Source organism: Lagopus leucura, unplaced genomic scaffold (assembly GCF_019238085.1).
Source record: "Lagopus leucura isolate 7727_CA_CO unplaced genomic scaffold, USGS_WTPT01 Super-Scaffold_806, whole genome shotgun sequence".
NCBI classification, from domain to species: domain Eukaryota; kingdom Metazoa; phylum Chordata; class Aves; order Galliformes; family Phasianidae; genus Lagopus; species Lagopus leucura.
The window spans coordinates 9,243,976-9,301,494 of record NW_024962260.1 but is presented as its reverse complement, the minus strand read 5'-3'; the positions used below and the strand labels follow the sequence as shown (position 1 = coordinate 9,301,494).

Below are 57,519 nucleotides of genomic sequence, written 5' to 3'. Positions count from 1 at the left end.
ACATTTCTATTCATAGTCAAGCACCAGACAAAAATTTCCCTGCATCTGGATCAAGATCTTATCACCCTACAACTACCTGAAGGGAGGTTGTGGTGAGGTGGGGGCTGGCCTCTTCTCCCATGTAACTAGTGATGAGAGGGAATGGCCTCCAGTTGTGCCAGGGGAGATTCAGGCTGGAAGTTGGAAGAACTTCTCCAAAAGAGAGGTCAGGTGCTGCAATGGGCTGCGCAGGGAGTGTGGAGTCACCATCCCTGGAGGTGTTCAAGAAACGTTTAGATGTTGTACTGAGGAATGTGGGTTAGTGGGGAATATTGGTGGGAGGTGGACAGGTTGGACAGGGCCTTAGCTCCTAAGGTCTTGGCAGATGCCTTTTAATACTTTTTAGCTCCAGCTTAAAAGTTCTGTAGTTTGTGTTTGCCACATTCTCCCGTTACTATGTTGAGCTGTTTGGAAAGAATCTTAAGTTCTCATTAGAATAAGAAAATATTTAAATCTGCAGCTGTTATCAGGCACTCAGAAGTAGCTCTTTGAAAGAAATATTTTGAACATGCCTTGACAAATGCAAACCTGCTTGCTGTATGTATGAAAGAGTTCATTGTGTGCTCGAGGCATATAATAAGGCAAAAACAAGTATTTTGTGTAGCCTAGAAGAAAAATCCTAACTATGCTGTGGTGGGCCAGCCTAGCTACAGCACTTGAATTTTCAGTTTGGTGGATGTCCTGTATACTCTGAAAAAGATTGCACAAACAGTAAGGAAAAGAACAACCTTGACTTTCCACGCATTCTGGGCCGTAGAGTAAGCACTTCCAGGAAATAGCTTGTAATCTTCTCCTGTCCAGCCTGGCTTTTCTGCACAAATCTGTGGTTTCGGAGTCCTCGTGAGTGATGTAGACCCGTCTGGTGACCTGCTGGTACCTGAGCGCCCTTCCAGGGCTTTGTGTTTCTGCCTCTAGAGGGCTCACTCTTTCCTTTGGCCATTGCGAAACAAGGGGCATAGAAGATACGTGACGCTGCTCAGCACCGCGAGCTGCGCGAGGGAGCCCGCGGCGCGCCGTGTCATTCCCATCGTATTGCAGATACCGCTGGAAAGCTGAGCCGGAAAAAAATTCTTTGCATTGCAACGCCTTCTTTCCAACTGCACATCTTTTCAGAAGTTGCGGTGATTCTGACACCAATTCTGTGTTTTGTTTCCTTGCTGGCTAAAATTCAAGTAGTTGGTTCAGGCTGGGGTGCAGCCTGTCCTGCACCATGGCCAACAGCAGTAATCTGGGGAGAGTGCAAAAAGCCAGGAGAGAGGTAATTCGCACAGGGGGTGGGGTGAAACAACAGTGTGTTAGAATAATGTTCTTCTTTGCATCTCTTAGATGAGATTTAAAAAAAAAAAAAGTCATTGTGTTTCTCCTTATATGAAATATAAAAGATATCTGTGTGTGTGTGCTTATCAGCCTATCTAAGAGACCTTTCTTTTAGTTGAATACAAAAGCAAGTTCTGGTGTCAGCATAGGGAAAGAAAAACAACAGCGCAACAATGGAACAGGAGACACTTCAAGCTTTCTGTATAATTAATTACAGTAATTTAAAAATCTTGTGCAAAGTCTGTGCTTGAAGAAGTTCTAAGTTGCAATTAAGCCAAGCTGCTAGTGATGGATCTAATTGTTGGGTTACATACAGGCACAGGTGACACAAGTCGGGCCGCTGACATCAGAGGTTTCACCTAATTGCTTTCTGTTGATGCTTCTGATTCCACACAGCTGTTCCAGCAGCTGGAATGACCAGCAGGAGGTGAAGCCTGGATGACCATCAAGAGTTTGCCCTGGCAAACTATAAACTGTCCAACTGCCGCGGGGCTTTAAAGGTACCACGTCCTTACTCTGGCTCTCCAAAGCTTCTGGGGGACGCTGCTTCTTTTGCACCACCCCCGTTGAGCCCCCAGTACCAAGGGACTTGAGACGGGAGAAAGAATTAGATGCTGAGGTGGCTCTGCAAAGTATTCCTTTGTGTAATGGCAGCCAGGTGAAATCTCACATTTCTGAAGAAATGAAATGCAGTTGAGGCAAAGGTAGCATTCAGCAGTGTCGTCAGGCTTTGTTGTGGTATTGGTGAGCCTGCTTATAAAATAAAAGTGGATCCTTTCTTCTTCTCTCTGTTCCATCTTTCAGAGGACTTTCTTCTCCAAAATATTAGAAATGTTGCATCATACATGGAAGGACCTTTCTTTTACTGCAATCTAAGACTGAATGCCTTGACTGATAAAAAGATACCAAAATAAACATCCAATCTTGGACATTTACTATTAAGGTTACATTTAAAGTCTGAATACAGAGTGTGTGGAAGTTTGCAGCCTTCCTGCTGCACAGGGCAGTGTGTAAATACCAGGGGATCTTGAGGAGAGCATTTATGTTCTTATTTTTGGATTGACATTAAAAGCTTTGAAGAGTAATTTCATCTAAATTTATTTTTGCACTATGTTCTTTCTCATTTTAGCACTGAAAAGGCTTTTTCTGTCTTAATTGTAGCATCTCCATTTTGTATTCCAGTTTTGTCTGCTTTCTGAAGTGTAGGAATTAGGGATCTGTACTCTTGGTCTTAAACCTCTTTGTAACTTCTAGCTGTTACTTATTTGTTCATTTATGTATTTGGTAGTGCTAGATAGAGATGAGAAAGTGGCTAGCTTTTGCAGAGTAAGAAAGAGAGGGTCCAGCAACTTTGCATCTTTTAAGTAGTTTAAGGAAAGGCTGATGGATAAAAACCAGCAGAAATACTTATGAAAGCTGTTCATTTCTTCCCTCCTCACTTCTTGTAATGATATTTTGCAAAGGCTCGCCTTTCCCCTCAGACAACTGTCTTTCTAGTATTTTCTTGTTAATGAAATTTTAAGTCAATGAGCTGGTTCCCAAATAGTAACAGACCAAACCAGGATGTGCATTAGCAGGCTAATGGCAGCCACCCTCCCTTGCTGAAGGCAGTGTGTCTCATGGCAGTCCTCTAGGAGTTGGCTGCATCGCTCGGAGCACTTAATGTTGGCTCTGCTAAAGCACTTCTTGTCCTCCCATCATCTCCTTTGGGAAACTTCTCTGTTGACTAATAGATCCCACTTGTCAGGAAGCCTTTCCTGTTCTTCAGTCTTACTGACCTCAGTTCCAATACATCTAACTGTAATTTCTTTGACTACTCTTTAATGAAATATTAATAAAGAGAGGCAAAAAGCCATCCCATTTATATTCATATAAAAAATGGAAACTAATCTGTAGTTTGGTCTTCACTGTAAGACTTGCAGAACTAACTGTTCAACAGTAGTAGTTAAACGCTGCCTGCATATGTTTCAGGCTGATAGTGGCAGGACCTGAAGTTGGCTTGCATAAATCCAGCTATAAGTAAAACTACTGGGACTTGGAATCTGTCAGGACCGGTGTGTGTGTGTGTGTGCCTGCGACGCGCAAAAGCTGGCAGCTGCTGAAAGCAAAGCTGACCTTCCGGGGGCTCCTGGGACATTTGCGAGGTTGTGCAGTGCGCTGGTTGAGATGCCGTGGGTAAACCAGAGCCCTGGGGTGGGAGGGGAACCACCGGGGCTGCGTTTAGTGAGGAGGATGGTGTCGGTGTGGCCGCAGCCTGCGTAGCTCCATCCGGTGCAGTGGAAGCTGCTTGCAGCCGTCGTTGCCACCAAGAGAGGCTGGTGTGCAGGAAGCAGCTGGGAGAGGTTTGCACAAGGACTTGTTGTTTGGTTGCTCACATTATATCAGTGTTTGGGCTATTGAAAGGGATTTGGCCTTTGGGTCTCGCTTGCATCTCTATTTATTTTTGCCCATTCTCAGTTCTCTCTGTGAATGCCAATTTTCTGAGTCACTCAGAATGATTCCTGCCTTCATTAGGGATTCCTTCCAGCTTCCCTTTAACTGCCTGTAGGCTGCTGCCTGCCCCTGCCTCCCTCTGTGCACTTGGCGGTATGGATTTAGCTCTCAGTATTCTGTAACTCATCTCCTGCAGCTCAAGCAGCTGAATACCTTCATCCACGTGAAACTGTACTGTACCTTTGGCTCTGCACAATTTGCATTCTTCACCTGCCCTATTCTGTGCCATCCCTTCATCTTCTGGCATTTAAGGTGTGGTATGAGGCTGTAGTTTATTTCAGGCCTACAGTAGCTGTGCTTGAGGCTATTCAAATGAAATGGTTAAACCAGGAAACTGAGCATCCGGGAACCTTTAATCTCTTTCTGTTACACTGTGTCCTTCTGTGTCATCCTGGATAAACCCATTTTACCTACCGGTGTCCTTATTTCTGTGACATTCGTTAGAGTTTAAATTGCCTGTGATATCTACACCACACAAACAGGACTGCTTTTTTAGAAGCCTAAATTAAAAGATGCAATGTAAATAAGAGTTAATTGTATGCTCTTTAATGGGTGCTCTTACATGACTTGCTGACCTCTGTGGTACTCAAAAACTTGTCTACACGAAATACAAAAATCAATAAGGAAAATAACCTGGGATGGAGGATGGGGCTCTAATTGCAGCACTGAGTGTCAATAGAGTAGATGTCTTAATGCTGGTTAATGACTGTCCATAATGCTATTCAAAAAATGTACATTTGCTGTCACTTTTTCAAGGTCCAGATGAGCTGCTTGGAGCTCTGCTAATGATGCGAATTATTTAAGTCTCATTTGTATGCAGTATGCTCCTGCTTTGAAAGTACTTTGCAGAATTCAAGCCAAATTCAGCCTTGCAGCTCCACTGAAGTCAATGCTTGTCTGTGCATCTGTTGATTGTTTTTCTTTCTTCCTTTTTTTTTTTTTTTTCTTCCTTGAAGAGTTACTTTCTTGTTGCACTGATTTTATTTTCTTGAAGGTATTTTCTGCAACGGGTTTGTAGTCACTTCTCCCCTCCCCAGTAAAGTAGCTGTAAGTACAAATGCAGTTCCATTGATTCTCCCATCTTCGTAAGCCCTACAAATGAGGACAAGCTATGCAGAAAATAGCGTTCTGTGTTCTTTCCTTTATACTACTTTGCACCTCCTAGGCACAGTTTTGGTGATGCATGGCACTTCTCCTAAAAAATGTCCTGCAAAGAATCTCTGCCTGCCATCTGATGTATCCAAGAAACTGAGTTCCTGTCTGTTGCCTATTTCTGGATTAACCCAACACGAACTGATGAAGGCCCTGGACTTGCACGATTCTGCAGGTTAGTTCTGCTCAGCCATAACAACGCAAGGATGCGCCTTGTGATGGCTGACAGCAATATGGTATGGGAGTCCGATCTGATATTTAGAATAAAATTAGCTGCTGGAAGGGAGGACAGGCATTCGTAGTTAAGACGTATATTTTAGTATTTGACTTTATAATTGAAATATTCCTTTAATGTAGTTTTTAACTTGACCCAGCTATGTTTTTAACACACACACTGGGGATGGTGGGGAAACATCATCTGTGATTATATCATTCACTCCTCCTGGGTACTGGGCAGGGGTGTGATTTTTATCTTACAGCATAGCCCTACAACTCTACTGCCTGCACACAGTAAGTGGGAGGAATGGAAAAGCTTCCTTTCTAAATGTACACATCACTAGAATGGGCAGTGATGTTTCTTGCCAGCTCTTAGATATTTGCTGGCAGCACCAATACAGGGATGAGTGTTGAGATGTGGGAATAATGGGTTCGTTTCCAAGCTGTATGGAGGATGAATCTAGATGCCCTGCTGTCCTATGTTATATAACACTATTATAGTGTGTGGCTTCCCCTCTCCCTTCACTGCAGCACAGCTCTCCCAGCCTGTGCTCATCGCAGTGCACTTTACAACACGGCTCCTCCCCCCGAGCTGCCTGCCCATCCCTGCTGGCCCACATCTCTTCCCTTTCTCCTGCTGGGGCAGCCGTAATCCCCGCAGGAATGTGGCCCACGGCCTCGGGCATGTGACTCCGGAGAGCTTATGATGGAGAATACAAAGCAGGAAAAAGCAATCCTGTGTCACCTAGCAGCGTAGGAAGGGAAGAGCTGAGCATCTGTGGGCTGTTCGATGTGCTGCTGTTCGATGTGCGTGGCTGTCCAGCCACATCATCAGACAGAAAAATAGAGGCTAGACTTTTCAGCTGCATGTCTTGTTTCCCTGTCCATTGTGTCTGTGTGATGTGTTCTCTGCCTGTGGTTTTAATAAACGTCTTTCTAAACTACTTTCTGCTTCAGCCCCCTTTGGCATAGCTCGTTCCAACTCAGCTGCTTCAGTGTGCTAAGATGCTAAGTTAGTTATGTAGAAAAGGGGAAAAAAGAAAACTCCACGTAAAATATCTGAGGAAGCTGTGGCTGTATCTCTGTGAAGCTGCTGTATGCTACAAAATCCTCACCTGACGTTGCACGAAGCACTGCCACTTGGTCATATTAACACTTCCTCCTTTTTGCATTTATGTCTACAGAATGCGCTGAAGTATTTGCCAAGAGACAAGCTTGTGTTGGATTCTAATAAGCCTGTCCAGGCAGGGTGTTGCTGTCTTGTACAGTGCCTCACAAATCTCAACGATTCCATACAATTTCTGTGTGTGGAAACTGAGTTTTGTACTACGTCGTAAGCACCCATCTTAACCCTGCTAGAGCAGAGCAGCCCTTTTTCTAGCAGAAACCAGAGCTGTTGTTGATTAACGTCTTGCTGAAAACGAAGTCTTTGCCATCTGCTCCGCCCCCTCACTACGAATGCCACTCTCATTATGTTGATTATGTAATTAAAAATGAAAATATATTTTGGTAGAGTGCTGCATAAGCATCTGTGCTTATTCTTCTGCCTCCTGCCCCACCTCATACTGAAGAGGAAAGACAACAATTGTTCCACTCGCCAGTGCTTTATATTGAAGCTGTCGCGCTGGCTGCCAGACCGGAGCACGTCATGGGAGCAGCCACTTGAGCCCTGCTGGGTCTGAGCTGCGGCTCCTTCGGAAACCCCGGCTATTAGGTTCATGAGAAATCTGTGGCAGGAAGCTGACCCTTAAACTGTGGCTCCTTTAAGTTCTTGTGATGGGTTAACTTGAATCCAGAACGTGAAAAGTGAACAGAAAGAGGCCTGGCTACTTCATAAGTGATGGTGTGACCTCTGAGATTAGCAGGGCTGCTCACGTTACAAATATGGCCTGTCTATCTAAGGATGGAGGAAGAGAAAGAGAGGAGGGGTAGCCTTCTTGTAAGTGGGTTAGAGCAATTACTGAGGTCTCTTACAGCAAATGAAGTTGTTAGTGTGACTCACGTTCCCTTTTATTCCTCTTGCTGCCAAGTTTTAAGCAGTAACCAGACAGGGAAGAAAAAAAAAAAGAGAAAAGCAACAATGGAGAAGAGTTGAACTGAAACAACCCTTCATTCAGGGTATTGTTTGACATTTTAGTTCTGATTGTACATAGAGATAAAGGACCTATAAATATCCTGTCTGCTGAAATTCCTTATAGCAACATCGCCTGTCAGCTGAACAAATAGGGCAGGTTCTCTAAATGCTACCTAATTACACATGTAAATACAAATTACCGATTATCTCCCTGCACCACATGGAATGAAGACCCGATCGCTGGGAGGGACGTTAATCTCCCGTTTTACTGAGAGATGCCCCAGTCCCAGGAGAGCAAATGGCGCACAGCTGTTACTGCTGAATCGGTGCAAGATCCGAGACCAGACTGAGCCAGGCAAGGAGATGTTTATCTGGCTGGTGAGCGCAGATGAAAGCCTCTTCTGATGCTTCTGAAAGTATCTCAGCATTTAGTTCTGTTTAACAAATGGCTGGAAGCTTTTCTACCCTGCTTCAGAGTTTTTAATGAAGCATTGTGATTCCCATTGTGGTCGATTGTTTGACAGTTTTATTATTACTGGTACGCATCGCGTTTTTTAATGTTTGACAGCTGGAGAAAGAAGTATTTTGTGCATTCAAATTTTTAGTACAAAGCTGCTGTTTTCTATTCTGCCTTTGCCTTTGTCTCATTGCTGATGCAAATCAATGAAAGACAGAACTGATGAAATTACATCTGTTTACTTTTCACTTGATAATAATGAGACACAGCCAGCCCTTTGTAAAAGACAGAAATGGGGGATGTGAATGTTTCTACAGTATTTCTATAAGGTGTTTTTTTTTTTTTGTTACGATATAAAGACATTTATTTGTTTCTTATGTCTTGATTTATAAGATAATGTGCACTTCCTAATGTGTCTGGAAAAAGAATGGAGCAATGAATGACAGCAATGGATTCCAATTGAAAATCTCTTAGCTTGTTACTTTTATCAATTCAACAACACAAATGATCGTAGCACATTGCAAAACAAACACCAAGATAGTTCTGTGCTTTACAGTAAGACTGCCTCTGATCACTGCTGTACATCTGTGTACAGCTACACAAAAAAATCCAGTCCGCTGGCTTTGGCTTTATACACACGAGATTGTTGCGAGGCCCCAGCTTTGATACACTGGTACGATATTGGAAAGAAACAAGCTGCAGAAATCAGATACCCATGGTCGTTTTGGTGAGTAATGTGCGTGTCTTGTGGATTGTGTAATGCATTTTCTGGGGGGGGGTTTGAATGCTTGCCCTTAGGAAGGAGGCCTACATTTGTCTGCCTGACTTGTGCAGCATGCTCGTGTTTTTGCATGTACATTTCTAGGTGTTCATAGCTGCAACAGAAAGGTTTTGGGAGAGGTAAAAGGCAGAAAAAGGATAGGAAGATGAGCAGAAGGGAGGTGGTAAGGGAGGCACTTACACAACTGCTCTCCTGATGACTGTTTCCTGTGTTTTGGCCAGAAAGGAGAAAAGCGCATCAAAGGATGGTAAAGCCAACAGAGGTGTCTGAAGGCTTCTCAGCAGTGGAGCCAAATTTCCCTGCTTCACAGGCAAAGCGAGACTCAAGAGTGCTATCACATGGCAGCTGAGCCAAACCCAATGAATTGCGAGTATCAAAAAGGACAGCCCTACTGCTCTCTTTTTGTGCAGGTCTGGTGCTTGTCTGACCCTTTGATGAGTATATGCAGCTCAATAAATTTAAGAAAATGAATTCAGCAAAAAAAACAGTGAAGCTATCAGCCACGGAAGGGAGGAGGGGCAGACTCTCGCGAGAGTCAAAACTGGAGCTGCAGTGGTAGGGAGAGGTATGGATATCAGATTTTTGCTGCAGATTTGGGGTGTGCTGGAGGATGTCTTGCTGCTACCCTACCCTTAACGTTCCTCTTCATCTCCTAGGTGGTGCCTTCTCTCAGAAGAGGACGCCCTGAATACGGAGTGATTAAGAAGGATGCCTGGACAGGTGAAGGGAGCTGGTGGTGGCAGTGCGCATGGCAGAGGAGGGAGCGAATTGCTGCAGGACTGCAGGAGCCCAGGAGGATCTTGCCACGGGTAAGAGTAGTGGAAGAACTGAGGAGGAAAGAGGATGCGTTCAAAGCGACTGCAGAAAGCTGCTACAACAAGCACTGAGAAAACACTGGAATACAGAGCAATGGTCCCATTTTGCCAATCTAGCTCTTAAAGGGTTATGCTAATGTATCCAGGTAGCGGCTCCTGAAGGAAGAGTCCTGTACATCTCCCTTATTTAGGCATGCATTGGTCCAAATTGGGTTTTGACAAGAGGACAGCAGCTGGATTTTTATTATCTGAGACAAGCAATGATATTAGCTGTTCAGAGTTCATGATGGAAATGTATCTGCATGCTGGCGTGCATCCAGCTGCACTTCACAAAGGTAAATGGGGCATGAGAGTGGTGCACTGCTCCCTTTTAATCCATTTGCTGTAGAAGGGGGTACTTTGCCTCTCTGCAGGAAGGCTGGCAGAACTAGTGTGCTAATGAACACACATTTCTTGCTGCAGCATATGGGCTCCCCAGATTCATAAACCCAAGCAATTCATAGATGAATTACAATATCCACACACACTTTGTTGATGTCTGGTGTGAGAGGCATAGGCCAAAGTGTCAGGGCATCTGCTATCTGCTCTCCTGCACATACTGCTTGGCAGAGCACAATCCCTTAGTCTTTCTCCACTTCCATTAATTGTACCTTCAAAATCAGATGCAGAGTGTCATCCTACAGATGTTTTGCCATGTCCTTCCAAGAGCAGCATTCTCTCCTGCTCTCTCTTTTTCCCTTTCCTTCTTCTTCCTTTCTTTCCTTTTCTTTCTTTTTTTTTTTTTTTTTCCTTTTTCTTTTAAGCAGCCCTTATTGTCAAATAATCAGAAATAGTTTTCATTGCTGCTGGTCTTTTTGTCAGAAGATTCCCAGGCCAAAGGTTCACTTTGGTTCTGTTAATGACAGTGGGAAATGAGACATCATATCAAAGTGTTGGTAGAGATGAAGGGCACTGGTGGATCCCCACAACAGTTCTGTGTCACCTGTACAAGACCCATAGGCTCAGTAACGTAGTAAGATAATGTAGCACTTGATTGCAATGGATGTATTGCACTTATGGAAGGCACCTTATCATGGGGCTCCACATATCTCAAGTAATAACTGCTGATGTCAGGTAAGACAACGGTAATGGGAGCAGATAATTTTCCCATTGTTAAAACGCTACAAATGTCTTAATTACATGAAATTTAGCTAGATCTAGTGCTGGTGGCTGGAGGGAACATCCTTCTGAGGTTCAGCCTTTCTCTTGGTCTGAACAGAGCTATTTAAAGAAGTAAGAATTATATGTAATTATTACCCATCTTGAGTTTCCAGGCAGCAAGGTTACCACATGAAACTGCCGTTCAGATGTTCTCATTTGTCCCAGGAAGCTTGAACAAAGATCTATAATCTGCTCTGAACTTAACGAGCTTCCTTCAGCGGTGAAGCCCCTTGAGGCACACAAGCTGTCTTCTGCACAGTTGTACAGCTACCTAACACAGTGCTCACTCCCTTATGGATGTAGCAGACAACTTGTGTTTGGCCCCTACCCCACGTTCCTGTCAGTCACAGGCTAAGTTCTAGCCATACTGCAAGAACGTCCTAAACCAGTCTGCAATTTGTATTTCCTTGCCAAAGATCTTATCTGCTGCGGGTGCAAGTTGCACCAGAAAGGTTGCTGGTGTTGAAAAATGTGCACTCTTCTGTTCTGCAGCTCTGCCTTGTCAGGCTGGGTTAACTCACCCAAAAGAGCTGGATTGAGCTGTCCTGTGAGAAAGCTCACGAAGCAAGGCAACACTGTTCTGATCATTGGGCACTTGCAGATTATTGTTCTTAGGAGCAGGCTGTACTTTTGCCATCATCATGTCAGGCTCTGTGCTGCATTTCTGCAGAAGTTCATGCTTTGTATTCCTATGTTTGCAAAAATGACAAATTGAGAGTAAAAATTTATTCAAATTAATTGCTATTTATATATTTACAGGAAAAAAAAAAAAAAAAAAAAAAAAAAAAAGAAAGTATGCCAGGGATCAATGACCCTGTGAGAGATGTGGTGTGGATTTCAGTGGGGTGTGGATTGGGCCTCAAAAGCTGCTGATCTCAGTCCCCTGGTACTATCATGAAAACTTTCCATCTACAGCAACAGATGCCACAGGGGGGTTTATATTTGGATATTATTAATCCCTTCCTTAGGAGTGTTTATTAACAAATGCTTGCAAGTTGTATGATGTGGTGTGGTGTAAACAGGAAGCACTCCAAGGTATTGCGTTGCCCATGTAATGCAACACATATTCCAACAGCTTGGCTTTTTTTTCAAAATACTGCGACACCAATTCCTTCAAGAAATCTCTCCTGTCTGCATAGCTCATTTCTGCTATAGACATGCAAAGCTGCAGAAGAGCCAATTGTCTTAAAAATGAATGTTGATTTGCTAGATCGGGAACCGACGTCTGCAACTTATATCCCACCTTGAAAGTTATGCAGTACAGACTCTTTGGGTGCTCTGATCAGTGGATTGAACAAAGCACAAGAGAAGAGGCTGCCACCTTTCCTGCAGCACAGTGCTGCGTGGAGAGCAGCGATGCAGATTGCCCTGCAGGTACTGCAGCACCTCTCAGCCCCAAACCTGGGGCAGTGCCTCTTCTGCCACTGTGCCAGCAGGCTGGGCTCTGACTCGTGCAGGGAAATAGCTGTTCATTTCCAGTCAGCTCTTGTTGTCTGCCAAGAGCAGCAATGGGAAAGCTAAGAGTGTCTGTTCATAAGTGGAAACTTTATAATCAGAATAATGGTGCTGAGGCCTCCAAGCTGTCTCATAAAGTCTCCATGCTGTTGTTGTGTGATGTACCAGTGTTGTCTGTGTTCTGAGTCCTGGTAGCTTTTATATCAGCATCTCAGGATCCCATTGGCACAGTTTCCTATGCCTTGTTCAGCCAGTGCTATGTGCAACAGGAGCAGACAGTGGGGAATTAGACTTGTGCCACCACAAAATCACTGTGTGCGTGGTTGTTATAAACCAAAACGAGTGGTAAGAACATCACCTGAAATGAAGTTCTAGGGGCTCTGTTTTTGAAGGTTTGGTGTCATTTCTCAGACTGGTTCTTAGTGAAGGTGCTTCTGTGTCTGCCCCAAGTGCAGATGCAACTGGGCTAATATCAGGACTGATGCTTTCTCCTCTATCCTCACATCAGTCAACCTCTTCATCACGTGTACTCCCTTGATTTCTTAACTATGAGCGAGAAAGAATGAAAATGAAATTGCTGCAATAAAACCACACAAAACCCCAATAATCCTGTGTCTACATGCTCTAACTTCTGCCTTTATTGGAGGCATGCGTTGTCCGGCATGAAGCTGAACTGAGAGTGAGTGGGGGAAACAGACGGCGTATTTAAGTATTTGTAAATCGTGAGCCTTGTGAGGTTTTGTAATGATCTTACTGCCTGATTTGTACGTTCGTGTATTTGTCTAGCAACGGATGATATCAGAAACAGTGATCAGGAGGCTGATATTACACACTAAGTCTGTTCTGCAAAATCTCAATAGCCTTTTGGTGCATGGAGCTTTGGCACATGCAAACTGTGATTGCAGCGACATCCTCGTAAGTCTGTGCAAACACTGACTGCATGTGTTTTGTCACTCGTGTAGGACAACTCTGGTTCAGTATTTGCATCATCCACAGCTTGTTTACAGAATTTGAAGTCTTGAACAAAGTGAAGCCAGCTGATGAGGAGAAGCTGGTTTTCAGAAGGTACGAGCTCCAGGTAAGTGAGGACAAGTGAAGCACACAACAATATAGAAATCACTCGGTTTTACTGCAGCCAACTGAGATGGAGTGTGCTTTGGAGCTGGGAAATTTCCATTCCTGAAGTGCGGGACGGTGCCTGGATACTGCTGCAACCGCAGCTGAGAAATAAAAGCAACTTAATCTTACATAGCAGCAAAATGTCAGTACATTAATTAAAATTGATAGAGTTTTATAAGATTTTAAGGTTGCTGTAAAATTGATTCCTTCTAGAATATTTAGAAAATAACTGTAAATGACTTTTATAGAAATGAAGAGTGTTAAAAGGACTTGAAATTGCACCTAGGCTTTCAAGCTGTATCCTATTTGTGGACATCAGATCTGACAAGAACGTGACACTACATCCCCTACAACAGTGACAATGTGACAGTGGCAGAACGATGTGCAGTGTGAGATCAAGGTTGTTACGGACAGTGTAGTTCTGCAGCTAATAAATGTTCTTGCTCTCTGTGGCATGTTCAAAACAAATATAGCTATCTGTTTACCACTTTTAAGTCCATAATCTATAAACCACCATAAGCTTCCTGTAAAGTCAGTCAGAATGCTGAGCAGGGAAGAAACAAATACTGGGGGCAAAAAAAAGTGAGTTCGTTTTGGCATCAAACTGCCCTGCTTCTTGGGCAAGATACTGCTTTTAACTTCCCAACGGCATAAAATTACAGAGATTCTCATTTACATTGAGGTCACTTTACATTGCTGAAGCAGTGGATGACATTTAAATGAAAATCTGTCCCATGGGCTTTCAGCTATATGTCACTGGTTAAATCGGGCCCAGGTAGGTTCAGACTAGAAGTTATTAGCATCTGATGCTCTTTATGAATCTTAGGATGGTTCCCAGCAGATCAGAGCTCATATCTGAGCAATTTAAGTTTGTGTCACATTCATCACCATGGTTCCTGACTGCCTTAGAAGTTAAAATACATCTTTATAAAACGCCTTACATGTCTTAGTTCTTTTTCTTTTCCTCCACGCAGAGGCTTGAAGTCTCTTTAAATAACGCTGGGAAAATTGCTTTCTGCACTGAATGTCTGTGTTTGGTTTGGATGATGGGTGGGTCAGGGTCACCCCAAAGTACTGTGAACACAAACTATGTGCTTCTGCAGCAGATGCCACCAGAGCTGTGCCTCCAATGTCCCCACACAAATAATGCAACTAAAGTGGTGATGATTTCAGGAGAGGTAGTTTTAATTTTAGCAGAAAAAAATGAAATCTCCAATAACCAACATTGTAGGGCAGCTGTGTGCTGTTCTTTTTCTAAGCCTGATTATGCTGTTCCCAGGAGCAGTGGGGCTCTCATAGTATGTCCAAACTGCGGCACGTTTAACCTCTCCTACGGTAAGGCTTACCGTTTCCTAATACAGCCTTCAAACACAAGGCCGTGCTTCTGTCTGGAAGAATCTTCTCATTGCTGGTTTTATTTCTACCGGATGCATGGAAACATTCTTTCCTCTCTGCTTTTCATTATCTGCTATCATTTCGTGATATCAGTGTCCCCAACATAACCCAATATTTTGACCATCAAACTAATAACATCCTTAAAACTCATTTATGTTCTTTCTAGAATTGATACTTTGATGTCACCTCACTAAAGTAGAAGACACAGCAAGTGTGGGTAATGGCAGTGTATTTAAAGGGGCTGAAAAGCAATTGGTAACATTTGTACCGTCCTGCTGAATTCAGTAACTGTACTGCTTCACTGAAAGGCTTACATGGCCTTCTGTCACAAGAGAGATTGTTGGCAAAGCACACCATAGCTTTCCGACCTCTCGTTTGGCTCTAACTGGATTAAACACATATGGGACCGCAGCATTCACAGGAGTTGAGGGATCTTCCACACTTCCTGGTATGCCCGCTTGGTTTCCTTTTCTGTTCTGCCACACCTCAGCGCAGGCAGATTTACTGCAGCCCAGGGCAGATTTACTGAAGTAACCAGAACTGTAACTATCGTTCATTTTCGGAGTGGAGAGCCATGGAAATCATGTTGGACTTAGTTTCAGGAAATTTCAGCAATTATTCCCATTGACTGCTGTCCAAATTTCCTGAGAGAAATGAAGCGGTGCTTCGAGGCAGAGCACGCAGGGAAGCACGATGTGCACGGCTCACGGCTGCTAAAGGCAGGCAGGACACGATGTCCTCCCGGCCAGCTCTGCGAGCAGCACGCAGAAACGGAACAGCCGGGCAGGGCCGGGAGAAACCTGCAGGGCGACGGCGGGGAGAGCCCGGGGGCGGCGGCCGAAGCCCGGAGGAGTCGCAGCCCCGCATGGCCCGCGAGGCAACCGGTGCCGAACGGCCAAACTCACGAACCGAGGAACGGCTCCGGGAGGCGCGGAAGACGGAACTCCGCCGCGGAAAGCCACCCCGCTGCACGGAGCGGCTCTGAGGCCACACCGGCCTCGTACCGGGCCCGCAGCCCCTCCTCGGGCCGCCACCCGATCCCGCCGCAGCCTCGCCCGGTGCGGGCTCCATTTCCTGCCCCGCCGTCACCTGACGCCCCTAATGGCGCCGCGCGGCCCGCGGTGCCGCCGCACCCACCACGTGACACCCCGACCACGTGACCTGCGCGCCGCACCCCTTCCCCGGCGGCTGCGGTTGCCGCAGTCCTAAGCTCCGCCCCTCCCGGCGCGAGCTCCGCCCCCACCCATCCGCCCCCCTCACGCCGCCACCCCTCCTCCTCTCCCCTCCCCGGCCGCGGTTGATGCGCGCGCGCGGCGGTTCCGTCTTCTCAGAACGGCCGCGGCGGCGACGGCGCTGAGGGGCCCGGCAGCCGGCGCCCGGGGCTGCGGAGTGTGGCGGGGTGGAGCCCGCCTTCTTCCTGCTCTCGTCCTCTTCCCCGTCCCCCTCCTTCCTCCGCCCGCCCGGCCCTCCCCGCACGCAGTCGCCGCGGTTCCCGGCACGGACAACATGGCGGCGGTGGCGGGGGCCGCGGCCGCGGGCAGCTCTGGTGGCGCCGGAGGCCCGGAGATGGTGCGAGGCCAGGTGTTCGACGTGGGGCCGCGCTACACCAACCTGTCCTACATCGGCGAGGGCGCATACGGCATGGTGTGGTGAGTGCCGCCCTTCCCCGCCCGGCCGCGGGGAGCGGCCCGCGCGCGGCCTGAGGGGAAGGGAAGGGGAAGGGAAGGCCGGGCGGCTCCGGGGCGGCCCCCCCCGCTGCGTCCCGCCGTTCCCGGCCCGGGGGGCCGCCGCTTCCCCCACCCGGCTCTGCCTTTTCGCCTCCGCGGTGCCGTGGTGCGGCGCTCACCTGGCGCCCGCCGCCTGGGCCCGGCGCTGTGTCCGCGGGGCTCCGCTCGGCCCTGCGCGGTGGGAGGGTGGCGATCCGCGCGCGTGCCGCGTTACTTCGGCTAACGGCGACCCGAAGGAGCTCCGTGTGCGAACCGCAAAACGCTGGAGAGCCATCGCGAGATGTCGGCGTTGTTGTAGCAGCGCCGGGCCGAGCCGCGGTGCCGCCGTTGCCCGTCTGGCGCGCGGTGGCCGCGCGGCGCTGCTGGGGCCGCGCTGCTGATGGGACTCGGCCTCGGGTGGGAAACTTCTCTCCTTGTTTGCCGGCTCGTTACGGCGCTGCCGCTGTTTTTCGCTGCGTTGTTTGACCGGAGGCGCTGTGTGACACCCGCGGGCTGTGACGGGGTGGGAGCTGTAGCGGCGTTGCTTTCTCTCTCTGACTTAATTTTTTGTAAACCGCGGCGTGTTTCTCAGCGAAGGCGCTTCGCTGCCTGCAGCTGCACGCTGTGTATCGGCGGGTTTTTCGTCCTGCGGAGATGTGCTGGCCCGCCGCGGTGAGGCCGTGCCGTGTGTTGGTGGGAGCTCGCGAACAAACGTCTGCCAGAAAGCTTGGAGGTGCGGCCTTCGCTTTTTTGTTGTGGGAAGAAGCTCCAATACGCAAACTGAAGCTCCCGGTGATGGTGTAAAAATAACCTTGTTAGTTTAGTGCTGGGAGTCACAACAACGGCCAGTCCAGAGCTCGTCTTACAGACTTTGTTATTGTGTGCTTTTATTATCTGAGCTGGGACGGCTGAAGCAGCGCAGGCAGCTCCGGCAGGCTGCTTTGTGCTTGCAGAGTGACTTAGACAAGTACGTGGGAACGGAGCTCGTGTCGGTGGGGTGATGGAGGTGGTGGCACAGCCGCTGTTCTAACGCTAAGTATTTCACCACTGAGCAAAGATTGCACGGCGCAGTGCGGTGGCAGCTGATGCCCTTTTTTGGCGTCACCGTACTTGGGAGCAGACGGGGGGAAACCGGGTCCTTTTCTTTCCCTCTGCACGGTGTGTCATTCCCTACTGTTACGGAAGGGTTTCCTCTCTGTAACTGGAATATTATCTTTTATTTTAAAGCTTACCGTATTAAATGCTATCCATATTTCTTAACAAAAAATTATGAATCTCCAGTTTAGTTGAGACGTGCATCTGGCTCCTTTGTTTTCTCCACTAAAGCTGTTAATGTGAAATACTGAGTGTGATGCATTGTGCTGCAATTATTATCTTCTGCCATGGGTGTGAAATGGCAGGGAACAAAGTCTCAGTTTATGCTGTGTGCTTGACAAGGGAGGTGTTGGATGCACATGTTCCAGCTGAATGCCATAGCAACTGTAATGCGTTGTAGCGCAGCACGCTACTATGGTTAAATAACAGTGCTTATTGAGCTGCCGAGGTAGAGCTTATGCAGATTCTGCGTGTCTCTGATCTTGCTTTGACTGCTAATGCAGCGAAGATGTGCAGAGCATCTCCCTTCGGGGCGGGGTGGTGGAGGGCAAGCCACCGGGGTGCAGGGGGAGACAGCTCTTGCTCTTGCAAAAGCCATGCAGATTTGTACTCTTAACAAAGGACAGCAGGGCAAGCGTTAACGGCTTTAGGCCGTCAGCTAATGTGTATGGGACAGAAGGTGCTGGTTATCTCTAAACGCCTTGTGCTGTAAGACTTTTTATATGCAAAATGGATGACGTAACTCTTAGAATTCCTCACTCCCTTATTTTTCATAAGTGCTATGTTTCCACAACACTGAATTAGAGAGTTTATGTTTAAAAAAAAAAAAAGAAGTCTTGCTGGGAGTTAAGTGGTTAATAAGTGGGTATATAAGTATATAGGAATATAATAAATTGTTGATAAGTGAGCATCCTTTTCCAAACTTTTGTTTTTCACTTTTCTTGCATGTGGAACCAGGGAATGAGCACCATGCAGAGTTCTAGCTGAAATCCTCAGCACTTTGCAGGACTGTAGGACATGAAATAACAAATGCGGGGGTTGTTGGCCTGGGGTCAGCCAGTACTGGCAGCAGCTGGAAGCTGCAGAGCTCTCAGGTGCAGTGTGACGGCTCTGGAAGCTGCCCCTTCCTCACCAGCGCTGGTGGGCAGTGTGTCTTTAAAGTCACTGACTGTACTGAGCCCTAAATTTCCAGCAGGAGTTGTTCTCCCTCCACGTGGTCGGTGCTAATTTGGCAAGGTGATTGTCCGATAGTCTAAAACAGGTCGTTTTTTGAAGGAAATGGTTAATGGGAATGTGATGACAGGCTTCTGTTTTGTATTGTTACTTGGAACTCTGCTTGTCATCACGGTTATGTAAATGTGAAGTGTTATCACTGCTGCAAACTGTGCATATAAATCATGAAGGCGAATGGAAAGTGGAAAGAAGATGGCTTTGAAGCTCACGTCTTGTATTTCTTGACCTAAACTTTACACTGTTGCTAGAAGGATATACTGACTTTTCTTTCCAGTTAGACATGGGTGGTGCCTGTGTTCCCCACCGAGGCCACTCTGGTGATTTGGGGCAGAGGCGGCCTTGCTTTGGTTCTGTTAATTATCCATTGATCTGGAGAGAATACAGCCTGCTGGTGGAGTGAGTGCAGAGGTCAGCATCCTCCTTTATAAGTGCTTTTAGGGAGCACAGGTTGCATATAGGTGTTGCTACCTGTTAACTAGTGAGTTCTGGTCTCTGATAAGGAAAGCAGGGAGCTAATAGGCGTTGCCCTGATACCTCCTCATCAGTGCATGGATTGGAGCAGAGATTTGGAGGTGTGATGGATGGAGGGTGTCAGTCCCCTCTCTCTGGCAGCAGCCTCCCGCAATGGGATGGTCTGTGCTGCAGGTAGGGGTTGGAGCAGCATCCCCTGTTCTGTCCCGAGGGTTTGGGGAGGAGAGGTGCCTTGTCCTGGCTGCCAAAAGCCACGGCTTAGGGCTTGGAGAGTGCAGCTCAGGGACATTGCATTCCATAAATAAATACAGGTTTTCATAACACAGCATGCCCCAGCCCACAGAAACAGATACCTTGTGGGTTTTTTCCCGTTACGTATGAAGGAAATAAGGCTGTTGTGCTCACATTAGCTCTGTGTGGTTGCATCGCTGTCTCCTGTACTTCTGTATCAGGATCTGGGACTTATTGCTGGGCCTCCACCATTTGGCACATGGTGAAGATCTTACCAGACAAGAAATTTCTGCAAGGTTCTTAAAAATCTTCACTTTACTACAGCAGAACAATGCTCTGTGCATGTCTGACAGGGGAGGGTTTACACAAGAGGTCACTCTGCAGAGACATGGGTTAGCCTATTGGCAGCTGTGGCACAGAAGTGTGCCTGTGGGATAGCAGGGGCCAGCTTCTGCCCGAGCTGCTTTTGGGGAGGGATGGCTGCTGGGCACGTGGGGCTGGGGACCTTCTCTTGTAGGCTGTGTGTTGTGGTAGTGTTCAGCTGTGATCCAGAAAGGAAATTATCTGATCCATTTGATGTTTGATATTTTGACATCATGCTGTGCAGCAGTTCATGGAGCAGAGCGGGTTGGGAGGCGTTGGTCACACAGCCTCTGCTCACAGGAGGGCTCCCTCATCCATCCAGCAGTGCTGGTGGCCTGCTCAGAATTTCTAGTATCTGCAGATGGAGGTTTCACCCCTTGTCTGGGCAGCTCCTCACACCTACCCAGCTGGCAGGTGAAATTTCTGCATTCAGAAACATGAGAATCTGCCTTGCTGAAGCTTGTCGCTGTAACCTCTTGTCACTTCTTAACCTCTGAAAGAGCCCAGACCCTGCGGTGCGTCCCTGCTCTGCGGGCAGGTGGGTTCCTGTGGCTGTGCCTGGCAGTGTGCGCGGTGAGGAGCGCTGTGAGGCAGCACGTGTCTGCGCCCAGCGTGGGATTCCTCAAATAACATCTGCAAAAGCCCTGTGGGCTACTTTCAATGGTACTTAAGTTTGGGTGTCCAGATTGCTCAGGTGAAGCCTGTGGAGGCACAGCTGTCTCGGAGAGTCACTTTTATTGTATTGCAATGCAGAATGAAGTGAATAGCCTAGGTGTGTGCTCTGTTCTGAGTGATGGGTGAGCACTGTGCAGAGCTGTGTCTCTCTGGCCTCCTCACCCAACAGCACCCAAAATCCAACACAAGTTCTGCTGAGGGAAGAACCACTTCTCTTGGGGTTATTCTTTTGTATTTTAATGTAATTTTCATAAAAGAGTGGAGTGCTCAGAGGTGATTAGAATGCAAATGACAGTTTTTGTTACATGGTAGAAAGCGTTCATCTGTGTTGTGGGTATGTTTTAACTACCAACAACTTGCAATTAGGCTTACAGTTTATGATATGTAATTACTTCATGCAGCAGTTTTCCTTGCAAGTAGCAGCTGTCCCCATACCTTCCTGAGTGCCCAGAGAGATGCGCTGCAGCCCGGCTGGCCCAGTGCACACAGCAGCCTTCTGTCAGCATCCTGGGGAGGGCAGAACTCCCACGGCAGGTGTGAAGGCATTGTTGGCTGCAGAGCTCTGAATGAAACTCAGACAAAATGAGTGAGGCTGAGGACTCGCTGCTGGCACAATCTTCTGAAAAGCGAGGGAGAGCCCGCAGGGTGCGCCCAGCCTGCTTCCTGTGTGCCATTCCCATTTCTGCAGGGTTAGGAAGACCTTTGCCTCAAGTTGTGTGTGAACAGTCTGGCTCAGCCGTTAATACTGTCACTGCGTTTTTTTTCTTCCTGCATCTTCTTGGAGTGAAATACCGCCAACTGTCTTCTCTGAAGTTTTGTATTGTGTGGAGTCGAGTCCATTTCTGAAAAACAGTGTCATCATCCCCAATCTTACATTTTTTTCCTTTTCTTCTAAAGCTGCTTTTAGGAGTATTTGTGCTGTCGGCCAAATTAGACCCTCACAAGACAGAAGGGCGAGCCCAGCTGGTGAGCTCATTAAAGCCATTGCTGCTCTCAGCTCTCAGGCCGCACTCTTCCTTCGCTGGTAGGGAAGGAAGCGTTTCCTGCAGTACCTGCCATGCTGGAGCACTGCTCCATAGTGCCGTGCAGGGCACCGTGCGGCCCTGCAGCAGGCAGCTGCTGCTTTGTCCTTCCCAGCCTGCTCAGGTCACAGTGTGCCTCCTGCCACGCTGCTGCAGCACTGTGCTCTGCAGCTGGTTTAGCTGAGACCTTACTTAGGAAAGGTTGAGGTGGTGTGAGTGCCGCTGGGAGGGAACAGGAAGGTGCTGGCAGAGGACTTCTTTGCTCTCCCTGTTCCTCAGCTTGCTCGGCTTTGTGCTGCCCTGGGTGTGAGGTGAGGCAGGGGCAGCGGAGTGCAGCCCTGAACTCACGGTGCCCGTCCTGGGTGAGCAATTTGCAGGGAAGTTGTCTGAAGTTTATAAAGAATATGGGAACTTGGCATGGCGATGGGTGCTGTGGGTCTGTTTTGGAGGGAAGGGCTTTTCACAGCAAAGCTCACAAGAAATGTGAGTGCCATTGATCTGTATCAGAGAGCTTGCATCTAAGATGGGGGTAAGCATGAAGGCCGCAGGTGGACAAAGCTGTAAGAAGTATGAGATTAATCCCCACCTGTTTCCCGAAGACCAACTTAAGCAGAGGTAGGGTGATGAGTAGGTACTTACAGTGACTTGTGTGCTGGTACGCAGCTAAAGGTATGGAAAGAGCCGTGTGGGAAGACTGTCAGCTTAGTGACGGTGGGGTGGGTTTCCCGAGCCCTGAGATGTCAGAACACCGAGGAGTGAAGAGACTCTTTAACAAAGCCGTGCAGAGCGCTGTGTGAAAGCACGACTGCCTTTTCCAGTGCTGCTGCTGGGGCGTAGTGCTGCAAGTGCTGCTCCTCATGGCTCAGTTCCGCAGCCGCTAACAGAACAGGGGTCATTGCTCTGCCACCCGGCATCGTGCAGTGACTCAGCTTTCTGGCAGGAGGAACTTATTTCAGACTCCATTTTGCATGACTAGATACTTATTTTCAAAACTAGGAGCAATCTAAGGAATTAAACCTTTAAATAGTTACTACGTGCATAGTAAGTATTTTAGAATTATAATGCTTTGAAAGGTCAGATTTTACTTTGCCAATTCAGAAAAATACATGTGTGCCTTTTTGGCTTAATAGAATTATTTGAATAGATGAATGAAAACAAATCTCTTACAGGACGTGCCAAAGTGCCTTAAGAACTTGTGGTGTGAAGGGCAACAACCTGTGCTGGGTCAGAAACAGCTGAGGTGTAAAAACACTTAAGAGTAATCATTCACTTCTGTTCTAGGGTGGAAAGAGTTGGCATTATTGTGCCAGAAACCTTTATCATTAGGATTGGTGGTGAACAGTGGGTGAGAGATGGCCGGAGGGGGTGGGGGGCTCAGGTGAGGGTCACCTGGTTCCATTTTAGTGCAGTCAGTGGCAGAGGCTGACAAAGCCAGGATGGAGCAGCACATGGCTCACTGACACTTTGCTCCTGAGCTGAAATAACAGATGTTGTCAGAAATGGGATTTCTTTCCTTTTTTTTTTTTTTCTTTTCTTTTTTTTTTTTTTTTAGAAAAGAAAAAACAAACAAAAAAAACCAAACAGATCTATAATGAATGCAAGTTAAAGTAGTTTGCTTAGGTCATCTTCTGTTAAACACACACACACACACACACACACACACACACACAAAAAAAAAAAAAAAAACTGCCAAAAAACTGTAGCAGGACTTGATCTGGTGATGAGCAGCATGTGAATGGGGATTAAGAACATGGTTAAATTCCTGAGGAATTTGTGAGGTCTGACACTGCTTTGCAGAGGAGTCGTGATAGAAGACTTAGTAACAGATTTGTGTTTTCTTGGTCTAGGTGCAGTAAATCTACCTGGTGGCACCAGATCCAGTCAAATGGAAAGCTGTTCAGAGAACATGAATTCTCAAGTAGTCTGCTGTCAGGAACTTTGAGGCAGACCCAAATTCAGGCTGCTTGGAATTGAGTTGCGTGTGCTGCTTAGCAACTGTAACATTCTCTTGTTGCTCATTCTTCTGCTGCCAGTTTTGTAGCATGAGATGTAAGGAAATGAAGAGAAATAGGCGGTGCTGATGGCTGTGCGTCCTTTGGCTTTTCTGGAGAAGAAGATGACGTAAGGTAAATGTGAGCTCATCTCGTACTGCACGACTTGGGGCAGGTCTCTGAGCACAGGTGGCGGGGTGTTCAGCAGTCCCACGTGTGGTGGCTGCACTGAGAAGGGCCTGCTGGTGTTCCTCGCGTCGCACTCCTGCCTGCTGTCCCTGCAGGGAATGCCTGCGTTGTGCCACAGGTGACTGGGGACTCAGAGGTACGTGTTTGTCTTCTGTCCTCCTGTGTGGCATGAAGAAGAAGCCGTGTTCTTACAGCCTGTGATCTCTGTGGAGTTTGAAAAGCAGCTGGAGATCGGAGGGTGGGATGCCTTATTTTTAATTTTTCACAAATCTAAAATAGAAGCAGCTCTCTGCTTTCAGCTGCTCCAAGAGTTGTGCTTTTGTAGGTTGAGGTCCATTAAAATGATGAGAATATGCTTAATGTAAACATGCATGTTTCTTTTAAAAGTAGGTTGATTCTCAAGGTTACTGCTAGTGCTTGAATGAATACTATGCTTATTTATCTTAAGAAATGTTAGGAATAAGCGGAACAAGGTATCAAAGACTTCTGTTACCCCTAATTGTTCACAACTGGGGGATGAGAGTACGTCCAGTGTTAGAAAATGACACAGCTGGATGTCATTGAATCTGAAACTGCCTACTTTGTCCCTTCCTCGAGCCTTTGCTCTTAGGAAGGTGTTCTGTAGCTGCTCCCAACCTGGTTGGCCAACTGTATCACAGTACTGTCATTTTGCATACAGCAGTCTAAAAAATAAGTTCAAGTTGTTTGCATTGTAACGTGATAAATGGCAGCATGTTGTGGAAACATCTGCAGTTGAGCTAAACGCAGGCTGAGCGAAGAGCCTGCAGGTCTTTCCAGATCAGCTGCTCTGGGAGCCATGCTTCCCTCTCCAGACTGCAGGCCGCATTATTCAGTATTTCAGGGAGATTATCTCTGACTGTGCCCTTGGAATCTTGTTTCCACAGCAACGCGAAGCTGCTGACAAAACATCCCTTTTAAACCTGAGATGGGTCAGTTCTGAGTTGTAATCGTGTTGTGTGGTGTCGGCCGCAGCGCTTCATACCTCTGTGTCTGCGAGTGGCTGCAGGACAGCATCGGGCTGCTGACCCCACAGCGCAGCCGAGGGGCGAGCAGAGGAGGCGGTTGTTTGTCAGCATCTGTGTGAAGAAGCAGCCCGCTGTGGAATGTGGCTGCGGCCAGGAGCTGGCTCCTTTCTCCCAGCAGCTGCGGCATGCTCTCACTTGTTCCAGCTCCGAAATGAAATGTATGAAGAAAAGAAATGGGCAGGAGAGCGTGCGGCAGCCTCTGTGGTAGGAGCTGAGCTTTGGTGCTCGTCCTGTACTGCGTGGTGACAAGCTCTCCTGCCCTGGGAAGGGCTTAATGGCAGAGGGGCTGCACGCCCGCCGCTCATCGCAGTTGGTTTGTGGCCAGAGGCAGCCCTGCCCTGGGTTGGACTGCAGTGCCTGGGCTGTGCAGCCATCAAGGCCGGCTCAGAGCAGCGTGGCGCGGCTCCCCAGGCCATGCGTGCTCATCTGTTTGCTTTGTGCTGCTGTGTGGGATGTTCTGTTTAGTCAAAACTTTGTCATATATTTACCTTAAATGTATTACCTTAATACTGGGAATGATGAACGGTAGCGCTAGGGCTGGTATTGATTTGTACACGGTGTCTGGAAAGGATCTGACTAATGGTGCTGCTGTAGGCTGTCACAGGATGGTAGCTGCAGCTTGAAATAGGAATAATGTGTATGCTGGAGTTGGGCTGTTTAAATCAGAATCAGTTTAATTTTATCACGATACAGATAAATAGCATTCACAGCTGTGGTTGCATCAGCTGGTGAAGCTGCACATCATGATGGCTGAAAATCCTTCCTTTTGAATACGTAGTGCTGGTAACAAGATGCACCATCATGGGAGTAACCCAGAGCCCGTAGGGCGCGATGTGCAGCGGTGAGTGTATGTTAAGGGTTATAAACTAGAAGCTATGGATTGGCACTTAGAAAATTACTGGTATGAGAACTGGTATTCCCAGTTCATGGATCTCTGAAAAGCCGGCAGGTTCTTGGCTCTGGGAGGCAGTTGGTTGGCTGCTTCAGTGAAAATAACAACACTTACAAGATCCAGCAGAGCCCAGTTAGGCTGTGCAGCACTTCCAGACAGTGCTTCCAGAGTGTGGATTATCCAAATTAAGGTCGTGCTTTGGGATGTATATGTGAAGCTATTTCTTCTTGAACTGTAGGGGGAGCCCAGGCAATTGTTTGTCATAAAATTAGATCTCTAATTCTGGCTAAGGCTGCTCAAGGTGAATCCTGTGTTAGGTGGTAAGTAGGCTGTTCATTAACAGCAGTGAGTTTTTGCATTGGGGTTTTGGATTTGCATTTCCTGTTACTGCCAATGGACTCCAAGCAATGTGTTCTGTGTTCCTTCACCTGCTCTGGGGAGCAGCACTGGTGTTAAAGGTTGTGAGGAGTAGGAGGGGCTGTGGGAAATGGTTGGGTCTGGCTTGCAGAGTACAGAGTTACCTTAGTGTGCAGTGATTCCTATGTCATGACATTATGTAGCAGTATGTAATCTCACAGGCTGAATATGGGTGCGGTGGCAGCACGCATGCGAGTGGGAACACGTGACTTCAGTTCTGCTGAATTCAGTCTCCTGGGTACCTTTCATGGATAGGGGCCTGGTCTTCTGCCTAAATTACAGGGAAGAGATTGAAGCTGTTAGTGGCCTAACCTGTCTTCTGTGTCTTTTAATTTTATTATCAGCATCTTCGGGGCCTTCGTGACCCACCTTTATGTGAGAATCAGCAACGTAGACAGACATCCAGTACTGCAAGGGATTAAGGCTTTATTTAAGCAGCATCAGTTGTACATGTTGGGCATTTTGCCTTGTTCTACTTGTCATAGCTGCTCCTGGCTGATACATATGGTTCTTCATTGTGAGAGCAAAATAGGCTTCAGTCAATACAAAGAAGAGAATAAGCTTATTTAAAACAATAGAATGATCTGTAAGATTCTTCTATTTCATTCCCAAGTACAGGCTGTTCACGCTTAAGAATCTCTAGCTTTGTTTTGTGCTGGTGACTTCCTGTACTGGCCTGCTGGAAGCACCTGGGGACATCCTGAGCAGCCCAGAGAGCTGCCACTGGGGAGGTGGCATTTTGTTATTGTTTGGTTTGGGACTTGTGAGTGCTGATGTATTGGATACACATATGTACTAACAGCAGGTGTAATGAATACTTACTGCGTGGAATTTCAGAGCACTTCGTGGAGCACTGGAGTTCAGTGTTTCTGGAGGCGTGTAACATTTGCGCTTGGTCTGTGCTTATAGATGAGTTACAGGTCTAAGCAGGTCGAAGTGATTCTGTGGGGGCGAGGGAGTGAAAGGGATGTCACTGCATGTATATGAGCTACATGAATTTACTGGCAGCATAAATTCTGTATCATTTTTGGCAATAAAAGTGAGAAATGTAAATGTTTTTGCATACTGAAGGTACAGTGCTGTCTCAAAAACATGTTATTGCACCATAAGCGTGCTTTGTGGTAGAAGAACCTTGAAGGAGCCAGACATCAGAGTTCCTTTCAGTCGTCCTCTTCTGATTGGATTTTCATATCCATATTTCATTCCGGCTCATCTGCTTGCCAGATGCTGCCTAAGGCCAAGAAGGAACGTCCTGGGATTTGATGGTAAAGAATCCGTAGGATGAGAAGCGTGGTTAGCTGGCAGCATGGCTGTATTTTCATGTGAAATGGCTGAGGCCAACAAATGTCTAAATATAAGCTTGATAAGTATTTTTTAAGAATTCTAAAGTAGTGAATAAAAAATCTGAAAGGAACAAGCGATCTTTATATATTAAAAATTACGAACATTTAAATTCTAATTATGTTAAAAGCATATGGTAATGTAATTAAAGAGAAATTATTATAATGAGATGCTTTGCCGTTCATGTAAACAAGACCTTAAAGAACGTGCTAGAACAGCCTTGTAACCATTCGTAGCCTTTATGCTCAGGAATAACTGGAGGCTGCGGTTTGGAGATCTGCGCCTCCTGCACAGCCTCACTGCTGGGCCGGGCGGCGACGTCCTCGTGGCTGGGGGGGCACTGTGAGCGGGAGGCCTGAGCTCCTGTGCTGGTGCAGCCCTGAATGCTGCCCTGCGCTTCTTACCTCAGTGTGCCCTAAGCGGTGCTGCAGGGCTGCTCCTTGCTGCCCTTTGTGCGAGTATGTTATTTTCTGGAGCTGTTGTCCTTGGAATTGAACTGGGAGAGGCGTCTTCACAAGTTCTCCATTCCCTTGTTCAGAAGTACAGAAAATGCAGTTCAGTGGAGGAGTGAGACATGGTGTAGGATTCTGCTGCTTGAAAGATGGCTTCGGAGAGCTTTTCCAAAGTGAATGGGTTAACCCAGGATTAACTTGTTGTCTAAAATTTCTTCTTGATCACAGTGTACAGGAAGAGTCAAACTTAATTTTTCCACGGGGCAGCGAGGAGATGAATGTGTCTGTCTTTGTTCAGGTACTTGGGACTCAGCAGGCTAAAAGTTGGCTGCCAAAGGTCATGACTTGTAGGTACCCAGATAAGCTGAAAACAGAAAAAATATTGTTGCGCTGTCATCAACTTAAAAGATACTTGTTACTGTCTCCTGCATTTGATAAAAATAAATGTAAAAACAAGAGAGCAGTCCTTGCGTTCAGTAGAATTAACATTCTTGCTTTCTGAATTGAATGAATGGATTTTAACTTTTAACACGAATTATTGGTTCTGTTCTAGTTCTGCCTACGACAACGTCAACAAAGTTCGAGTTGCTATAAAGAAAATCAGTCCTTTTGAGCATCAGACGTACTGCCAGAGAACTCTGAGAGAGATAAAGATCTTACTGCGCTTCAGGCATGAGAATATTATCGGAATAAATGATATTATCAGAGCTCCAACTATTGAACAAATGAAAGACGTGTATCCTTTCAGAATCTGTTGTGCTTAGTGGTTGATACCTCCTTCTCTGTTTTCATTAGATCCCTCTTCATCCTTATCCTTACTAAATTTTAATAAAAGCTGGCTTTTATTACTTTAAACTGGAATGGGAGTTCATAGTATTTGATGGATTTGTAGATGCGTTGGTTGATAGGTTTGATTCCTAGATAAGTGCGAGGTTTGTTTTTTCTCCATATTTAGAAAAAAAAAAAAACAAAACAACTCCAAGGCAAAGAACTCAATGTGCATTTAGTGCAGTCAGTCTTTGAACTGTCATTGTATGCAGAACCTTTGTTACAACTGTCAGATTGCTTCAAGGAGAAAATGGAATGGTAAAGCTCTGATGTAACCGTCTAAGACTTTCCTAAAGAATGGAAAGGATACCTTTGGGGCAGGGGCTCAAGAGGCCAGGCATCCCTCCACTCTCACTGTAGCCTTGCAGTGCTTCTTGCGTATATGAAGTCTGAAACTACTCACAGGCTGGTAAACGTGTGCTCGCTGTTGGCTTCATGTGTATATCGAACGTAGCAAGGCTGTTACAGCTGAGAGGTTCTGCCCGTGGTACCAACCTTAGTTTGGAGTCAGCTCGCATCGTTTCACTAAGTCTGTATATATTGTTTCCTTTTGGCTTCACAGATTTTCACAGATGTCTGCCTGTTTAAAAGCACAAGGCATTGAATTGAATTGAGGTCAAATGTTCTCACTTCACTAATTAGCAGTGTGCTCTTTGAGTTCAGTCTTCCGTGGGACTCTGAGGTTGCACTTCTGTGGCCACTTGCTGCTGTAGGCGTGTGCTCTTAAAAAGATGTCGTGGTGGTGTGGTGTGATGGCAGCGTGCAAAGGAAGGGATGGAAACGCCCAGCTGAAATGGCAGTAGTAGTGGCTGGCGTTTGGGGTTGTGGGTTTGTTAGCTTTTTTTTAATCCTATTTTGGGGGAAAACTGTTGTGGAACTGCACTCTGAGAGTTTTGGAGTTGAGTTGAATTAAAGGAAAGGAAATTTTGGCTCAATTCATTTTTGTCAAAGCAGAATTAAACCTTTTTGTGTTAATTTCAGCCTTGGGAAAGAATAATGTGATGAAAGATACTAGAATTTAACTTGAGCACAGTCTTTGCTTACCAATATGGTATGATAAACGTATAGTAAAGGAGAACATTTTGGAAGTGGCGGAGACTGATTAGAAGTGATTGGATTTTCCACCTTGAAGCGTTTGTGCAGCAGGAGCTAATATCTCAGCTTATTACTCATGAAATGAAAACAACTTGAATTTCTTGGCAAGCAGGATAGAAAGCTAGTCGCAGTAAGATTCCAATGAAGATCAGTCTCTAATATAAGGAAATAGTTTGATTATCTTCAGGGGACCGTGAGCTGGTGCCTCTTAATTCTCTGAGGGTCTCTATCACTTATCAGCATTGATTTGATTCAAAGTCTGTAAAGCAAGAATCAACCAAGTAGTTCCAATTGTTGTGAAGCAAAGAAAGAAAAGAAAAAAATGGGTTTAGAAGTTTCATTTGGTACTGTATGTTGATATTTAACGTGCCACCAGCTTTGTTTTGCTGCCTTACATCTGATTCCTTACAGATACATTGTGCAAGACCTTATGGAAACAGATCTTTACAAGCTCTTAAAGACTCAACACCTCAGCAACGACCACATTTGTTATTTCCTTTACCAGATTCTGAGAGGGTTAAAATATATCCATTCAGCCAATGTGCTTCATCGTGACCTCAAACCTTCGAATTTGCTGCTTAATACCACTTGTGATCTCAAGGTTAGTAGAAATTTCTTAAAAATTTTGCCCCTATGGTCTTCATCAACTTCATCAATCTGTTACAACTGTGAACAACTAGGAATGTGATAGTGTTATTGGGGATTAAAGTGATTTTTGTTGTGGACAGCTTGCCAAATCATTATTAATTTTCATAAAATGATGTTTGAGAACTGTGCTGTGTTATCCTGTTCTAATGAGTGCATCGCTGTTTCCATCTGGAGGCTGGCTTTGAAACAGCGTCCTTAAAAGCTGGTGAAAATGCCAATCTGAAACACAGTTGTGTTTACTTGGAAGGTAAACTGACAGTTGTGTGTATTTCAAGTCTTGAGTCCCTGTATTAAGCCTGTTAATCATTCTGAGTTGGAAAAGAGCTTCATAATAGCAGACAACCAAAGCGATACGCTAAAGACAGTGCTGATTGGAAGCAGAGCAATCAACTGGGAAGAGAGCATTGCTAATTTATGTTTTCTGTCATAGGTTCTTTATGAATTAATACTGCAGATGATCTTAGAGCTGTTACAGTGCTTGGAAAATGTTACCTTGTTGTTTAGTGGCATTCAGAGAAGCAAATCAAGTGTGAAGAATGAGAACAGAAATAAAGAACAAAACGGAAAACACACCTTGCTGTAACTTTCTGCTCTTGTGTGATCGTAACTGTCACGCTTCTCCCTGTGATGGTCTTCCAGAAAGAGGTGACCAGGATTTCAGGGTGCTCCTACCCCAATGAAGAAGAGCTGTGTTTAGCCTAGGTCTTCCCATCTGGAAGATACTGCTTGAGTAAAGAATGAACACAATAGAAGTGGATGAGGTTCCTAGTGGCAAGGAGAGCTAGTGAACTATTACAGTCCTTAGCTATTGAAAATAAAAACTGGATGGGGCAAATGAAAGGAGCAGCTGGCATGCTCACAGTGAATGGATTGAGTAGTTAACGTTCAGCTTTTTAAGGTGTGGAAATTGGTACGTAGAATAGATACTAAGGTAGCGTGACTTACACACCAAGCAGGTAACCAGAAGAAAAAGGTTTTGAATGCTACCTCTGGTTTAGTATTCCATGGTGGTAAGTGCGTGGCATGTTTCCTCGTACACATTGAGTACTTCCAAGTATTTACTGTTGGCTACTGATGGAATGAGATCGGAGTTTACATGGCTTTGATCTGATGTGCTACAACTGTTCTGTTCCATGCTGTCTTCCCCCCTAATTACACTGATTTCTTATAGTGGCTCTAACACGCTAATTATAAAACACAGCAGTAACAACTGACCCTCTGCAGAATGTGAACCGGCTGCTGGCCGTACAAGTTTGTCAGAATTCCAAGAAAAGTCTTTGCTGCTGAACTGCTCTATGCACTGGTCCATTCTAAATACTGACTGCTCCGTTAGTTTGCTCTGTATTCCCACTGCTCCTTGTCTGCCTTTCCCAACGCACCCTGCTGGACAAGGCCCTCTGCCTCTTGCAGGAACTGCAGCTGTTGTCACATCAGAGTTCCTCACGGCATTAACCCCTTCATGAAGGAAATGGAATAAAATCTGTAGTAGAAGCAGGAAATAAAAGTTGGAGCGTAGCTGTGTGCGTGCAGTTAAAGAAGTGTTTTAAGACAAGTAAGATGCTCATAAAAAGTAAATTAGGTTTGCTGGGTGGCAGTGTATGAGCTCAGTAAATACTGCTCTGGTTTCTTTCTTGGGTATTAAAAAGAGCACGCTTCTGCAATGTGTGCTTCCCTAGTGCACAGTGTGGTAGTCTGTATGACAGAGCAAATGCTTTTTCTTAACCTAAAGGGAACTGCGGTGTTGCTGTTACCACATCTGAAGTGTAAGCAATGGAATTGAAAAGAAAGTGTGTGTTGGGCCTTGTCTGTGAGCACTGATTTGTGCTGACTTGTTTCTTCTAGGGCTGTTCTGCCAGTCTGTGTTATGCACACGTGCATGCTTACAAAGTGATCGTTGCACTTAAATCCAAAACACAGTGTCCCATGAAAATGAACGGCTTTCAGTCATGCTTTCAGGGGAATGAAAACAGAAATTTTGTTCCTCTTAAGTGTTAACACTGTTAATTGTTGTTTGATGGCATTGTGACAGAGAGCTGCTGTGCTGTCGTTATTCACGTTTCCAGTTTCCTTATTTTCTCTTTGGAAGAAGGACATAAATGGCTCTGAAAGCCATGGAGCCTCCTTATCAGAGTGTGGATAAGAACACTTTCTCCTTTTTGCCCATCTCACTGCTGTACATCAGAGATGACTTTTTCATGATTAGATAAAATTATTTTCCTGGCATAAGATTGAGAAATGCTCTCTTGTGGGTTTTTGTGCTTATGCTTCCTTGAGCAACGTGTAATCCCTCCAGTACACCATTATCTCATGGTGGTTTTTTTGCAAATATACACTGTTGTAATGGTACTTTTTGTAAAATGGAGTTTTGAGCTGTTCTTCAGATGTGTTGGTCGTTAATTCTTTTTGTTGTTGGAGAGCTTAATCTCCTCTTTTTTTTTTTTTTTTAATTCAAATAAGTTGGAGCAGGGTGCTTTACCCCCTTCCTGGCGGATAGCGCGTTAAATGAGCCCATAGCAGAGCATAAACTGTATGCCAGAAATGTTCTCCCTCAAGCTATTAGGACTACTTATTCTCCTTGACCCGTCTGGGGCCTTATCCAAATAGCATTTTTGTATTTGAGTTCCAAATATTTTTTTTCAACCTTTGTGAGATAATTTATTTCTGGAGGTACGTGCTAGCATCACTGTCTTTGTAAGTGTACCATCGTAGTTGGGGTGACATGGAAATATTGCAGCGTGGGGAGCTGTACGTATGCATGTCTAATACACTTGCTCTTTTTTTTAATTTAAAACCAGATTTGTGACTTCGGACTGGCTCGTGTTGCAGATCCTGACCATGATCACACAGGATTCCTGACAGAATATGTGGCCACGCGTTGGTACAGGGCTCCTGAAATCATGCTGAATTCTAAGGTAGGAACTGCAGTGTGCTGCTGTGGTGCTTCTATTGCTGATCATTCACTTGTGAGCACCAAATTTTTCTCCTTTCTCCTGTCCCCTCTGGATTATTTTTTTTACAGTTGGAGCTCACACATAATGTTGAGGGAACAGAGAAATGGATTTACAACTATTGGTTTGCAGTGAATTTGGGATTTCAGGTACAATTATTGGATACTACAGCTGAGTAGAGATGTGCTTGGGCCCCCATATGCCTCATCTCTTGCCATTCACGAGACTTTATTCTGTCAGGTGCTCTCTTTTGTAGAGCAAGACAGAAATGCTGGTGATGAGGGCACTTCAGTGTATTCAGGAAGGTTTGCAAGTGTTGCCTTAGTGTTAATCTTGACATCTTCGTTTAGATTTAGAATGTATAATGAGGGTGAGTCTTATTTTGAAGACGTGGTCTTTGCTGTATGTCAATCCTAAATATGTTCTTGAAGTCTTAATCAAATCATCGCTTTGTTATTGTAGTACTTGGAATTATTCTTACGTTCTTCTGTGCCTTTGTTAAAGTCAGTCTGTTTTCTGTATGATGCAGTGGGTAACCTCCACAGCCTCTGCAGAAGTTACCACAGTGGTGCACTTGGTAGTGCCAGTGTGACAGCTCTATTTGGTATTCCTCAAAGGCTTTGTAGGAAAACTGCTTCATTGGTTGTTCAGTTTGATTTTTTTTTTTTTTTTTCCAGCAGGTTGAATGTAGAAAATAATTATCTCCTTAGTGGAGTTTTTAGACTCCTTATATTTTAAACTTCCATTGTGGCTATAAGCATAGGGCAGCTTACATTTATTTCTGGATTATCAGCAGCTTTTACAAGAAGATATCTCGTATTTCTCAGGAAGTGCACAGTGCGTGATGTTCCTGGTCAATAACCTGATTTCTTCCAGAGTTGGTGTGTAGAAAACAAGCAGTCAATGATAGGATGCTGAGAACTGTGCTGAGCGGGCAGTGGAGTCAGCAGTCGCTTGCTTTTGTGGCAGCTCCTTGCTGGGGGATGGGGAGCAGCAGGCAGCAGACTGTGGGAGGGGAAGGCGACGGCGTTTGTGAGGCCAGTGGTTCTTGAGGTAGTTCCCTGTGTATTACCCAGCACCAGGGTGGATACATAAGAAAAGCCTTTGATTCCGAAGCGTATAATGCAAGTTACTCACCTGAAGATGTTGTTTGTTCCATTCTTCTTATCTCATTATTTGACCTTCTCACACCGTCTTTACTTCTTACTTTCCTACTGTGTTTACAGATCAGCTAACCCACAATCTGTGTTGCCCTTTCACTCCCTTGGTGATGAAGGTTTCTTACTGACCCATGGCTTTTTCCCGCTGCTCACGTGTTCAGCGTAATGCTGGGAACTGCAGTAACCTTGATGCTGTGAACTTCTCAGAGTCCAAGTTAGTGTAAGGCCTGTTAATGAAGTCTGCTGATGTAAATTGGCTATAGAATTAGGGAGCCTCACAAATATATGGTTGGTCATGTGTACAGCTAACCTTACTGAATCCTTTTGGAAGAGCGCGCCTTGTGTGTTTCAGGCTTTGTTACTCATTCGAAGCAGTATTTTTGATCTACAGTTCTTAATTATTTCATTACATACCAGAAAAGTTGAACAGCATGAACAGGCACGGCACATTTAAACAGTTTCGGTGCTTTTGTACTAAAGTAATGTGTTACTGCAGTTACACAAAAATGTATTTGATTAAAAGTGGTGTTCTTTGTTTTGCTTTACTTGCAGGGTTACACCAAGTCTATTGACATCTGGTCAGTAGGCTGTATTCTGGCAGAGATGCTCTCCAACAGACCCATCTTTCCAGGAAAACACTACCTTGACCAACTTAACCATATCCTTGGTGAGTTTTACATAATAGCTTTTCCTCATTCATCCACTTCTCTTCATCTTTTCTACCAGATGGACCAATCTGGGTCACCCATTTTTTTTCTTTTAATCTTTCAGTTCCTTTATTCTATATATTGTCCTTTGGTCTAATCCATGGTGATGTATGTATGGATTGTCTTCAAGAACATATAATTTAAGGATCTGTTGATGCATTTTGTGTTCCCTGTAGTTATTTCTGTAGTGATTTATGAGGTAAATCATTGACTTGAGGGGTGGTTGGAGGATGTTTATTTGCTATATCAGCAGAGATGTTTTAGAAAAATTAATAAACAAAGAAGCTCACATACCAAAATGTCTAAGTCCATTTGTGAAAGTTTCTGTAGGTAAACTTATATCAATTGGATCTTATAAGCAAACTGCTGCTAATTGGAAAACTCAAATGCATCTGTTTGTTTATGAGAAAACAAGTAACCAACACCTTGTTAGTAGGGGTTGCTGAACATTCTGTGGTATTCTGTGCTCTTAGAACACGTGGTGTGGATTCTTTGCAGCACTTTTAATGTTGGCTTTTAGGAAACATGATGCAACTGCTATAATGTGACTTTCATAGGAGTGCAGTACTGTTTGTGTTTTTATTTTTATAGGTATACTTGGATCCCCTTCCCAAGAAGATTTGAATTGTATAATAAATTTAAAAGCCAGAAACTATTTGCTTTCCCTACCACACAAAAATAAGGTGCCATGGAACAGGCTGTTTCCGAATGCTGACCCCAAAGGTATTTTATTCTCTATTGCGTTGTATCAGATTTTCAGAAGTGGAAATGAGCACCAAAATGAGTGGCAGAATGGGATATTTTTTAGAACCACTTTATAGACTTTTAGAGCCACTATATAGAATTTATTTGAGTTGGAGTTAGGGCATCGGGGTCTGTTAGAACACCTGTGTCAGAGGTGAGATCATCAACCAGCATGAAACTCCTCTTGCTCTTAAACAAGTCAAAAATTGTGTTATGGTCTTTAACTTCTTTGAAAAAGGTGGGAATCCCCGCTGTTGTTGTCTTGGAAAGTGTAGTTCATTCGGATATGCAGCGTTGGCATTGGACATTTACAGTTTGTTCTGTTGCATAACTGATATTTCCTTCTAGCTTCTGCTTTGTGTAGTTCAAGGATTGCTGTTTGCACAGCACGGCTCTCATGCTTGCTCTGACACAATGCATGTCACCTGAGTTTTTGAACTGATAAAATAATTCGCTTTCAGTGAATATGATCAGGTACTGAAGTGTCATGAAAAAGCTGATTTCTGCAGCTGGAACAGTAGAGCTGATCATCCTTATGGAGGGAAGCAGCGGTGATTTATTCTGGCTTTGTAACTGTGCTCGTCAGCCTGAGAAATTTTTACTGGGGTTTTTGACAGCTTAAATGGCAGTGAAGCTCATGTGCTTAGCTGCTGGGGAGCGTGCAGTCAGTGAGACTTCGTAACACGTTTCCATCTAAACCTTCAGAGCAGCTTTAACAGAGCAGGCTTTCAGAAAGCTCAGTGCCGTTGTTTCGGTGAGAACAGTGTGCACAACGTGCTTTGGCATGGAGAAAGCAAGGGGCTTTCTAGGTCTGTGAAAACAGGCCTTCCAAAGGGTGCATGTTTTTCTATACTTGTTCTGAAAATGTGCCAGAGCGGGCTGAAGGAAACTAATTTAGGAATGCTGATAAGATGGACAAAAAGAGACGCGCTGCCCTACTCAGAGGAAGCATTTTGCTGTTTCTGTTGCTGCTGCTGCTGTAAATGAAAATTAGCACAAAGGCAGCTTGATTTTCGTATGTAATATCAGTAGCACTTACTGTACTTTGCCATTTGAAGTGTGTATTAAGCTCTTGTTTGCTTGTTTTTTATCTTAGCACTTGATTTGTTGGATAAAATGTTGACCTTTAATCCTCATAAGCGAATTGAAGTGGAACAAGCTTTAGCCCATCCGTATCTGGAACAGTATTACGATCCAAGTGATGAGGTAAACACATTGTTAAAATGTGAATCTTGTCGATAAAGTGATACAGTGTGGTTTTTGTCTTCTTTAGTGTATGGACAATGTTTCTACTTGGAATGAAGAGTGGATGGTATCATTTTACCAACCTGGTTAGAAGTGTATGTTCTGCTTCCCAATGGAAATTTGGAGTAGTATTTCGAGCCTTGACAACACCTCCAGTGTTCCAAATTGAGACAAATAGTAAGCAGCTGAAGAGCTGCATCTGTTCTTTACATCTGAAAATAATGCTGCTACTTTTTAGACATCTTTCAAGAAATTTTAATCTTTTGTTGCAAAGTTTAAACTTTTAAGTAGTGTATTGCACTTTGTCACAGGCCTAACACGATCAAGAGGGTTGCTGTTCTCTTGCTCTTTACAAGCAGTAACTTATATTAAGTGGTCCTTATAGACCGAGAAGTCTTGCTTGCATTTAGAGATATAAAGAAGTTGTTTAAATGTTTGTTTAATAAAAATAAGTGGGGAAAAATCAGTCTGATCAACTTCAATCCTTGAAATTAATGTCCTGCTTTTGTTTTGATCCAGTGCTACATTTTGGAGGCACAACACAAAAACAAACATATGCTAAGGAGTACTATTCTGAAAATGGAATTTCTCAGTTCACTGTGGTTTTGTTTCATAGTGGCTGGGATGAGACAGGAGAGGTAACAGAAGTTGCCATTGCATTGTGCTTTAAAAGCCCCCAAAACTGAGCTTACTGGAGTTGATAGAACACTGATGAGATTTCAGGTTACCTGTGAAGGAGGGGAGAAGGAAAAATGCAGGTTTTCCTTGAGGGATAGATTTATTCTGAGAGATCTGCTGTTTCAGATTTCTGTCCAGGTAGTTACTGAGATATAAGCTGTTGTCAAGTATTAGGCTTTGTTTTGCATTTGACTGTAATTTGATTTAAAAATTTTTAATATATGAAGCATATAAGGACTAATTGAATGAGTCGTTCCTCATAGGCTGCAAAATACTGCATGTTTCTGTGTGCACACTTTTAGATGTTTTTTCCCATTCAGGATCTCCGTTAATTTCAACAGAACAATAGTTTGAAAAAGATGAATTGTTACCTTTTTTCTTTAATTTTATCAAGCCTGTAGCTGAAGCACCGTTCAAGTTTGATATGGAATTGGATGACTTGCCGAAGGAAAAGCTGAAAGAACTGATTTTTGAGGAAACTGCTAGATTCCAGCCAGGATATCGATCTTAAATTGTGCATAGGTAAAGTTACAGCGATAAGAAACCATTTGACCAGAAGAATTTTGGAACTCAGTGGTTACTGCTAGTGAGATGTATAGCTGACAATTTCTGTTGACTTGCTAACTAACTGCTGAAGTGCAACTTTCTGCTTGTTCGATTGACCTCAGTCCTGTTCTCTTACTGAAGAAATGAGTGTAGATTGCAGTGCTGAACTGTCTGCAAAGAATCTGGGCAATGGCCTTGAGATGCTTACCTGGTTCTCAGGTTGCATTTAAGGAATAAGGGTTACATTTGATTTTATTCTCGAATAAAAGTGATGAGAACGCTACTGAAATGCAGATCTTAAAAACAAAAACCACAGCTTTTCAAGGGGTCAGTGATCTTCATAGAAGACAACAGAGTATCTGGTCGTGTGGCTTGAAATGCTCTTTAAAATCTCTTTCTTAAATTTAATGTGCAGAGGAGAAATCTCTTGAACTACTCTTAAAAAAAAAAAAAAAAGAAAAGCCCCAAACCTCAAAACCATAAATCTTCAGTGAGACTTCAGTTTTAAGTACCTCTGAGCTAATTGTATGAGCAATTAACTGTGCAGCTGTTTATAAATCAGTTATGATTACTTTTGCTAGTTCTTTGAAGATCTAAACATGCTTAATTTGAATTTGCTGATATTCACCTGTGTTTTGTTTCAAATCAATAAACTTCATGTACTTTGAGGCTTGACGTCTTGGTAGTGTCATACAAAATTGGTAACATAGTTAACAGTGTATTGTCTCTAATACTTGTGAATGAATGTTTTTAAGTAACTAAGCTTTGTAACTGGAGAAGAAACTAAAAATACGAAGACAGCTGCCTGATGTAGGTTGCCCTATTTTGTGGCCTTAAAAGTGATTTCCATGGTATTCTCCATCAGCAGTTCACAAATAGAATCTCTGGTTGACAGTTCCAGCAGAAAGTTCAGACTCTGAGCCTGTGCGCTTCACTGTGAGCCATCTGTGGCTGTGGCTGCAGCGTGTAGGAACTTGACTGCTTTGCTATAACCAGTAATTCTTCTGGACTAAGAATGGGATTTCTGTTCCTGCATTGCTTATGCTTCTAGTCTCTCAATTATTGCTTGGTAAGAAAAGAGGAAGGAAAAAAAAAAAGTTGAGTGAACTGTAAATAGTTTTTCCTCCTTTTGTGTCACTAGCTTGAATATTGAATAATTGTACTGAACATAAAAGCTCACAACTGAAGTCATTTTGATTTTTGGGAACAGAGAATCTTGCTTATTAAACTTAGTAGCTAACATTTGAAACTCTTTTAATAATTAGAATGCAAGTAAATCTGAGCCTTATGCTGTTGGACGTTCCCAGTAGAATTACCCTGGCACACAGTAAGGCAGATGGTGCCTGCTTCCCTCCCGTGTTGTATGAAGCTAATTCTGTACGAGAGGCACTAGGAGTGTGTGCACAATGTGTCTAACTGGAGTAAGATGAAGCCTGTGTAGGCCATGGAATCAAGGAAGGAGAGCAATAGCTGACGCTGTGGTAAATCATAGGTGATGTCTCTGCTACTCACCTCTTTGCCCAGGTGCACGTACCCAGGCTGTAGTAGGGATTAAGGGGTAAAGGGACTAGGAGTGCAGATATCAGTGATCCGGTGCCAAGAGAAGTCTCTGATCCTTTCAGTGCTGCTACGAAGAGTTGATTTGGCCAGTAACATACTGAAATTTGAGTATTTTACTTAACTAGATAATGATTCACGAGAACTGTATGAGTAATTTGTGATCAGAATTACTAGGTATTCCACAGTACAGCACTTAAACGTCAGTAGCTGACATCCTAGCGAAGGCCAGTCCCTAGCAGTTGGCTCACAGTGCACACTGAGTCTCTTCCTATAGATTTCTGCTCTCCTCTGCAGCCCCTTGCTATCACCTGGCTCTTATCTGTGTTCTTTGCATTGTCGTTTTTGACTCTAGCTTTTGGAATTATGAAGCAATGTGGGGAAAAAAAACAGTTCTTCAGATAACCAAGTAGTGTAGGTGACTCATTTGGAGAAAGGTAGAAATAGGAAAATGTTTTTAAGACAATGTTAAAATTTCCTTCACTGAAATGTCTCTGCTTTTTTTTTTTTTTTTTTTTTTTTTTTTTTTTTGTAGGACAAGGACTTAAAGGACTGGGCATGCTCAAACGTTGCTGTTCCTCTTCCCAGTTCTTTACTGTTGGTCATGTCTTGTGGCCTCTCTCAGCTTATCCACTAACTCCTTTGAGCCATTCAGGAGGGCAGTTCCTGGTAGTTTTGGCTTTTCATGCTTTCAATGAATCTTTTAAGCCTGAAGAATTGTAATTGACACTCCTATGCGTAATGCCCGTTGTTGACCTGTTGCAGTACTGTACTGTAAGTGCACCTACTGCTGGCCATGTTTTAACTGCTTGCTTTCTGGTTTGAGAGATGCAGTGGTTCCTTTCACTCCTGGATTAATATCCAAGAAGATAATTCATTACTGATGTGAAGTTTACACCATGAACTGTGTTCTTCTGACTTTGCTGAAGTCGCTGGCATTTTTTTTAGAAAAGCTACTATTCAGGGCACTTTAAGTCAGTGACATCCCAGATTTTTTTTGCACTTCCTTTTTAAATAGAAATGGTTAGCATCCAGTGAGTGGGGTTTTACCATGATGCTCTGGATTACAGCATAAGTCGTGTTCGTGTTAATCTTGCTTATGCACTTGTTTGGGTGTCCTGTGCTGTACTTGCAGGTATTCTGTTCGGTGCGGTAGCCACATAGGAACCCATCTTAATTGAGTTCATCTAAGAAACATTTTACCATGCATTGACAAAATTTGTACCTTTTTTTCCCCGCCTTTTTCAAAACAGATCATTTTAAGTTTAACCGTGCTGGGAGGGGTAATACTTCCAAAGTTCATACCTTGTGGTCGTGTTTATAAGGCTTGTGCAAAGAGAATGAGTGGCAGCTTGCCATCCTATTTATTCCCTGTGTGATGGGAGATTAACAAAGAACAAAATGGCACGATGACCTAATGGGGAATGCTTTTCTTTGTGGAAGGCATCCGAATGTGGTAAGTGAGAAACCAAAATATGATGTTAGTAATGACGATGATGAAGTCTGCCTACTTCATACCAATGAAATGCTTCAAATGAGGATTGGTGGTTTTACATTGAATCCAATCACTGACATTCAGAATTCTCGCAGAGAGGAACACTGCATCTTTAAATGAGAAAGTTTGAATTTCCTTTTGCTCCTACAGCATGTCAGCATCTCAAGTTCATTTCTTGCAACCTACACTATAGTGATTTGTAATCAAGCCTCCATGAGCTCGTGACATAAAGTACTGTTCTGTTGTCAAGTACTATCAAACTTTTCTGATAATGCTGAGTTAGGACAACCAAACAAAGCTAGCACTAAATAATGTTTAAAATTGTATACCTTTTAATGATCTTTTCAAGTATTTGTTACTGAAATTGTATAATGTGAGTTTACTAGATGTTATGTTCCAGTGCAGTGCCTCCTTTTCTTTCCCCACTGCTCTCTGTGGTGAGAAATTTGCCTTGTTTAAAATGATTACTGTGCCCTCGCATGACTGTTAAAGCTTTCTGTGCAAAGATGATTGTTTAAGTGCCACATGCCTATGACTGAGAGAAAAATCTATTGTTACCTCTGAGTTGTGTTCAACTGAAATGCTATTCAACAAATAACTTAGGAAAAATAGTTCTATTTTTAGCTTTTCATATCTCTGCTGTCTTCTCAATTTATTTTGGCAGCAGTGAAGAATGGATTGTATAGACTGCTTGCTAATATGAACAAAATGCACTTGTAATTCCTGGAAATAAATTTAAATCTTATATCTTCACATTAACATAAAGAATTAGTTTTTGGTTTCCTCTTGGGTAATGTGTTTGAATGGAAATCAGATTCACTTGCTGCTGCAGTATTACAAGGATGCTTGCTGGTTAATGAATCCAGGCTTCCTCATTCCACGTAGTCTGCTTTTCAAAAAAAAAAAAGAAAAAAAGAAAGCCATTAACTTAGATTTCGATCGGTGAGGGTGCTCACAAGGTTCCATTTCAGATTTTTTCTTCAAGTTTGAGTCTTAGTCTACCAAAACTAACTCTGAAAAGCGGTGGTTCATTGTAAGGGGCATTTTCAGTTGGGAAGTCCCTGTGGTCCGTACATCTCTGCTGCGCGGAACAGAAGGAGCAGCCGGGACCCTGCGCGAGTGGCCGTGGGATGGCGGCACGGAGCTGTGCTGAAAGAAGGTTCTTTAGAAATTATGCGCTTGACTGTTGATCCTTGTGTAGAAATTTTTTCTGGTGTTTCTACACATCTTTACCAAAACGCTTTCTTCATGCAGTTCAGAGAAGCTGAAATATTTCTAAATCTCTGCTCCTTGTACCATCGTCATCATTACAGGAATCACGGTTGGAAAGATGACTGTTACTGAAAAAATTTGTAAAACTAGTTTGTAACACCTCAACCCGAATTTGCTAAGGAAGAATTTTGGCAGCTTATTTCATCCTTTTCCCAATTCTTTTTTTAATACTTTAATTTTGGGTTTCTGGAGAGGTGTAAACTTACCCTTGCAATCTGTCTTTCAGAATGATGAGCCAAGGGTTTGCTTTACCTAACGTGTGGTGCTTTCAGGCCTTCCTCCTTAGCTGTCCTTACTGACCCAAATTGGAGTCCATCGGTACCCATAACTGCATCCATCCGTCTCCTGCTGAACGCAGTAGCGTTGTTGAGCTGAATGCTATATTGTCAAGTGCAGAAGCATGACTTCTTCTTTTGTCAGATATTGAAAATGTTTAAAAGAAGGTGCCTATAACACTGCTAGGTCGGCTATTGCTCCGTTTTGCTTTTTTTTTTTCCCCCTCTTTTACTTAGTTTTTGAATATGTAGAGCAGAGACCTGAAGCCTGTATTTGAATTAATATATATTTCATGGTAAAGATGTTTTGGGAATAAGGAATATGAACAGTTGACTGTCTAAACGTTGCAGCTGTACTGCGGAAGAAGAGTGGGCAAACTTAAACTTCTCCTGGATGCTTTGGCAAAGAAAGCATCTTATTCTGCTGTCCTGACTTCCCAGAATCTTCCTCATCCCTGTCACACGCCCCAGGTCCGAGGCGTGCGGCGCCCTGCCGGGCTGAGCGGCGTGCTGCCCTGCGAGGCTTCGGCAGTCGCAGGTGGCAGCGTGACTCAGCGGTGGCCACAGGCAGCCCAAGGAGCTGAGCACGGCTTGCCTTACAGAATGGGGAAAAAAGCCTGTTGCCCGTTGTAATCCGCTATGATATATTTATACCATGTCAAAGTTGTTTGCTGAGCAACTGTACTATAGATTTAAACTGTATTAATATATATTTGCTTACGTCAGTGTAGTTTATATAGTCCTTGGTTATTGATGAATTTGTGTTGTTACAGCACAGTGATGTGGTATAAATATAGGCCTATGCACACAAGATGCTCATGGATTTGGTCCCTTGCATAGTACTTTTATATCTGTACAGCGACGTCTTCAAGCAATCCCAGATTTTAGGGGAAGTATTTTTGTAAATGCAGTGAACAAAAATCCAAACAGTCCTTTTACTAAGTTTTAAATGCGTTTGCGGTTCAAAATGGTTTGGTTAATGACTGAAATCAAGACACTAAATCAGTGAAAAGTGCACATTAGTAAAGTGAAGCGTACCGTGGTTTTCTGTAGCATGTGCTGTGATGGAGCTGGGGGAGCGCTGGACGAAAGGCAGACTGCCTGTGTAAATGTAGAACAAACGCCTGCAGGTTGCAGCTGGATTACTTACTATTGTTGCCTTTTCTTGTGTTGTATCAGTGTAGAGCACTCTTAAATACTCAAACTGCTTTGTCTTTGCTTTGTACTGTTGGTGCCTTCTTAGTCACGTACCCCACATGTCCTGCATAGCTAATTTAGTTAATGGTAAGTTTAAAATAAAATAAAGGAAGATTTTATATTAAAAAAACCTTTAAAACTTCATTTTCTGTATGTTCTTATTCATTGTAACAATTAAACATTTATATTGTGGCAGATTTGTGATTTGGTTAATCTGTATAGATCAGTTGTAAGTAGCAAAGGTTTATATTTGTCTTATTCTTTTAATGTTGTAAACGTATGTGATTTTCTTCTTTAAATCAGGTAACTTAATGTTCTGTTTCATTTTTGGCATCTGAATCTTGTAAAAACAAATGCAAAGAAAATCATTAAATTGTGTCCCTGTATTACCAAATCAGCATAGTGCTGTGCGTGTGTAGAACGACTGAAATTTTGCTTTGCAATGACCCGCTGTTGTAAAAGCACGGCGCGTGTTACGTTAGCGCGTCTAAAAGTGAGTCGCCCGAATGGAGCAGCAGAGAGAGCCTGCCTCCGTGTTCCCGAGTGCACAGGTGTGTCTGTTTCAGAGTACGAGTGCACCAGTCTGAAATTGGAGTCATCCAAAACATTGCAGGTAAAGTTTGTAGAGGGCAGAAGAGTTGTGTCGTTGTGGCAAGAAGGCTGTGAGATGAGCGCTGTGAGCTGCTGGGCGCAGAGGTGGCCCGTGTTTGGCTCGTGGATGTTAGCACAGCTGCTGCCCACTGCCCGGGAAGTTTTGCGAAGCGCTCAAGCAGCCCTCAGAGAGCAAATGCTTTCAGTTCGATACGAAAACGTTGTTCTCAGGCCGAGGTTTGGAGCGTTCTGAGGATTGTGGGAACAACGCACTCGTATGTCCTGTAATGGCATTTTCATGAATATTTTTAGTCTGAAATCCAGCTGTGCCAAAGAACTGAGAAAAGGTGTAACTGGATCCTGGCAGCTAGAGACCGCAGTGTGTGTGACAACGCGCAAAGCCTGACCTGAAACTGAGAGGTGCTTGCCAGTACCTGACAGCTCTGTAACAGCTCTGCGCCTGGCTCGTTAAGGTTCCTCTCTCCATCCCCTCCCTGGTCTTCACAGCAGTATGCACTTCTTTTCCAGAATATTGAGAGTTTGATTTTGCCACACATGCAGTTATGCACGTTGCTTTTTCATTGACTGTGGCTGCCCTTGTCTGTCTCTGTTCCCTCTAGCAGTGTGCTGCATTGCAGTGTGTGAGTTTTAGTGAGTTACTTCAAAGTTTGACTGAACTGCATCGTCCCAGCAGAGGTTTAGACAAGCTGCTGCTGGACTCAGTGTTTTTGTCACACTTGTTTAAATAGGATTAGTTGGAAAACACTTTGCTTTTATTTGCTTTGTTCACCAGAATAGGACGCCGATCCTGTCTGAGCTTTGAAGGGCAGTGGGTAGTGAGACCTCGGAGCCAAAGACTGCATAGATGAGCTGTGGGGTCTGTGTGCAGGCTCAGTGCTTGTGTGGTGTGCTCTGGTGAGCAGCGTGCCGTGGAGGCTGAATAGCCAGTGCTGGAGGAGCTCCTGCGCTCGCAAAGTCTTGAGGAACTGCTTCTGATTATAACCATGTTGGTTTGAGCAGTGTAGATTTGATGCTGTTGGGCTTTGTAGAGCTACAACCCCAGTATCTTCTCACTTCTGTGTGTTTCATTGTACTTTCTACTAAGTAACATTTGCGTAATGCTTGACAAGCTGAAAAAAAATGAACATTTGATAATTGTAGAAGACTTAAAATCTTCGTCGCATGAATACGTGTCACGTCAGCAATTCGGAAGAGCTTTGGTTCCTCTGCAGGACAGCATCCAGGCGCTGCCAGGTGCCAGGGCTGAGCTTCCATCACACCGCGTTCACTGAGGGCTGATCTTGGAATTAAGAGGTGAAAATTGCTCTGGTGAAGCCTTTACTGTTCCACTTTGTAAGGTGCTCACACCTTAGGTATTTCCTTCAGCTATCTTGCAGAACTCTGCCTGTTTTTTCAGTACATCTTGCTACCGTGACAATTTTTTTCTTTGTCTTCTTTTTCAAAGTGAAGCTGAAGTCTCAGCTGTTCCAAAAACCTTTCTTTGGGATTCACGCGGTTCTGTTGATACACAACAGATTACTGGTCCTATTACATAAACTGGTGTGAACCCTCAGAACAGGTAAGCAAAAGCACCCGACAGGTCACCTGAGACTCTTGCTGCTGGAAGCACAGCATGCGACCTGGTGATGGGGTGTTCATTTCTGAGGGGCAATATAAAACAGGTGAAATGATGGGAAATGAGCGATACGCTTGGGTCAGATGTAGTGTGAGGAGTCCTTTGTTGCTGTTAGAAACTTGAGCCTGACGTTCAGCAGACCCTGGTTTGAACTCTTCTGACTCTTAATCCTTGAATACCCTGTAAATACTGGAAACTTCTTGTCATTTCTTTAAAGCGTCCTCACATCTTCCTTGCAGCATCACCCCTTCTTCAGTTCTTTCCCTTTTCCATCCAGTTAATTATTCTGGCAGAGTGATGCGTGATCCTTTGGGAGTTCATTTCCCTTGGTGCAGGAGTGGCTGGTTCGCACGTGAGGGACATAAAAGGAGTCCTTAGGCATTTTTCTGATTCCCCACAAAAAAGGAAGAAATGTCTTGAGAATGCTGGAGAGCCAGCATGCTGCCTCACCTAAAAACACTGAGCTGAATCCTTTTGTGTATCTTGTGGGTCTTTCTGTGGGTTTGTGTGGTGCTCCCAGTTGTGCCACTGGTCGATTGAAATGCTTCTCTGTCTCCCGCCGTTGCTTCTTGCACAGAGCTGACCTTTGATCCCGTTGAGTTTCTGTCTTCCAGTGATGCTTTTCTTCCTCAGGGTTTATACATTCCTTGTTGGTATTTTTCTCCCCAATCCTTTGACTGCTGTGACTGACTCGGTGTCACTTTCTTATTCTTTCTTCTCCTTATTTTGTATGGCTGTAGCTTCCCTGTGGTCTCACAACTCTCCCTTTGCTTTTCAGAAATGTCTGGGTTGTTTTAGTTATTCTGTAAGGCCGTGGACGCAGCCATACTTCACAGAGCCGGGCCCTGCTCACAGGCAGCTGACTCAAGGGCTGCTGGTTACGCTCCAGCCGCTGGCTTAGGGGAGCCCACTTGCACAGGCAGAGCAGGTCCTGTACTGCAGCTCCAGCGCCTGGGCTTTGCACCAGCTGCGGTTTTGCGCAGCGCAGCATCTGTTAATTCCACCTTACCGTTTTAATGCCTTGAATACAAAAGCCAGAAATAACAATGGAAATCTTCATTCTCCCTGGCTATGATGCATTCTTCTGCACTACTGAAACTATATCAAAATTCAGGCTTTTCAAGCAAAAAAAAAAAGCGTAACCCAAAGCTGTGAGTGTGCCGCGAGTTTAAAAAGTAACAGAATGATAACAATCTGCTATGATCAGGAGACTTATGATGCACCTTCTGCTTCAATCATAACGTCCAAGACACGTAGCTTGTTCTGAAGATGCTTTTCTGCCTTAAATCTGCAAATGCAAAAATGCTGAATATTCAGAATCTTGGCTTGAAACTCTGAACCGATGATATCAGCAGTGAGCTGAAAACTCGGGGAAGGTTTGAAGTCAGGCCTTCTCCTAGCTCAGCTTTAATCTCAATAGCAGGGGAGAAAACTTTGGCTATCAAACCTTCCTGTTCCTAGAAATGTTTAAAATTTACAAATATTCTATCTCGTAGTTGAGGCGTCTTAGATGCAGATTCATAGACTAAAGAATTTTTAATGTTCTGTGTTTTTAAAAAGTCTTGTTAGTTTTGGTACATGTTTACTTTTGCAGGCTCTTTGAGTAGGCATGCACAAATGTGCAGGGAACAAACTTCTGCAGGCCAGTTGACACATCCAGAAATGCTTAAAGGAATGTTGTTGGTGTCACTGTAGCTACGTGTTCTGTCTGCTCTCGTGTGCAGCGTCCATCAGCACTCCAGAAGAAGGTGGGGATTAAAGAAAAATAAAATTGTGGTCATTTCTTAAACATTCTTTTGTAGCTCAACTTAATTCACGGGCTTGTTTTTGGGGGTAGTTTGGTATGTGGGGAGAACTGTGTTAAGTCGTTTTTACAGCTGACTTGACGTTTCTCTGAGTATAATTTGCTGTTATTCCAGCATGGCAAAGATCTGCATAATTCATGCGTGCTCAACGTAATCACTGGTTTTCTTCTAACAATAAGTGGCATTGTACCAAAAGCAATATATCCTGTGTGTAGTTAGTAGTGGAAGTAATTATTACTGTGCAGCTTTTATTTTCATTGTCTTTCCAATGGTTGCTGCTAGCATGGATTTGTGCATTGACAGTTGTTCCAGGCTGTTAAAGATGTATTCTGGGGAAAAAGTCCTGCATAACACTTGTTTGCTTTCTGGAAGCTGCTGCAGTGCTTTGAAGCAGAAAAGAGTTGCATCTGATGCTGCAGTAAGCTTGTTTTCCTCTGAGTCTTATCAGCAGAACACATCTAGATCCAGGGAGTTTCTCCGGAATTGCTCCTCCACATTTTTCCTCTTGAAAAAGGCCCGGGCTCAACACCAGCACCGTTAGAGCCAAGGATAAGAGAGCAGAAGGGCTTTTTTCTCTGCTTGATTTTGGGATTCTGCTAAGCTACACACAGCCTTATAAGATCACGGCGCTGTAAAAAGACTTGGGGAATGCTGCAACTGGTTTTGTTCGCCGACTACTAACTCAAAACCAGATAAGAACGCACAGGCAATATGCAATGCATGGGAACTCTCTAGTCTTAATTCTGTCCTTCCTGCCCCCTGATAGCATTTCTGCACTACTGGCTCTGCAAGTAAATCTGCGCTGGATAACTTTCCTTTAAAGAGGGAAGCTTTGTTTTTCCTCAGAAGGACAAGGTATCAATATAGTTATCTCTCCACCACTTGCATTTGACTGCTAGTGTGTAGTGTTCATCATTACCACTGTTAGAAAAAATTTAATGCTGTAGAACTAACAGGGGTGAAGAACTCGCTCTTCTCAACTTGTACATTTCTCCTTGCTTTCGAAGTGTGTAGAACGATGCCTACTTTTAACTGAATAGCTTTTCTGCATTCTCTGTGCACATTTTTCTCTGCTGCCTCCTATTCTAGATGTTACTTACTTTACTTCTAATGGTGTTATAAAAAGTGTAGTACTACAGGTGTTGTGTGGTAACTTGTAAATAAATTACTATAAACACACGGTCAAGTTATGTGTGGTGCTCTGTAACTGCGTTTACCTTAGCTGTAAATCTTATCTGCGCTTTCCTGAGGAGCTGCCCGTAGCCCTTGGTTACGAAGCCGGTGTCTGCGCCTGAGCAAGAACCCTGCGCCGCTCTGCTCAGCAGGCTGCTCCTGGTCACAAGTTCAGGAAGCTGTAGCATTAACAAGTTATTTCTACACAGAGCACGTGCAGCAACATAATGCAGCATAATGTGCTAGATGACAGCAAATCAACACCTACATCAAACTGATTGGCTGTGGATAATACATGTTGATGTAAATACCAATTCACGTGGAAAGAACACAACATTATTTATGGTTGGAAGCTGATTAGGGAACTGCTGCATTTTGTTCTTGGAGCCTACCAGCTCCAGCAGAAGACTGCTTGTTTCCTCTCCAATTTGAGAGGGTGGCGGAAGAGAAGTGGGAGAGGTCTGACCTGGGAAGGAACAAAGAATGCTACATTTTAGTGGGGGGAAAAACACAGAAAAGCAGATATTCTGTTCTGTATTTTCCTTATGGTTGACACACAGTCAGAAATGCTGCAGAAGTCCCCTCTCTCTTCTAGAAAACAGTCTCAAGGAGGTCTGGTTAGCACTCAGACATTTTCCATTCCTCCAATTGCGCTTCCCTGTGGCTGTTAAATACAGTCATTGGAAGCCTGATTCTTTTTAAGGGATTTAAGTGAATTAAGAGGCAAATTACTTACATCTGGAAACGTTACTCTAGAAACTCGCTTAAGGTAGATCAAACTTCCTCAAAGCAGGAGCTGTGACAGCGTAGCTTGTGGTCTTTTACCTTAAGGGGCAATCGAGAGTATTTACAACAGGCATATTAAACTAAATGAGAGTTCAGAGAGCAAATATTCTCAAAACAAATGCGATCATTTTCAGAATAAAGCATCAACTACTGAGTGGAATCTCAGACATCAAAAAAGCAACCAAGCCACAAACAAACAGGTACTAGCAAACAAAAATGTCTCAGAAGTAATGCACCTAATGAATGAAATCTTTGTGAGCAACAGAGATCCTCTGAAGGTGCTGTTATATTATAACCCAAGCAGTTTTTGTGGGCAGGAGCAATGAACACTGGGGCACCTCCTGGATAAACATTGCTATCTGCAAACTGCCACGCACCTCCTTGAGCAAAGATTAATTAACCATTAATTAACCAGGAAGTCGATTTCAACTCTTCAATTCCTTCTTCAGGATGTCCAAGTGTTGTCGTGCTCTTCGCTTGCACTGGGAATGGGTTCACGGTGACGTTTCTGTGTTCGAGCATTGAAATTTCACGAGTGTATTTTGGTTTTACTTAAATGTATGAATCATTTGAACACCTGGTGATTTTCACTGTAAAAAGAACTGTGACAGCTTTTCAGTGATCCTACGTTGCTGTTGCCTCTTAACTGTACTTGAATGTGGAGGTGGGGAAACATCATTTGCTTTTCTCTGAAATGCACCCTTCTGTGCTGGGTTGTCTTTAGAATCATCTTCAAGTTAACTAGTAAAAATGACAAAAATCTCTCTGTAGCTACTCGTATAGCAAGGGCTTATAACATCTAAAAGGCTTGAAAGAGGTAGATACGTAGCCCCAACTAGAGCTGTCCCACAAACACCATTCCCGTATCGTACTTGTGATCAACCACAGACTGACAGCTTCCAGGGCCTAGGAGTTGGCAGAAGGCACCTTGCTGTGGGGGGGTTTGTCTGATGTCACATGGTTTTATTGGCTCGATCCAGAAGTTCATCCCTTTTTCTTGAAGTACGGGGTGCTGCCAGAGGTGCTTCTGCAGGCGTCCCATTGCAGTCATCTCTCTTTTGCTATCTGTTGTCTCGTGCAATCAGTTATTTTCTTTGTTTAGTTTTTCTGCAGTCCTTTCTCCTGGGGGGACTTAAGCACTGTGTGCAGGTCAGGTTAATGCTTGGTCCTAGATGAAGGATGGGATCCAAAGGGGCAGAGGCCAGCAGTGGTTGCCTAGGGAGAATGTAAGAAAAGGCAAGCACCTTTCTCCAGAATGTTTCCTGACCGGCGGTTTTGTAGCTCAGAGATGATGCTTTCGTACTTCAGAGGTGTAGGACTGCTGGTTAGAGGTTTGACTGTGTGTCCTTAAAGCCAGTAACAACTGTGAGATCTTTCTGTAATTCTTTGCAGTTGTATGCTAGTTCCTGTCCAATGCATGTCAAGCTAACACAGGTAATCACTGACAAAACAAGCAGGTTGGAAGGAATTTCTGAAGGCCATCTGGTCCAACCGCAGGTGATAACAGTGAAGGTGTGGAGACTTGACTGCCCCTGGACTGTATGGAGCTGAAGAAGACCTGCTCAGACTTGGTTATGCTTTCCACTGCTGAAGGTCTTAATAAACACAGTAACAGACAGTAACAGAGACTGAGGCAGTGAATTCAGCCTTTCACTTTTGTTTTCACCTCTACTTCAGTCATGTAACCTTCAGAGGATTTCTTTTGCTGTTTGACTGGAAGATACTGTTAGCAAATAATATAATTTACATCTGCTCAGAGCCTCTAGCTACTGCAGAGATGCAAGCAATAAACTGCACTCTGCTGTACAGACTGCCCTTCTGGCACCATCACGGCTGTTACTGGTTAGAGCAGGTGAGACAAGAGTGCACTGCCATACTTGGTGATGTTCCTGCGCTCGGGCCAGGCTTTCATTCTTCCTATGCTGTACATTTGCACTTCTCAAGCACTGGATTTTACACATAGAAACGATCCATATTCTAAAAGTTAAAACCTTTTTATGTAGCATTTGCTATTAGTTTTGCCTGTAGCAGTAATGTTCAGTGTAGAATCATGGAATCACCAAGGTTGGAAAAGACCTCCAAGATCCTGCAGTCCAACCATCCGCCTCCCACCAATATTCCCCACTAACCCACATTCCTCAGTACAACATCTAAACGTTTCTTGAACACCTCCAGGGATGGTGACTCCACACTCCCTGCGCAGCCCATTGCAGCACCTGACCTCTCTTTCAGGAGATACAATTTTCCTAATGTCCAACCCGAATCTCCCCTGGCACAACTGGAGGCCGCTCTCCCTCACCCGATTGCTGGCTCTGTGGGAGCACAGGCTGACCCTCACCTCACCAGCCCTTCCTTTCAGGCAGCTGCAGAGTGACCTGCCACCCCCCCCCCCCCGAGCTCTGCGCAGTAAAGCACCGCTCCAGGCCCTCAGCTGCCCCTCGTGAGACTTGTGCTCAGTGTCCAAATTCAGGGCCTACACTTACGGTAGTATCCAGAGAGAAAAAGAAGAGAGAAGATTGGCCATGGAAAAGATACAGTCATACTTTCTGTTCAGCTTCCCGCTAGCAGCCTTGTCTCCATGCAAATCCAAAAAGCGTTAAAGGAAAAATGCAACTGTAGTTTGAACCTCCGCTCCACGCCTCTCCGGCCGTCCTAGGAATTGCAGCGCTGTTAAACCCGTAGTTGTGCCATCTGCTGGTTGGAAAGTAACCATGAGTATAATTTCCGTAAATAAAAAATGCAGCAGAATGACTGTGAAACACGGTGATTAAATAGCAAAACTGATAATGCCCAGCATTCTGAAAAGTGTTCTGTAGCACTGTAGCTGCACCTGCTGTCAAAGGGTAAGCTAGCAACATTTTAGGGCAAGAATTTACCTTGAAACTGGGAGTAAACAGTTTACATTCTGATGTGGCGGGGATTTGATTTTTTGTTTCTTTCATTGTTTGCTTTTCCTATTTGTAATTTTATTTAATTTCATTATTATTATTATTTTAATTTTTATTTGAAGCAGACTGAGGGTGTGTGTGTGCAGTATGACTGCTCAAGGCACAGAATGTGAGGACTAAAAGAAAACTGAGATGGATTTTTCCCCTTTTTTCTAGTTTGTGTATAGGCCAAAGTAATTCCAGCCACCCATGAATAAAGCACAGCATCTTGTTATGGAATGAGACAGAAGCAAACTGGAGCACTGAGAGCTTTCTTAATGAACACATCAATGAATGACGTCACGCCAGTTACCGCTATCAGACTTCATGCAGTCTCTTCTTCGTGTCCCCATACCTTTCCACTCTTCATACTTACTGACATCAATACCAGAAAAGCAAGTCAGGATAAAGGACAGCAGTGTTTTTCACACTGAGAGAAAATGGGAATATATGAAAAAAATAGTAAACTGCTGCAGTGTTTTAAAACCCCTGTTTGTGTGTCCGTCAACTTCTCTCTTGTAGTAATATCCAAGGAGCTGCAAAATCCTGTCTGCTGCCGCAGCGATGTGCCTGGCAGGAAGTTTCTGGGTGCTGAAGTTGAGTATCTTGCTGGTTCTAACAGTGACTCTGAAGGCCATGCAGTGGTTTTTATTCACTGCTTCCCAGTCTGCTCAGTACGGCACCCCACTCTGAGCTGAGAAAAAAAGCAATACTGCCGCCCTGATTAAAGGTGGGTCACTTTGCTCTGTGTTCCTGTGCTCCTGCCAGAGCAGCTGTTCGGTCTTGTCTCGTGCCATGCCTCAGTGAGCAACGCAGAAGACTGGAGAGTCTTTCTTATTAGAGATCCTAGATTAGATGTACCACAGAGGTGAGGTGCTGGAACATGGGTATTTTTGAGGCTTTTGCCAAAAAGGATGGCAGAATAGTGATTTGATGAGGATACTTGTAGCAAAATAGCAAAACCCAGGATGCAAAATAGATTAAAAAAAAGCAAGCAAACAGCAGGCACACCTTTGGCAGTCGGGTGTGTGGTACAGCACTGATACAACTTCTTTCTCAATGTGTGGGTGCAGAAAAAGATGTTGAAAACATCACAGGCAATATTTACACAAAAGAGCTGAGTATAAGCCTCTCCAAAACTTAGGTATCAATTCAGATGGCATTGCAATATTTGAATTTAATCTCTGTTTTACCAGTCAACCTCCTGTCCCACTGCACTGCTGAAGGAGAAGCAGCAGCATTGCCTTTGTTTTTGTTTTAAAGGATTATTACTGCACACTTGGTAGCTTTCACGCTTGCTGCTGGCTGCTGTCTCCAGCAGATGTAACACAGCCTTTTGTAGCTTCCTCCCACTGTTGATGCACTCACTCAAAATGCAAACTATGCTGTGGCTGCAAAGGTGAGAGTCCAGCAGCCAGATCGCTCTCCTCCTCCCCTGCTCCCTTCCCTGTGCTGCTTTGCTGAGCTGGTGGCTGTGCCACTCAGACAAACCTGTGTCTACCAGAGCAGAACACAAGTATTCAATTGCTGTGTGCATGGTACATAGTTCAGCATGTACTGTGTGCACAGTGCCTTCTGGCTAAGCAACATGCTTATTTAATGCAATTATCTTCTGGTACAAGAGATAGCAAGGAACTCTTTATGTGGAACAATAGTCCAGCTGTGAGAAAATCGATTTAAGAAAGAGACTTTGCTACTATTAAGTCACTGTGTGCCAACCTTGCAAACCTGCACTTATTTTCAGATATTTGAGCACAGCTGCAGAGGACACAAAATGGAAATCTAGATGTGGAATGTGCTCTAGCTTTACATATACATGAAAAGGTAAGGCAGCTTTGTTACCAATGGACAGCACGGTTACTCTGTGTGCCTTATGGAGAGACTCTTCTTGACAGACACGTTTTGCTGAGATCTGTGACTCCCTAGAAACAGGCACTTGCTTTGTCTCTACGTCATGTGGATCTGTGATGTACCTTTGATATTAAGACAGTCAAAATAGGTGTGTAATTAGACTTATCCTGCTGTATACCCAGCAACCAGCTCTGTATCAGTCTCTGGAAACATGATCTGTGTGCTCTCTATTGCTGCCATCTTGCTTCCCAGACCATGTTTTGTAAAGAGAGATGGATGCAGATTCTCATATGATCCTCAGAAGCTCTATGCAATAATATACAAGGTGATATATAGCAGAGCAGCAAGTCCAGCATACGCAGTCAGGTCACTGCCTTCCCACTGCCAACACCGAAGCTGCTGGCAGTGACCACTCACTGAAGGAGGGCTGTAGTTGTGCTGTACACTGCAGTGTGAGTTTTTGTATCTGTGCTGTGAGTAAGGGACCTGTTGAGCCGTGATGCAGTGATTAGTTCAGATTTTGGCTAGCTTCTGTAGTTTCTGTTGTCTTTTGTCTTTTCCTGTGCCAAGTTCATAGTTTGAGTGGTCAAGCTGTCAAACAAGGCAGTTACTGAACATACTTATTCAGATTCAGGGACTGCAGGATGAGCACAGGCAAGAGTCTGTCTGAAAGTTCAGATGCTATCATTTATTACATTTAATGACAGCCACATGAAAAAATGCCTGGAGAAGCAAGCAAACAAATAAATAATAAATCAGCCAGAATATTTGTAGCATTATACAAGAAAATAGGCAACGCTTGCTTGCACTGATGTTGTCTTTAATCAGTCTCCCTGTTTCTCTGTTACCAGAAACATTCGAGCCATTTGTTCTAAAATGTCTGAAGGAAATTCACACATTTGTTTAACAACATTTATGCCCGAATTTTAGCAAGAAGATTGGGCGACCTGATCGAAGTACGTCCGCCTACCCGCGTCTGTTCGGCCACCAGGTGGAGCCGGGCCGCAGTGCGCGCATCCTGGCGGCCGGGAGGCGCCGCTTTGCCCGCTGCCTCCCGCGGGACGCGAGCAGCGCAGCGCCGCTCGGCTCCGATCGCGCGCTCGGAGTTTCCGGCACCGCTGGAGAAAACGAAACCCGGAGGAACGGGACAGAGCTCGCGTGAAGTCACTGCATCCCAGAAATGAATCTCCTGCAGCCGACTGAGGAAACCAAAAACCTCGGATTTTTTTCCTGAGCCTAAGCTAAGCGAATCTTTCTACTCTGTTGCATTCTCACGGGTTTATAAAATCGACTGGAGAAAAATTAAAATTAACACAGAAGAAGAACTACAAGGAGGGGAAAAGAGGAAGGCGGCAGAAGAGGCATTTGTGCTGGTCCGGCAGAATGAGGTTTGCCAGCATAAGTGCCGAAGAGCAGAGACTGCCAGGAAGTCAGGACGGCAGAAATACTGAGCAGGAGCACAGCAGGGCTGCCGTGAGCTGTGTGCACGTTCCCTCTAGCGATCTCTTCAGGCACTTTTTCAGCATCTTCTTAAAAACAGTTCCCCATTCGGCCTGCCTGCCGAGCCAAGTTACAGCGCGGGGTTCTGTGTTCCCAGTTACGAGCATCCATGTCCTCTCTTGGTTACTGCAGTTCTGCCAGTCTGCCTCATTCTATTTCAATCTTACACTGAACTCACACTAATTGCAACACAGGCTTTGATTAGCTTTTATTTTTGTTCTTCTTCAGTAGCTGATTCCGTGGCCAACATTACTTTTTGCTTTGTATAGTCATCTCTACCCTGTGAAAGAGAACAAGCTCATTTATGCTGTTTGTCTTCAGATAATCCTAGGAAATAGGGAGATGCCTTGAAGTCTTACTCTGCACCGCTACGTTCTGCCCCAGTGGGCTGGCTGCCACAGAAAGTCACCCCATCTGATGAGAGCAAGTGTCTGTCTTCCCTGCTGGAGGACAGTCTTCAGCTTCACTCAGTGTATGTCCCGATCACTGTCTGGAAAAATTCAGATGATTCTTACTGTAAAAGCAATTCTGAAATGCCTTTTGGGATCCCAATGAGAGTCAGCTGAGCACCCGACAATCAGCCAGCGGTAGGTGTGACTGTCAGATTGTCCAAGGAGGACAAGAGCAGTCCTGTGTTTGACAGGACAGAAATGGCCGCTGAACCCTCAGTTCAGTTTGATATTCAATCATTTGATAACTTGGATGAGGATCTGAGAGGGGATGTAGAAACGATTTGTAAACCGAAAAACATGTTTATTACTCAGAAGGATCACTTGTTCTTATGTCTATAGTAAGTTTTGTTGTCTCTTCAGACTCATGGGCAAAAGAAGGAAGAAATGAAGGATAAAACTGTGTTACATTCGAGGGAGAAATAAGATTTTTTTATCAGTGAGAGTAATTAAAAACAGGAACAATGAATTAACAATTTGTAAATTGAGACAGGATGTTCAAGGATGTTTTCCCAAGGGATGTCCTATTATTCTGTGATTCTGTGCTCTGGCTTAAAGACAAATAATGACATAGCTTCTACCTCACAGCAGGTCACAGAGATCCCCTCGATCCTATTTATCTGTGCAGCCATACAGTGTGCTTGTGCTGGTTGCCCTTACCTGGAAAGGATACGAGAATGGAAATATGAGTCTAGGTTTCAAGATGAGAAACACACCTCCTGGAAGAGGAAAAAGAATAAAAGAAAAAAGATTTAAACCAAAGAAACCC

The 57,519-nt window shown here is 44.4% G+C and overlaps 1 protein-coding gene and 1 long non-coding RNA gene across 2 annotated transcripts; one reads left to right on the top strand and one right to left on the bottom strand.

The window, feature by feature from the left end:
* The first annotated feature begins 16,004 nt into the window (after window positions 1-16,004).
* MAPK1 (mitogen-activated protein kinase 1) lies at window positions 16,005-44,426 on the top strand. The gene is made up of 9 exons (XM_042866086.1): window positions 16,005-16,162; window positions 28,191-28,373; window positions 29,972-30,161; window positions 33,004-33,120; window positions 34,869-34,983; window positions 35,615-35,746; window positions 36,864-36,973; window positions 38,085-38,212; window positions 40,329-44,426. The coding sequence occupies exons 1-8, from the start codon at window positions 16,020-16,022 to the stop codon at window positions 38,199-38,201; spliced, it is 1,107 nt and encodes a 368-aa protein (XP_042722020.1). The 5' UTR covers window positions 16,005-16,019; the 3' UTR covers window positions 38,202-38,212; window positions 40,329-44,426.
* A 4,667-nt stretch (window positions 44,427-49,093) lies between these two features.
* Window positions 49,094-52,652, bottom strand: LOC122177024. Its single transcript, XR_006177904.1, has 3 exons — window positions 52,507-52,652; window positions 49,974-50,062; window positions 49,094-49,703 (listed from the first exon to the last, which is right to left on the bottom strand). It is a non-coding gene; the product is annotated as an uncharacterized LOC122177024 (long non-coding RNA).
* Window positions 52,653-57,519: the final 4,867 nt, after the last annotated feature.

What these genes read in the sequence shown, in the direction of transcription:
- MAPK1 (XM_042866086.1), top strand. Translation starts at nt 16,020, where the DNA reads ATGGCGGCGGTGGCGGGGGCCGCGGCCGCGGGCAGCTCTGGTGGCGCC. An exon ending in ATTGAACAAATGAAAGACGT is followed by an intron (nt 28,374 to 29,971) that starts GTATCCTTTCAG and finishes GATTCCTTACAG; the next exon opens with ATACATTGTGCAAGACCTTA. An exon ending in ATACCACTTGTGATCTCAAG is followed by an intron (nt 30,162 to 33,003) that starts GTTAGTAGAAAT and finishes ATTTAAAACCAG; the next exon opens with ATTTGTGACTTCGGACTGGC.